Raw genomic sequence first — 72,089 nt, 5'->3', positions numbered from 1 at the left:
TTTAAGACGACCAAGAAACACTCTGTGTGACCCTGATTTAGCCCACTGCAGTAAAAGGTTAAATGCTTGCAATATTTGTATATTAATTTTTACAATTGGTTTGAGTTTTTTTAAGTCATTGAATTTTGGAGCTATTCAAGTTTTAAAATATTGTCCCAAAATTGTAATTTACTGATGGTCCCTAACTTGCCCCATAGGGATAATTGACTGTCAAACCAAATTGACCATGGGCATTATGATCGGGTCGCGTGCAGCGTCACAGATGATTACTTGTGTGCTGCTATCTATGGGCAGGATATAAAAATACAAATAAAACACGAAAAACTGTTCCTGTACCCTTCATTCCGTGACATACCATTTATGACCAACATTTCAGAGGCAGTAGCTCTTTAAAAAGTTGGTCAAATCGTCGCAATGCTTAAGTTACATCGCAACTGGGAAACGAGGCCAGGGGCCTGTACACAGAAATGCTACACGAAGAGCGACTCAAACAGGGTCCACAAAGGGTGACAGGCTCTTAAGTCTACATGAACACACCGATAATGTACATTTTGTGTGAAAATTCGGTAGCGAATAAGCTAACAAACAATTAAATCCAGTTATGCACCCAGTGACTATACTGTGGTCTTGTTAGCTCCTGGTCTGGGACTGTGAGGACCAGAGAAGTCATTGACATAGGAACACATGGACCCAATGGAAGGAAAATACAATATTCATCACAGTCTGTGAAACTTCATCCAGCCACACACACAGAGGATATAGACCCAAAGATGATCATGTTATCATGCACAATGTGAGGAACAAAACATGAAATAATGGGTGCGTTCGTAAGTTCGCTCTGCCCATCTACACTGATTTCAGAGCACTCTCGTCTGAGTGTGCCAGAGTATAACTGATGAATTTACGAACACGCAACACCCGTTGAATATGGCCGGCGTCAGTAAACGTCGGCAAAGAAAGCGTAATTAAATTGTTGCCGGCAGAACAGTTACAGTCCCCAACACTCTGGATAACATGAAAACACCCTAACCAGCTCTGCTAGGGCGAGTAAACTGGTCAGAGTGAGGTGTTCTCTCATTTGTGTCTGTAAGTAGCTAGCAAGTTAGCCAGTTAGCTTGGGTGCTTGACTGTCGTTGTGGGGTCTGAACGCTCGGATCAAACCTCCTCCTCGGCCGGAGCGTCCAGCGTGAGCTCTGAACGCTCCGAGAGCGTTTACCAACGGACAATCTGACAACAATCTGAACGCCCAGAGCGCACTCTGGCACTCCAGATTGAATTTACGAACGCACCCAATATGTTCATCATCGTACTTATTTTACACTTCCGATGACTTACTGTATATACTGCATTCTTATACTACAGGGAGGGGACATGTTATTGGCCGTTAATGCCAACAGTGTGACCACTATGTGCTGCAACTCAGCAAGTAGATCTAAATGATCAGTACATTATAGAAACGTTGAAATCCAACCCATTATCCTATCATTAAACATGCTTACATCTAAATGTACAATACAACAGTCCAGCCACCCTTCCCACTAGCAGCAAAAATGCCCAATAGTGTCAGAGACAGAGGGAAAGCGAGTGGGGAATGGAGAGAGAGAGAGAGAGAGATGGACTGACATTTGATCAATGTTGAATTGGTCATCCATAGACAAAGAAAGCTGCATATAGACACATCCCTCCATATCCCTCGCTCCCTGTCCCTCAGACCAGCGGGACCATGTCCGGTTGTCACCCTTACAAGGCCTGTTCATGTGGTTTTCCAGCCGACTGGCTCTTGGCTGTTGTTTGTTTACCAGCGGTGAACCAAACAGACGAGTCAAAAGACACAAACACTTCCCAAGTCTTCCACGGCCCGTCGGCTAAATTGGCAAGAAAATTGAAACAATTTTAGAGCAGTTTAAAAAAAATGTGTTGTTGCTCCATTTGTTTCTTCTTCTTTTTTAAAAATAAACAATATCTCTATTCATAGATGTTTTCTAGTCTAGGCTATTCAAACACTACTGAGGGAGAGAACAAAAAACACTGAAGTATTTATGTAAGTATTCACTGGCCCAATCTAATGTCGTCTCTTGTAATTTTTCATAAATAGGACATAGAAAAACACATTCTCTGAAGTGTGCGACTGATTGACCTGTACAATAGAATGACGTGGCTTACATCCATGACCTTCTGGAATCTGCCAAGTGCGAGGTCAAATGTCAGTGAGTCAGGATCTGAGAGAGTGTGTGTCGAAATAGACCTAGTTTGTCCTGTCCTCTGCTGGCTGTCTGGTCGGTCTGAGCAGGGTGTACTCTGCCCAGTGTCACCCACCCACCTGCCCGTCCATCCGTCCTTGCAGAGCAGTTAAGTTCTGTGCCAGTCTAAATTAAGCTGAAGTCAAATCCCCGCCAAGGGACCAATGTGATAGCTGAGAAAGATGGAAGAGGGAAGGAGAGATAGAGAGAGACCGAGACCGAGAGAGAGAGAGAGAGAGAGAGAGAGAGAGAGAGAGAGAGAGAGAGAGAGAGAGAGAGAGAGAGAGAGACCAAGAGCGACAGAGAGAGAGAGAGACCGAGAGAGAGAGAGAGACCGAGAGCGACAGAGAGAGAGAGATAGAGAGGCCGAGAGAGACCGAGAGCGACAGAGAGAGAGAGAGCGACAGAGAGAGAGAGACCGAGAGCGACAGAGAGAGAGACCGAGAGCGACAGAGAGAGACCGAGAGCGACAGAGAGAGACCGAGAGCGACAGAGAGAGACCGAGAGCGACAGAGAGAGAGAGATAGAGGCCGAGAGCGACAGAGAGAGAGAGAGCGACAGAGAGAGAGACCGAGAGCGACAGAGAGAGACCGAGAGCGAGAGAGGCCGAGAGACAGAGAGAGCGACAGAGAGAGAGAGAGATAGAGAGGCCGAGAGAGAGACCGAGGCCGAGAGAGATAGAGAGGCCGAGAGAGAGAGAGGCCGAGAGACAGAGAGAGCGACAGAGAGAGAGAGGTGGACCAAAGGAACAGGGGAGAGAAAACGCAAGCACCGAAACCTACAACCATCGGCGGTATCTTGAACATCTCACTGACACCGACATTGAAACAAGTGCATCCTTCAGCATGCAATTATCTCCTTCACGGTCACCTCTTTAATGAATTACTGTGATCATAGTGGGCGTCCATCTGTGATGCTGCCATCAGGAGTGTGACACTTGTTCTAGTTCATCAGAGAAAGAACAAATGTTTTCTTCCATGCAGTGACCAGGAACATTACCCCCCCACACACAACACAAGTGCATCCTCCTGATTAAGGCAACGTATACTAATACTAGGTTCCGTTTGCTCCTGGCAGAACTCGGCTAGGTGTCCGCACACGACTGTGCTCTCGTACTCCCTTAAAAGGACCTTCATTTGAAAACACTACAGTTGACCAATGACAGACGAAAGGGCGTAGACGTCGGCTACTGAACTTCAACTTGCCCCAATAAAAAATGTTGTGTGAGCGAACAGACAAAAAAAAAACCTGCCAAACACCAAAACGTCACACATTTGAGTCATTACATATGCGCGAAACAGAACGCGCCACGTTTCGACTGTATAGTGTGTGACGGCCTTAATCCTGCATTCTTCAGCCTCGTGATATCCAGCCATAGAGGACAGTGAAAAAGAACTGGTCAAATCACACAGAGACCAGACTCATCAGACAGAAAATAGTCTCCTTCCATCCCGAGGGAAGTTACTGGAGTCCACAGCAGCCAGTCCTTCAGTCCTAAAACTCTTACCCCTGTGGTGTGGACTACAGACCAACCCAGTTCACTAATAGACTAAGGTACATTACAGCAGGAAAACATGGGGTACTGGGGTCTTAGGTAGTCCTCCACAACACCTAGGCCAACCCACTGTGGAAGGGAAGCCAACCCTTTCAAGTCTGGGTTGTCAGCTACAATAGGGTGGAGGAGACAATGTCAGCAAGGATAAAGCTGAGGCATCCTCCCCATCACCTGGAATTCACAAGCTGAACTATCACGGCTCCCCACTCATTTAAGTAGGGTGGTGGGCCTCACGATGGTGGTGTTGGAGGACCCCCGGACTGGCTGGTCCTCCTCAGGGGTGTGTGGGGAGGTTACAGGGTGCTGGTAAGAGAGAGAGAGAGAGACGGGGGGCTGGTGTTGAGACAGATTTTAGATCTCCTCAATGGATTTAGCAGGGACCAGTCCTCTCTTCTTCCCACTGCTCAGCTTCAGGAAACCCTCACCGTCCTCACTCTTCCCCACACAGATCTGACAGAGAGAGAGAGACAGAGATAGAGAGACAGAGAGAGACGGACAGATAGAGAGAGAGGGAGAGAGAGGGAGAAAGAGGGAGAGAGACAGGGAGAGAGAGAGGGAGAGAGATAGAGAGAGAGATAGATAGAGAGATATAGAGAGAGAGACAAGGGTGTTTAGGGAGGTTCAAATAGAAAGGCAGTGGAAGCAGACAAGAAATAGATAGTTTTGGCACAACTACAGGGCAAAGGAAGAAATACGAGACAAAATGAATGTCTCACCTGATCCTCCTTCACTGGCATGTGGCCCATCCCTCGGCTGGCCGGGACAGGGTGGGTGACCCTCCACACCCTCTCCCCTGGGCGCACCCTCTGAACGAAGTTAGCAGGGAAGAAGCCCACCTTGTCTCCACTCTTTCCCTGCCACACAAATGACACGTAAAGTAAATGTGACATATATTCAAATAAATACTAATTAAAAAGCTATTTCGGGTCGCAACGCTAGTTTAATTCATTATGTTTCTCTCTTAAAGTGATTTTTTTCTCTAATTCTCTCTTTCTTTCTCTCTCTCTGAGGACCTGAGCCCTAGGACCATGCCCCAGGACTACCTGACATGATGACTCCTTGCTGTCCCCAGCCCACCTGGCCGTGCTGCTGCTCCAGTTTCAACAGTTCTGCCTTATTATTATTCGACCATGCTGGTCATTTATGAACATTTGAACATCTTGGCCATGTTCTGTTATAATCTCCACCCGGCACAGCCAGAAGAGGTCTGGCCACCCCACATATGCTCTCTCTAATTCTCTCTTTCTTTCTCTCTCTCTGAGGACCTGAGCCCTAGGACCATGCCCCAGGACTACCTGACATGATGACTCCTTGCTGTCCCTAGTCCACCTGACCGTGCTGCTGCTCCAGTTTCAACTGTTCTGCCTTATTATTATACGACCATGCTGGTCATTTATGAACATTTGAACATCTTGGCCATGTTCTGTTATTATCTCCACCCGGCACAGCCAGAAGAGGTCTGGCTACCCCACATAGCCTGGTTCCTCTCTAGGTTTCTTCCTAGGTTTTGGCCTTTCTAGGGAGTTGTTCCTAGCCACCGTGCTTCTACACCTGCATTGCTTGGGGTTTGGGGTTTTAGGCTGGGTTTCTGTACAGCACTTTGAGATATCAGCTGATGTACGAAGGGCTATATAAATACATTTGAATTGATTTGATTTTCTGAGGAAATTATGTTCTATTTCTGACTGGATGTTTAGGAGAGGCAAACAATATGTCAGGTGATATAGTTCATACTCACACGCCTAACTAACACACACACACACACACACACACACACACACACACACACACACACACACACACACACACACACACACACACACACACACACACACACACACACACACACACACACACACACACACACACACACACACACACACACACACACACATTTACAGTAGTGTAGATTATTCATTGCCCACCTTCCACCACTCTTCATTAGAATCATCAGTGACCAGCACCCGATCACCAGGCCTGAGAGAGAGAAAGAAAGACAGAGAGGAAGATAAGGGAAGGGGGAAGAAAAGTGAAGAGAACCATACAGGGAGAGTGTGTCCATGATTTCAAACAAACGTGACCAGAGTATAAGGACTGTAGACTGAGTGAGTACTGTACTCTGTGGTGTATCTTTGCACACAGCATGCTACCCTCACATGACTCAGAGGTGACAGCTGGTTGAGGTTAAGCGCGTCGGCCCGTAAACCCGAAAAGTCGTTGGTTCGATTCCCCGCGCCGACTAGGTGAAAAATCTGTTGTTGTGCCCTTGATCAAGGCACTTAACCCTAACTCCTGTGGATAAGAGCGTCTGCTAAATTAATAAAATGTAGGTAAGGAACAGGTGACTTTGATTCCCACACAGAATAATGACGTTGTAAAGAGCAACATATCATTGGATGTTTAACTGACGTAATAGCACCAATCAGTGTCAAGCACGGTGACTCTTGTCTTTCTCCCACTCTGTTTCTCTCACTCACAGACCCACACACCCACGTATGTATGCACGCAATTTACACATACACAATAACTCACAACTCACAGACCCCCCCCCCCTAAAGGAAACACACGCACACATGCATGTACAGCATAGATCTGGCACAACGACCATATAAGCGCGCAACAGACAATTATGGATGAAGGCTGAAAATATGAAAATAAAACAAGCACTTAAAGAAAAAACATTATTAAGGTGATTTCTTTTTTTTTTGCAGGGAGGGAACAGCTGACTGGAGACGGGGCGGCCGGGCAGTGGTTATCTGTGGTAACATGGACTCTTAACAACGCAATGAGACTTTGTTTCTCCTTGCCGAAGCAAGCAAGGTGTTGTAGCAAACGAGTCTTCAGTTGCCTAGGCTGTTTGATACTGTGACAGAAGACCTTCCATGGCGATGTAGATTTGACTGACGTGGCTCATGCGATGTAATGCATTTTTTGTAATGTCAGTTGAGTTGAATCAACAAATCACAGCACAGATTGACAGGTACTTCCTGCTTTTGCTTCCACCCATTATGCCCCCATTGACTTGAATGGGGACGCCCACTCTATTAATTATATTTCTATGGCAGCACATGCAGCCAGGAGCAGAAGGAGAAAATGTGTATGTCTATTTTTCCCCAGAACAGTTATTACGGTGACCACGGTCATTTGGCTGGCCAATTACCATCACCCAAAATTCCATGACATCACAGCTCACAAGCACACAGCACTTAAAAACACGAATCAGACTCATGTACACAGACTATTTAGTATCCACTGTCCTATATACAGAGCTAGTGTACTGTACTGTCCTATATACACAGAGCTACTGTATCGTCCCCATTACACAAATTCTCTCTATGGAGTCTCTTGGGTGTCTGCTCTCCCTGCTGCCCTATTTGATCGTCCTGGCCTGTCACACACACACATAAACACACACACACCCGTGAGGCACCAGGTGGCTGTGAGCCATCCCCATGGCGATGCACCTCTTTATTACCTGCACCCACAGCTCTCTTCTCTCCCTAAAACACATCCTGACCTTTATACTCTTCTATCTTTCCTTCCTCCTCCTCTTCCTCTCACTCCCTTCTACTCTCTCTGTTCTGCTGGCATTGTTTGCTTCTCTTTTGTCTCTCACTTCCCCCCCAGCCCCCTTGTTTTCTCCTCTCCCTCTGTGTCTGTTTCAAGCTGTTCTCTCCATCTAGTCCCTCCATATTTCTCCTCATCCTTTCATCTCTAATTCATTTTCAGTCTTTATCACTCAGCCCCTCCCTAAAGCTGACTGTGTGTATTTTCTGGGCGGTAATTGTCATTGTGTTTGATATTTAGCAGGCTGCACCTCCTTTTTTTTCTCCCCAATTTCGTGGTATCCAATTGGTAGTTACAGTCTTGTCTCATCGCTGCAACTCCCACACGGACTCGGGAGAGGCGAAGTTCGAGAGCCATGCGTCCTCCGAAACGCAACCCAACCTAGCCGCACTGCTTCATGACACAACGCACATCCAATCCGGAAGCCAGCCGCACCAATGTGTCGGAGGAAACACCGCGCACACCTGGCGACATGGTCAGCACCCACTGTGCCCGGCCCGACAAAGCAGTCGCTAGTGCGCGATGAGACAAGGATATCCCTGCCGGCCCTGGGCCAATTGTGCGCCGCCCCATGGGCCTCCCGGTCGCGGCCGGCTGCGACAGAGCCTGGGCTCGAACCCAGAATCTCTGGTGGCACCACCGCGCCACCCGGGAGGCCCCATGCTGCACCTCCTAAAGGGTGCCTTCACATTGTCCCTTCTACAGATGACGTTTGAAGGACGTTTGAATCTCGAAGAAATGACAGCTGGGACGGACACACATAGAGGCACACAACAAACCCACACAAACAGACCCCATTCCACCCCTCACTCTAGTCCGAGGTCGTTGTGCTCCTGAGGCAGGAACTTGAAGAGCGCTACATACGTGTGGATGGAGTGAACCTCAATACGCCTGGGAACCTGGATGGACACAGACAGGGAGAAGGAATACAGACGGAAAAACGTTTTAGTTAAATATAGTGTCTCTGAACATAAGGTCAGCTAGCAGGAAAAGGACTGTGTGTGTGTGTGTGTGTGTGTGTGTGTGTGTGTGTGTGTGTGTGTGTGTGTGTGTGTGTGTGTGTGTGTGTGTGTGTGTGTGTGTGTGTGTGTGTGTGTGTGTGTGTGTGTGTGTGTGTGTGTGTGTGTGTGTGTGTGTGTGTGTGTGTGTGTGTGTGTGTGTGTACCTTCACGCTGGTTTCCTCTACAGGCTCCTGGAGCTGCTCGCTGCCCCCACCCTCAGGTTCAGCCTTCTCGTTTTCACACGGAGGCAGATCTGACAGACAAGGAGATGGGTCACTCAGCCTGAACGATCAGGTCAGACAGCAAGCAAGGATGTACATACTCAAGATACACACACATAAATACATTAGGGCACACACACGCGAACAGACACACACACACACACACACACGTGTTCTTACCCCCTGTCTCCTGTGGCATCTCCTCCTCCATGCTGTACTGCCTCTGCTCCCCCTCCTCTCCTCCTTCACCCTGAGAAACAGAGAAAAGAAATGGAAAAAGAGGGATTCAAGACAACAAATCATAGAGGAAGTGAGAGACAGAGTGAGAGAGGACAAACTCGGGACACATCGAGACACTAAATGTGTTTCTGTGGTTTTCTATGTCAAAACTTTTCCCGCCAACCAGTAATCCCAGAAATTCTCCCTCACTTACATTTACATTTACATTTAAGTCATTTAGCATTCAAATTACCTTATGACATCCAGTGGAACAGCCACTTTACAATAGTGCATCTAAATATTTTAAGGGGGGGTGAGAAGGATTACTTTATCCTATCCTAAGTATTCCTTAAAGAGGTGGGGTTTCAGGTGTCTCCGGAAGATTGATCTGCTGAGGGAGTTTGTTCCACCATTGGGGAGCAGAGCAGCGAACAGTTTTGACAACTGTACTTCCTCAGTGGTAGGGAGACGAGCAGGCCAGATGGATGAACGCAGTGCCCTTATTTGGGTGTAGGGCCTGATCAGAGCCTGGAGGTACTGAGGTGCCGTTCCCCTCACAGCTCCGTAGGCAAGCACCATGGTCTTGTAGCGGATGCGAGCTTCAACTGGAAGCCAGTGGAGAGAGCGGAGGAGCGGGGTGACGTGAGAGAACAAGGTTGAACACTAGACGGACTGCGGCGTTCTGGATGAGTTGTAGGGTTTAATGGCACAGGCAGGTGAGCCCAGCCAACAGCGAGTTGCAGTAATCCAGACGGGAGATGACAAGTGCCTGGATTAGGACCTCACATGAATGTTGTGAAGAACCTACAGAACATGTTAGTTGAGATGTTGTCCAGGATCACACCAAGGTTCTTAGCGAGAACCTCACTTCAACTAGCATTCTTACCTACAATATATCTCTATGACTCAGAGCCTGAAATCTGGTCAACACCTGCTAAAATAAGGGTTCATTTGTATTATTTTTTAAAACAGCCTTCCTGTTATACAGAAACACAACAGGACAAGAGAAATAGGCTCACATGAAGGTGAAGGAACATGTGAAGATTGAATACAGGGTCACATGAAGGTGAAGGAACATGTGAGGATTGAATACAGGGTCACATGAAGGTGAAGGAACATGTGAAGATTGAATACAGGGTCACATGAAGGTGAAGGAACATGTGAAGATTGAATACAGGGTCACACGAAGGTGAAGGAACATGTGAAAATTGAATACAGGGTCACACGAAGGTGAAGGAACATGTGAAGATTGAATACAGGGTCACATGACGGTGAAGGAATATGTGAAGATTGAATACAGGGTCACATGAAGGTGAAAGAACAAAAGAACATGTGAAAATTGAATACAGGGTCATATGAAGGTGAAGGAACATGTGAAGATTGAATACAGGGTCACATGAAGTTGAAGGAACATGTGAAGATTGAATACAGGGTCACACGAAGGTGAAGATACCATCTATAGAGTCACTAATTAACAGACTGCGTGTCCCCATGGTACAGGTGGAGAGGTCATACCTGGCTGTGTGTGGGTGACTCGGACACGCTCCCAAAACTGGAGCGGCTCATCTGTGCCAGGGACGTCCCATAGCGCAGGGCTGCGTAAATAGGGTCCCCCCGCCCCCGGCCTGCCCCTGAAAACACACAGATATTTAAACCTTTACAGGGACACACGCACAGACACGCACAAATGCAAGAAGACACAAACACATGCGCGCACACACACACACACACAAACACACACAACCTTGTAGAAGCAGCATCACAGATCGGGATCATGTATAACTGCCATCATAACTACCATTAAGGGAGGCCCAGCCCAGAGCTCTAAATATAGGTGTAATGACCCAGTCCCAGACAGACAGTGACCTGCTGAAGATCTGGCAGAGGGCAACAGTGAAGTCCAAGGCTCTTTACAAGTTTGCACATTGTATTTTCAGGAAGTACATTGTTGTTTCAGAGTTCTGTGAGATGAAAGTCAAGCATTAGTGGTTGAAGCTGTGTTTTCAGAGTTTCAGTCAGAATGAGAATGAGACTGGTTCTCTATTCCATAAATTTAAACCTAGATTTAACCAAACTTAACTAAGCCTAGATTTAACTAAAACTGAACCAGTCATTTCCACGCTCGACAGTCACTGTAATGGCAGCCAGATGTATTACCTGATGTGTGTGATGACAGGTGATAAACCTAGCTTGCCCTGGCTCAGACCCAATGTGAGTCCCAAACAGCACCCCATTCCCTTTATAGTGCACTATTTTTGACAAGGCCAAGGGGATATGGTCCCATTTTGGAACACAAGCCAAGGGGTCAAAGCGACAGACCTGGGGTTATGGTGGTGGGAGGGGGCAGGTTAACGGAACACTTATGGATAGAAGGAGGAAGGAAACAGGGAAGAAGGAAAGGACAGCAGGTGGAATGAGAGCTGCCCCTTATTCACAAGGATCTATTCTATAGGGTGAAGGATATGAATCACGTCCACTTCCTCGCAGGGCTAGGATAGGACACACACAAGCAGATGGACACGTGGAGAATACACACGTCGTCATGCACGACACCCCACACATGGCTGCAGACACACGCACGCACGCACACACACACACACACACACACACACACACACACACACACACACACACACACACACACACACACACACACACACACACACACACACACACACACACACACACACACACACACACACACACACACACACACACACACACACACACACACACGCACACACACACTTTCTTTACTGAGCATGCTCACCTTGGGTGGGCTGCACCTCCTTGACGACAGCCAGCTGTTCGTTGACCAGCATGGGAGAGCTGAAGTTCCGCTTGAACACCCCGACCCCAGACTAACACACACAGAGGAGGGAGAATAATATGGTTTACATGCATTCATTTTTATAGCCTGTGGTAGTGGGTATTTATTCAGAAAATGTATAGAATTACATTACAGTAATTGAAGTAGAGCGAGAGGACGAGATAGGGCGGACTTGGCAGCAACAGTCTGACCAACAGTTGCCAAAAGTCAATACATGAGTATCTTGCGAGAAGTAAGATTGCTAACATCATTGTGTTTTCTCTGGCTTAATTGGAAATCAATTAAACCTACTGCCGGGGTCTCGACACGCGCAACCGTGAGCGCGCACACTCACACACATACACATAATGAAACACTCACACAAGCACATAGCCTACCTACACATTCACAACTGCACACAGAACACAACAAACAATTTCACACTGAATTAGGCACGGGGACCGTTTCAATGAAGATATTGATTTCCATGTGCGCTGACATTGAGATGAGCTATCAGCACTGTTATAATACAGAGGCAGAGTCACAGGGATGAATGGTCTTCCTTTGTTCCTTCCAGAGATATTCTGGCTCATTGTAGATAATCCTATCCCTCCCTCCCTCCCTCCCTCTCTACCCTCTCCCTCCCTCCCTCCACTCCCTCCCTTATTCCCTCTCTCTCTCTCCCTCCCTCCCTCCTCCATCCATCCCTCTCTCTCTCCCCCCCTCTCTCTCTCTCCCTCTACTCCCTCCCTTATTCCCTCCCTCCCTCCCCCTCCCTCCCTCTCCTCTCCCTCCTCCCTCCATCCATCCCTCTCTCTCTCCCCCTCTCTCTCTCTCCCTCTCTCACTCCCTCCCTTATGCCCTCCCTCTCCTCTCCTCCTCCCTCCCCCTCCCTCTCCTCTCCCTCCCTCCCTCTCTCTCTCTCTCTCTCTCTCTCTCTCTCTCTCTCTCTCCCTCCCTCTCCATCCCCCTCAATTTCTCAGTACGGTATTTTATCTACATCCAACAGCTCCTGAGTTTCCCAGGGAATCTCAAACAGCGTTGTTCAGGGACCTGACTTCCCCTGCCTACCAATGGCATCTATCTGACGTCCTGGAAGGGATCCAGAGAGATCACGTGTGGTTTGAAACAGATAGGGAATATTTAGACAGAGTTCAGACAGGGGAGCCTCTGCCTTATACCAGAGGGACCACTCTGACCACTGATTAACGGGCCGGTTTCAACAGCATCAGCAGTATCTATGCCGCACAGCTGTACACAAATGTATACACACACCCACAAACACTGCTGCATACTCACCTCTCATTCCATATGTGTGCCCATACGGTTAGCACTTTTTCACTGCATACATGGACAGGATGTTGAGAAGCACTTATTCAGCCTTGGGGCCAGTACTGCGGGGGGTGTGTGTGTGTGTGTGTGTGTGTGTGTGTGTGTGTGTGTGTGTGTGTGTGTGTGTGTGTGTGTGTGTGTGTGTGTGTGTGTGTGTGTGTGTGTGTGTGTGTGTGTGTGTGTGTGTGTGTGTGTGTGTGTGTCCAGATCTGTAGACCAGGGCAGGGGACATACCTTTCCATTGCAGGGCTGCTGGGACAATTCTGAGGTGCACCACAGGTGAGCACCCATCTTACAGGTTCTACACCGAAGACCCTGTTTAGAGTTACCTACAGACAGATAGAGAGACAGAGAGAGAGAGAGAGAGAGAGAGAGAGAGAGAGAGAGAGAGAGAGAGAGAGAGAGAAAGAAGAGGGGTTAAGAAAGAGGAGAGAGGGAGGGGGAGTGAGAAGAGGGGTTAAGAGAGAGGAGAGATGGGGAGAGAGAGAGAGAGACACAGAGAGAGAGAGGAGAGGTTAAGAGAGAGGAGAGAGAGAGGGGGGGGAGAGGGAGAGAGAGATGGAGAGAGAGAGAGGAGAGGTTAAGAGAGAGGAGAGAGAGAGGGGGGGAGAGGGAGAGAGAGACAGAATGTAGTAATAAATAAGGCATGTGATCAGAGCAGGTTCCTGTTTGATGTAAATCTCATCTCGGTCATCCAGAGAGGGTTGATCAAGCTTCTATTGTGCTGCACTGCCTGTTGAGCTAAGCATCATCAACGGTCCCTCTCAAAACATGGAGAGACTGAGGCATTTGGGTTCAATTTGGTTTTTAGTCACACCAATTCTCATCAAGCATTGTCTTAGGAACAAAAGCCTAGTAAGAGTGGAGACACGTTCTTTGTCCTTTTTCTTGACATAATTACTTTTGTTTTTCTTTGATATGTTGGAGAGTGACAAGATAGGGACTATGTCATTCAGCTGCATTGTTTTGACTCGTCATTTCCAATTAAAGGTTTACTTACTCACCGTGCCAGAAATATTGTTTAGAAGGATTTAGTCTAGAGATCTATGATTACCAAAAAATACATGAACTGAATCTTCTATTTGCTCAAGCTCAGTTCTGTTACAAACTGGGAGAGGGAGGAGAGACTGGGAGAGAGAAAGGAGAGACTTGGAGAGAGAGGAGAGACTGGGAGAGAGAGGAGAGACTGGGAGAGAGAGAGGAGAGACTGGGAGAGAGAGAGGAGAGACTGGGAGAGACAAAGGAGAGACAAAGGAGAGACTGGGAGAGAGAAAGGAGAGACTGGGAGAGAGAAAGGAGAGACTGGGAGAGACAAAGGAGAAACTGGGAGAGAGAGGAGAGACTGGGAGAGAGAGGAGAGACTGGGAGAGAGAGGAGAACTGGGAGAGAGAGAGGAGAGACTGGGAGAGAGAGGAGAGACTGGGAAAGAGAGGAGAGACTGGGAAAGAGAGGAGAGACTGGGAGAGAGAGGAGAGACTGGGAAAGAGAGGAGAGACTGGGAAAGAGAGGAGAGACTGGGAGAGAGAAAGGAGAGCCTGGGAGAGAGAGGAGAGACTGGGAAAGAGAGGAGAGACTGGGAGAGAGAAAGGAGAGCCTGGGAGAGAGAAAGGAGAGACTGGGAGAGAGAGGAGAGACTGGGAGAGAGAGGAGAGACTGGGAGAGAGAGGAGAGAGGAGAGACTGAGAGAGAGAGGAGAGACTTGGAGGGAGAGAGGAGAGACTGGGAGAGAGAGGAGAGACTTGGAGAGAGAGAGGAGAGACTGGTAGAGAGAGAGGAGAGACTGGTAGAGAGAGGAGAGAGGAGAGACGGGAAGAGAGAGGAGAGACGGGAAGAGAGAAGAGAGACAGGGAGAGCAGAGACGGGAAGAGAGAGGAGAGACGGGAAGAGAGAGGAGAGACGGGAAGAGAGAGGAGAGACGGGGAGAGCAGAGACGGGTTAGAGAGCAGAGACGGTAAGAGAGAGGCGAGACGGTAAGAGAGAGGCGAGACTGGGAGAGAGAAAGGAGAGACTGTGGGAGTGAGGAGAGACTGGGAGAGAGGAGAGACTGGGAGAGAGGAGAGACTGGGAGAGAGGAGAGACTGGGAGGGAGGAGAGACTGGGAGAGAGAGGAGAGACTGAGAGAGAGAGGAGAGACTGGGAAAGAGAGGAGAGACTGGGAGAGAGAGGAGAGACTGGGAGAGAGAGGAGAGACTGGAAGAGAGAAAGGAGAGACTGGGAGAGAGAAAGGAGAGACTGTGGGAGAGAGGAGAGACTGGGAGAGAGAGGAGAGACTGAGAGAGAGGAGAGACTGGGAAAGAGAGGAGAGACTGGGAGAGAGAGGATAGACTGGGAAAGAGAGGAGAGATTGGGAGAGAGAGGAGAGACTGGGAGAGAAAGGAGAGCCTGGGAGAGAGAAAGGAGAGCCTGGGAGAGAGAAAGGAGAGCCTGGGAGAGAGAAAGGAGAGCCTGGGAGAGAGATAGGAGAGACTGGTAGAGAGAAAGGAGAGACTGGGAGAGAGAAAGGAGAGACTGGGAGAGAGAAAGGAGAGACTGGGAGAGAGAGGAGAGACTGGGAGAGAGAGGAGAGACTGGGAGAGAGAAAGGAGAGCCTGGGAGAGAGAAAGGAGAGACTGGGAGAGAGAAAGGAGAGACTGGGAGAGAGAAAGGAGAGACTGGGAGAGAGAGGAGAGACTGAGAGAGAGAGGAGAGACTGGGAGAGAGAGGAGAGACTGAGAGAGGGAGGATAGACTGGGAAAGAGAGGAGAGACTGGGAGAGAGAGGAGAGACTGGGAGAGAGAGGAGAGACTGGGAGAGAGAAAGGAGAGACTGTGGGAGAGAGGAGAGACTGGGAGAGAGAGGAGAGACTGGGAGAGAGAGGAGAGACAGAGGGAGGAGAGACTGGGAGAGAGAAAGGAGAGACTGTGGGAGAGAGGAGAGACTGGGAGAGAGAGGAGAGACTGGGAGAGAGAGGAGAGACAGAGGGAGGAGAGACTGGGAAAGAGAGGAGAGACTGGGAGAGAGAGGATAGACTGGGAAAGAGAGGAGAGACTGGGAGAGAGAGGAGAGACTGGGAGAGAGAAAGGAGAGCCTGGGAGAGAGAAAGGAGAGCCTGGGAGAGAGAAAGGAGAGACTGTGAGAGAGATAGGAGAGACTGGGAGAGAGAAAGGAGAGACTGGGAGAGAGATAGGAGAGACTGGGAGAGAGAAAGGAGAGACTGGGAGAGAGAAAGGAGAGACTGGGAGAGAGAAAGGAGAGACTGGGAGAGAGAGGAGAGACTGGGAGAGAGAGGAGAGACTGGGAGAGAGAGGAGAGACTTGGAGGGAGAGAGAGAGACTGGGAGAGAGAGGGAGAGACTGGTAGAGAGAGAGGAGAGACTGGTAGAGAGAGGAGAGAGGAGAGACGGGAAGAGAGAGGAGAGACGGGAAGAGAGAGGAGAGACGGGGAGAGAGAGGAGAGACTTGGAGAGCAGAGACGGGAAGAGAGAGCAGAGACGGGAAGAGAGAGCAGAGACGGTAAGAGAGAGGAGAGACGGTAAGAGAGAGGAGAGACGGGAAGAGAGAGCAGAGACGGGAAGAGAGAGCAGAGACGGTAAGAGAGAGGAGAGACGGTAAGAGAGAAGCGAGACGGTAAGAGAGAGGAGAGACGGGGAGAGAGAGGAGAGACTTGGAGAGCAGAGACGGGAAGAGAGAGCAGAGACGGGAAGAGAGAGCAGAGACGGTAAGAGAGAGGAGAGACGGTAAGAGAGAGGAGAGACGGGAAGAGAGAGCAGAGACGGGAAGAGAGAGCAGAGACGGTAAGAGAGAGGAGAGACGGTAAGAGAGAGGAGAGACGGGAAGAGAGAGCAGAGACGGGAAGAGAGAGCAGAGACGGTAAGAGAGAGGAGAGACGGGAAGAGAGAGCAGAGACGGGAAGAGAGAGGAGAGACGGTAAGAGAGAGGAGAGACGGTAAGAGAGAAGCGAGACGGGAAGAGAGAGGAGAGACTGTAAGAGAGAGGAGAGACTGGAAGAGAGAGGAGAGACGGGAAGAGAGAGGAGAGACGGGGAGAGCAGAGACGGGAAGAGAGAGCAGAGACGGGAAGAGAGAGCAGAGACGGTAAGAGAGAAGCAGAGACGGGAAGAGAGAGGCGAGACGGTAAGAGAGAGGAGAGACAGGAAGAGAGAGGAGAGACGGGAAGAGAGAGGAGAGACGGGAAGAGAGAGCAGAGACGGGAAGAGAGAGGAGAGACTGTAAGAGAGAGGAGAGACTGGAAGAGAGAAGCGAGACGGTAAGAGAGAGGCGAGACAGGAAGAGAGAGGAGAGACGGGAAGAGAGAGGAGAGACGGGAAGAGAGAGGAGAGACGGTAAGAGAGAAGCGAGACGGTAAGAGAGAGGCGAGAAGGGAAGAGAGAGGAGAGACGGGAAGAGAGAGGAGAGACGGGAAGAGAGAGTGGAGAGACGGTAAGAGAGAGGAGAGACGGTAAGAGAGAGCAGAGACGGGAAGAGAGAGGAGAGACTGTAAGAGAGAGGAGAGACTGGAAGAGAGAAGCGAGACGGTAAGAGAGAGGCGAGACAGGAAGAGAGAGGAGAGACGGGAAGAGAGAGGAGAGACGGTAAGAGAGAAGCGAGACGGTAAGAGAGAGGCGAGAAGGGAAGAGAGAGGAGAGACGGGAAGAGAGAGGAGAGACGGGAAGAGAGAGGAGAGACGGGAAGAGAGAGGAGAGACTGTAAGAGAGAGGAGAGACAGGAAGAGAGAGGAGAGACGGGAAGAGAGAGGAGAGACGGTAAGAGAGAGCGAGACGGGAAGAGAGAGGAGAGAAGGGAAGAGAGAGGAGAGACGGGAAGAGAGAGGAGAGACGGGAAGAGAGAGGAGAGACGGGAAGAGAGAGGAGAGACGGGAAGAGAGAGGAGAGACGGGAAGAGAGAGGAGAGACGGGAAGAGAGAGGAGAGACGGGAAGAGAGAGGAGAGACGGGAAGAGAGAGGAGAGACGGGAAGAGAGAGGAGAGACGGGAAGAGAGAGGAGAGACGGGAAGAGAGAGGAGAGACGGGAAGAGAGAGGAGCGAGACGGGAAGAGAGAAGCGAGACGGTAAGAGAGAGGGGAAGGGAGAGAGAGAGAGAGACGGGAAGAGAGAGGAGAGACGGGAAGAGAGAGGAGAGACGGGAAGAGAGAGGAGAGACGGTAAGAGAGAGGCGAGAAGGGAAGAGAGAGGAGAGACGGGAAGAGAGAGGAGAGACGGGAAGAGAGAGGAGAGACGGGAAGAGAGAGGAGAGACTGTAAGAGAGAGGAGAGACTGGAAGAGAGAGGAGAGACGGGAAGAGAGAGGAGAGACTGGAAGAGAGAAGCGAGACGGTAAGAGAGAGGCGAGAAGGGAAGAGAGAGCAGAGACGGGAAGAGAGAGGAGAGACGGTAAGAGAGAGGAGAGACGGTAAGAGAGAAGCGAGACGGTAAGAGAGAGGAGAGACTGGAAGAGAGAGGAGAGACGGGAAGAGAGAGGAGAGACGGGGAGAGCAGAGACGGGAAGAGAGAGCAGAGACGGGAAGAGAGAGCAGAGACGGTAAGAGAGAAGCAGAGACGGGAAGAGAGAGGAGAGACGGGAAGAGAGAGGAGAGACGGGAAGAGAGAGGAGAGACGGGAAGAGAGAGGAGAGACGGGAAGAGAGAGGAGAGACTGTAAGAGAGAGGAGAGACTGGAAGAGAGAGGAGAGACGGGAAGAGAGAGGAGAGACGGGGAGAGCAGAGACGGGAAGAGAGAGCAGAGACGGGAAGAGAGAGCAGAGACGGTAAGAGAGAAGCAGAGACGGGAAGAGAGAGGAGAGACGGGGAGAGCAGAGACGGGAAGAGAGAGCAGAGACGGGAAGAGAGAGCAGAGACGGTAAGAGAGAGCAGAGACGGTAAGAGAGAAGCAGAGACGGGAAGAGAGAGGAGAGACGGGAAGAGAGAGCAGAGACGGGAAGAGAGAGCAGAGACGGTAAGAGAGAGGAGAGACGGGAAGAGAGAGCAGAGACGGGAAGAGAGAGGAGAGACGGGAAGAGAGAGGAGAGACGGTAAGAGAGAAGCGAGACGGTAAGAGAGAGGCGAGAAGGGAAGAGAGAGGCAGAGACGGGAAGAGAGCAGAGAGAGAAGGGAAGAGAGAGGAGAGACGGGAAGAGAGAGGAGAGACTGTAAGAGAGAGGAGAGACTGGAAGAGAGCAGAGAGAGACGGGAAGAAGAGAGAGGAGAGACGGGAAGAGAGAGGAGAGACGGGAAGAGAGAGGAGAGACGGGGAGAGGAGAGACGGGAAGAGAGAGGAGAGACGGGAAGAGAGAGGAGAGACGGGGAGAGCAGAGACGGGAAGAGAGAGCAGAGACGGGAAGAGAGAGCAGAGACGGTAAGAGAGAAGCAGAGACGGGAAGAGAGAGGCGAGACGGTAAGAGAGAGGAGAGACAGGAAGAGAGAGCAGAGACGGTAAGAGAGAAGCAGAGACGGGAAGAGAGAGGAGAGACGGGAAGAGAGAGGAGAGACAGGAAGAGAGAGGAGAGACGGGGAGAGGAGAGACGGGAAGAGAGAGGAGAGACGGGAAGAGAGAGGAGAGACGGGGAGAGGAGAGACGGGAAGAGATAGGAGAGAGAGAGAGAGAGAGAGAGAGAGAGAGAGAGAGAGAGAGAGAGAGAGAGAGAGAGAGAGAGAGAGAGAGAGAGAGAGAGAGAGAGAGAGAGAGAGAGAGAGAGAGAGAGAGAGACTGGGAGCGATGAGGCAGGCTACAGGACAGCTGGTGCGGTGAAGAGAAAAAATGACGAGGTAAGCAAAACACAAGCAAAAACAAAGAGTAAGACATCTTCTGCAATCAATCATGGCGACAGGAAGTAGATTTAGCAAAGAGGAAAAGAGTATGAGAATGTTAAGGGACCTGTACACACATCGCAGCATATCAAACCAAGGGCACTTGAAAACCCTAACTAGACTTGCCCTCAGCTTCTCATTCCAATCAAACCGTATGCTTCATGTCTGAAAACCAAGAATTCCACGAGAGGAGTCCACCCTTTCTGTGGTACCTCTGCTATTCTCCTGCATAAACTCCAATTATAGTCCACCTAATGTTTGCTTCACTGTTAATAATATTACATTGTTATTGCTACAGAATAGGAATTAAATGACGTGAGCCATTTCAACTATCTATTCCAGTCATTAGCTACCTAGTCAAGTGCTGCCTTTGAAGACTGTTCACTTAATAGTCAAGTGGATTCTAGTGTAATGGATAGTGGCTGTGACCTAATAAAGTAAGGACAATGACCAGCTAGAAATACAAGATCAAGTAACCAGGAGAAATGGCTGAATGAAGCCACTAATCCTACATAGACACTGAGGCCTAAGCAGGCTGGTAGTGTCGAGAGGCCTGGGAGTAAAGTAGGCACCTTACCCACGATCAGGTGCTTGCAGAGCTGGCAGTGGGTGGGCTTGCGGAACACGTGCTCCTGGAAGCAGTGGGTCACCTGCGTCAGGTGGGGTGGGGGCGGGGCCTTGGAAGACAGCGAGGGGGAGGAGCTTAGAGACGGGGAGTGGGAGCAGAGGGAGGGGTTGGGGCTGAGTGACGGAGAGAGGGAGGGTGAGCGTTCACTGGCGAGGGGAGAGCCAGGGGGCGGGGAGGGGGGTGGCGGGTCGGTGATGAAGTCAGGGGGGAGACGGGCGTCACTGTAGGACCTCTGGAAGAAGTTCTCCACACTCTTACTGCGCATCAGGGTCTTAAAGGAGAGGGAGCGCTTCAGACGCTGGAGCTGCAGGGAGGGAGAGAGGAGAGCCTCAGGAAAACATTCACTACAGGTATCAACACATCAGGGTCTTAAAGGAGAGGGAGCGCTTCAGACGCTGGAGCTGCAGGGAGGGAGAGAGGAGAGCCTCAGGAGAACATTCACTACAGGTATCAACACATCAGGGTCTTAAAGGAGAGGGAGCGCTTCAGACGCTGGAGCTGCAGGGAGGGAGAGAGGAGAGCCTCAGGAGAACATTCACTACAGGTATCAACACATCAGGGTCTTAAAGGAGAGGGAGCGCTTCAGACGCTGGAGCTACAGGGAGGGAGAGAGGAGAGCCTCAGGAGAACATTCACTCCAGGTATCAACACATCAGGGTCTTAAAGGAGAGGGAGCGCTTCAGACGCTGGAGCTGCAGGGAGGGAGAGAGGAGAGCCTCAGGAGAACATTCACTACAGGTATCAACACATCAGGGTCTTAAAGGAGAGGGAGCGCTTCAGACGCTGGAGCTACAGGGAGGGAGAGAGGAGAGCCTCAGGAGAACATTCACTACAGGTATCAACACATCAGGGTCTTAAAGGAGAGGGAGCGCTTCAGACGCTGGAGCTGCAGGGAGGGAGAGAGGAGAGCCTCAGGAGAACATTCACTACAGGTATCAACACATCAGGGTCTTAAAGGAGAGAGAGCGCTTCAGACGCTGGAGCTGCAGGGAGGGAGAGAGGAGAGCCTCAGGAGAACATTCACTACAGGTATCAACACATCAGGGTCTTAAAGGAGAGGGAACGCTTCAGAAGCTGGAGCTGCAGGGAGGGAGAGAGGAGAGCCTCAGGAGAACATTCACTACAGGTATCAACACATCAGGGTCTTAAAGGAGAGGGAGCGCTTCAGACGCTGGAGCTGCAGGGAGGGAAAGAGGAGAGCCTCAGGAGAACATTCACTACAGGTATCAACACATCAGGGTCTTAAAGGAGAGGGAGCGCTTCAGACGCTGGAGCTGCAGGGAGGGAGAGAGGAGAGCCTCAGGAGAACATTCACTACAGGTATCAACACGTCAGGGTCTTAACGGGGACAATAACAGGTTGTTCGTACCAGTTGTTCCCCCGAGACGATGAACAAGCAATTTTCCATTGCCAAGTCGTTTCCATAGTAGTTCCATTAAACACGCGATGCTGACTTACCATTTCATGAAAAAAAACGACAGCACAAAAAGACGTTAGCACTCACATGGAAAATAATCATTTGGGAAATCCCATTTAGTTGGGTTTCATTTAAGGTTGCTAGCCGTAACCCACTGGGCATGGACGTCATTTCAAAGTCATTTCAAAGTCATTTTGTTGACTCAACCAGTGTGTGCCCAGTGGGAAAGCTTTACGTGGAGGTTTGGAGGTGTGTAAATAACATTTCCCTGGTTCAGAGGGAGAAAGGCTGATGAAAAGGACCGAGACAGATTACCCAGCAGCCTTATCAGCAGCCAATCTCCTGGCTCCTTATCGGATTCAGTACCTTTATCAAATCAAATCAAACTTTATTTGTCACATGCGCCGAATACAACAAGTGTAGACTTTAAGGTGAAATGCTTACAAGCCCTGTTGGTCAGTGCAGTTCAAGAAGAGTTAAGAAAATATTTACCAAGTTGACTAAAATAACACAATAAGAATAACAATAATGAGGCTATATACAGGGGGCACCGGTGCCGAGTCAGTGTGCAGGGGTACATGTTAGTTGAGGGCCTATTGACGATGTCATCACATCAGCCTACCTCTGGCCCATTGTCAGTGCGAGTGCTGGGCTTAAATGGTAAATGTACACACATATCACACACACCTACTGTATACACACACACACACACACACACACACACACACACACACACACACACACACACACACACACACACACACACACACACACACACACACACACACACACACACACACACACACACACACACACAATTATACACACAGCATCCTTACCCCACGTATTGTACATGACGTGACTATAATCCAGTCCTTATCAGCTCTATTGACCGAGCTGTTCCTGCATGACTGATTAATGAACACATGTCAAAGCAATCACTCCTGTATCCTGTCTCTCTGTCTCTCCAACTTGCATTGATTACCTAAATAAATACATGTCCCTCAACTGACTGATGTTCTCCCCAGGCGCAGGTTGACGTTTATTGTTATGAATCTTGCCCTGGTGGCAGAACTGAATATTTTCTGCTAGATGGGCCAGCTGCAAAGTCAAAATGGTCAATTATCTTAAAAATGTATTAAAAAAAAAATGTTTTTTAAAAACTTTAAATTTAAGGTTAGTGTAGCCTAGTGGTTAGAGCGTTGGACTAGTAACCGGAAGGTTGCAAGTTCAAACCCCTGAGCTGACAAGGTACAAATCTGTCGTTCTGCCCCTGAACAGGCAGTTAACCCACTTTTCCTAGGCCGTCATTGAAAATAAGAATTTGTTCTTAACTGATCTTGCCTAGTTAAATAAAGGTAAAATTTTAAAATTAAGATTAGCGTTGTGGTTAAGTTGAGGGTTAGGTTTAAAACCAGATTTGATTACTTTGACTGTGCTAGCTAGTGACCACTGCAGAGCTGCTTCTGGGGCAAGATTGATGACAATAAATGCCAACCTGCTCCTCAGGCCAGAGATATTGATGATCATACATCATGTGGAGTTCGGTGTTATGGATGGTGCTGTGGTGAAGTGTCTGTCACAGAGACACCATGGAGGTGAGGAGCTAGCAGAGAGAGGAGGGCGTTGTCCGGACCAGGGTAGGCACACACCGTGGATCCACCACAGACACAGCTCCCTGCGCTGTGTGTGTGAATGCACATACGCACACCGACACCGGCACACACTCTCTCTCTCTCTCTCTCTCTCTCTCTCTCTCTCTCTCTCTCTCTCTCTCTCTCTCTCTCTCTCTCTCTCTCTGTCCGTCTGTCTGCTGCTAGCGGAGGCTTACGCCTCTGTTTCTCAGGGAATAGGAGATGAAGACAGTTTGTCCAAGAGAGCGTGTGAGTCAGATAGCTGTCCCTGTGTACGTGTTGATGAGCATAGAAGTGTTGTGTGCGTGCACGTGGGTGCCTGTCTGTGTCGAGGGTGTGTTTCTCCCCGTGTCAAATCATTTAATTACAGCTGCTCATCTGAGCCTATGACGATTGGGAATTGAAGCGGAGAGGCGGTTTGGTTTGACACACCTGTCAGCGTGGCGCTCCCTACGCAGCGACCATGAGGTGCGGTGCAGCGCGTCAGAGGCGTTTGTCCAGAGCATGTTAAGTCAGAGGAAAGAAGCCTGGGCGTCATAGTAACCAAATCTAGATTCTATTTCTATGGTCGGTCGTAGCCTGCCGCCCGCGCTAGAACACACGTCTCAATTAGAGCGCATCTAATCAAGCCTCTGTCTTCCCAAATAGCACTCGATTCCCTTTCCAGCGCATATGGGCCGTGGTCAAAAGTAGCTCACAACAGATAGAATAGGGTGCCATTTGGGACTCGGCCAGAGAGAAACCCTAGTCAAACTCTATTTTAGTTGAGACGGCCGCAGCTTATCATCTGAAGTAACGTCAACATTAACCTTCAGTACTGCCAGTTGGCTTCATGCATAGTAATCCACAAGGCTCCAGTTCATAATGACTGTTTGTTGTCATTTACATGTGGATTATGTCCTTTGCATACAATACCTTAGGTGACCTAGCAACTGTACAGTCCAACCCTGGCATACGTACAGTGCCTTGCGAAAGTATTCGGCCCCCTTGAACTTTGCGAACTTTTGCCACATTTCAGGCTTCAAACATAAAGATATAAAACTGTATTTTTTGTGAAGAATCAACAACAAGTGGGACACAATCATGAAGTGGAACGAAATTTATTGGATATTTCAAACTTTTTTAACAAATCAAAAACTGAAAAATTGGGCGTGCAAAATTATTCAGCCCCATTACTTTCAGTGCAGCAAACTCTCTCCAGAAGTTCAGTGAGGATCTCTGAATGATCCAATGTTGACCTAAATGACTAATGATGATAAATACAATCCACCTGTGTGTAATCAAGTCTCCGTATAAATGCACCTGCACTGTGATAGTCTCAGAGGTCCGTTAAAAGCGCAGAGAGCATCATGAAGAACAAGGAACACACCAGGCAGGTCCGAGATACTGTTGTGAAGATGTTTAAAGCCGGATTTTGATACAAAAAGATTTCCCAAGCTTTAAACATCCCAAGGAGCACTGTGCAAGCGATAATATTGAAATGGAAGGAGTATCAGACCACTGCAAATCTACCAAGACCTGGCCGTCCCTCTAAACTTTCAGCTCATACAAGGAGAAGATTGATCAGAGATGCAGCCAAGAGGCCCATGATCACTCTGGATGAACTGCAGAGATCTACAGCTGAGGTGGGAGACTCTGTCCATAGGACAACAATCAGTCGTATATTGCACAAATCTGGCCTTTATGGAAGAGTGGCAAGAAGAAAGCCATTTCTTAAAGATATCCATAAAAAGTGTAGTTTAAAGTTTGCCACAAGCCACCTGGGAGACACACCAAACATGTGGAAGAAGGTGCTCTGGTCAGATGAAACCAAAATTGAACTTTTTGGCAACAATGCAAAACGTTATGTTTGGCGTAAAAGCAACACAGCTCATCACCCTGAACACATCATCCCCACTGTCAAACATGGTGGTGGCAGCATCATGGTTTGGGCCTGCTTTTCTTCATCAGGGACAGGGAAGATGGTTAAAATTGATTAGAAGATGGATGGAGCCAAATACAGGACCATTCTGAAGAAAACCTGATGGAGTCTGCAAAAGACCTGAGACTGGGACAGAGATTTGTCTTCCAACAAGACAATGATCCAAAACATAAAGCAAAATCTACAATGGAATGGTTCAAAAATAAACATAGCCAGGTGTTAGAATGGCCAAGTCAAAGTCCAGACCTGAATCCAATCGAGAATCTGTGGAAAGAACTGAAAACTGCTGTTCACAAATGCTCTCCATCCAACCTCACTGAGCTCGAGCTGTTTTGCAAGGAGGAATGGGAAAATATTTCAGTCTCTTGATGTGCAAAACTGATAGAGACATACCCCAAGCGACTTACAGCTGTAAACGCAAGCTATTTAGTCATTGTTAGTTTTTTTAAAAACCTGGATAATCATTCGCCAGTCCAGATTCCCTGCCCATCCACCGCTGCCCCCTGGACACTGATCTCTTGGCTACATAGCTGACGCACGCTGGACTGTCCATTAATCACGGTACTCCATTCTGCTTGTTTGTTTTTATCTGTCGGCCCAGTTGCCTAGTCAACGCCATTTTACCTGCTGTTTGTTGTGCTAGCTGATTAGCCTCGCCTACTGTTTTTAGCTAGCTTTCCCAATTCAACACCTGTGATTACTGTATGCCTCGCTGTATGTCTCTCTCAAATGTCAATATGCCTTGTATACTGTTGTTCAGGTTAGTTATCATTGTTTTAGTTCACAATGGAGCCCCTAGATCCACTCTGCATACCCCTGTTACCTCCTTTGTCCCACCTCCCACACATGCGGTGACCTCACCCATTACAACCAGCATGTCCAGAGATACAACCTCTCTCATCATCACCCAGTGCCTGGGCTTACCTAGGCTGTACCCGCACCCCACCATAACCCTGTATGCGCATTATGCCCTGAATATATTCTACTATGCCCAGAAACCTGCTCCTCTTATCCTCTGCCCCCAACGCTCTAGGCGACCAGTTTTAATAGCCTTTAGCCGCACCCTCATACTACTCCTTCTCTGTTCCGCGGGTGATGTGGAGGTAAACCCAGGCCCTGCATGTCCCCAGGTACCCTCATTTGTTGACTTCTGTGATCGAAAAAGCCTTGGTTTTATGCATGTCAACATCAGAAGCCTCCTCCCTAAGTTTGTTTTACCCACTGCTTTAGCACACTCTGCTAACCCTGATGTCCTTGCCGTGTCTGAATCCTGGCTCAGGAAGGCCACCAAAAATTCAGAGATTTCCATACCCAACTATAACATCTTCCGTCAAGATAGAACTGCCAAAGGGGGCGGAGTCGCAGTCTACTGCAGAGATAGCCTGCAAAGTAATGTCATACTTTCCAGGTCCATACCCAAACAGTTTGAACTACTCATTTTGAAAATTACTCTCTCCAGAAATAAGTCTCTCACTGTTGCCGCCTGCTACAGACCACCCTCAGCTCCCAGCTGTGCCCTGGACACCATTTGTGAATTGATCGCCCCCCATCTAGCATCAGAGTTTGTTCTGTTAGGTGACCTAAACTGGGATATGCTTAACACCCCGGCAGTCCTACAATCTAAGCTAGATGCCCTCAATCTCACTCAAATCATCAAGGAACCCACCAGGTACAACCCTAACTCTGTAAACAAGGGCACCCTCATAGACGTCATCCTGACCAACTGGCCCTCCAAATACACCTCCGCTGTCTTCAACCAGGATCTCAGCGATCACTGCCTCATTGCCTGTATCCGCCACGGAACCGCAGTCAAACGACCACCCCTCATCACTGTCAAGCGCTCCCTAAAACACTTCAGTGAGCAGGCCTTTCTAATCGACCTGGCCCGGGTATCCTGGAAGGACATTGACCTCATCCCGTCAGTTGAGGATGCCTGGTCATTCTTTAAAAGTAACTTCCTCACAATTTTAGATAGGCATGCTCCGTTCAAAAAATGCAGAACCAAGAACAGATACAGCCCTTGGTTCACTCCAGACCTGACTGCCCTCTACCAGCACAAAAACATCCTGTGGCGGACTGCAATAGCATCGAATAGCCCCCGTGATATGCAACTGTTCAGGGAAGTCAGGAACCAATACACGCAGTCAGTCAGGAAAGCTAAGGCCAGCTTCTTCAGGCAGAAGTTTGCATCCTGTAGCTCCAACTCCAAAAGGTTCTGGGACACTGTGAAGTCCATGGAGAACAAGAGCACCTCCTCCCAGCTGCCCACTGCACTGAGGCTAGGTAACACGGTCTCCACCGATAAATCCATGATTATCGAAAACTTCAATAAGCACTTCTCAACGGCTGGCCATGCCTTCCGCCTGGCTACTCCAACCTCGGCCAACAGCTCCGCCCCCCCCAGCTCCTCGCCCAAGCCTCTCCAGGTTCTCCTTTACCCAAATCCAGATAGCAGATGTTCTGAAAGAGCTGCAAAACCTGGACCCGTACAAATCAGCTGGGCTTGACAATCTGGACCCTCTATTTCTGAAACTATCTGCCGCCATTGTCGCAAACCCTATTACCAGCCTGTTCAACCTCTCTTTCATATCGTCTGAGATCCCCAAGGATTGGAAAGCTGCCACAGTCATCCCCCTCTTCAAAGGGTAGACACCCTGGACCCAAACTGTTATAGACCTATATCCATCCTGCCCTGCCTATCTAAGGTCTTCGAAAGCCAAGTCAACAAACAGGTCACTGACCATCTCGAATCCCACCGTACCTTCTCCGCTGTGCAATCTGGTTTCCGAGCCGGTCACGGGTGCACCTCAGCCACACTCAAGGTACTAAACGATATCATAACCGCCATCGATAAAAGACAGTACTGTGCAGCCGTCTTCATCGACCTCGCCAAGGCTTTCGACTCTGTCAATCACCATATTCTTATCGGCAGACTCAATAGCCTCGGTTTTTCGGATGACTGCCTTGCCTGGTTCACCAATTACTTTGCAGACAGAGTTCAGTGTGTCAAATCGGAGGGCATGCTGTGCGGTCCTCTGGCAGTCTCTATGGGGGTGCCACAGGGTTCAATTCTCGGGCCGACTCTTTTCTCTGTATATATCAATGATGTTGCTCTTGCTGCGGGCGATTCCCTGATCCACCTCTACGCAGACGACACCATTCTATATACTTTCGGCCCGTCATTGGACACTGTGCTATCTAACCTCCAAACAAGCTTCAATGCCATACAGCACTCCCTCCGTGGCCTCCAACTGCTCTTAAACGCGAGTAAAACCAAATGCATGCTTTTCAACCGATCGCTACCTGCACCCGCATGCCCGACTAGCATCACCACCCTGGATGGTTCCGACCTTGAATATGTGGACATCTATAAGTACCTAGGTGTCTGGCTAGACTGCAAACTCTCCTTCCAGACTCACATCAAACATCTCCAATCGAAAATCAAATCAAGAGTCGGCTTTCTATTCCGCAACAAAGCCTCCTTCACTCACGCCGCCAAGCTTACCCTAGTAAAACTGACTATCCTACCGATCCTCGACTTCGGCGATGTCATCTACAAAATGGCTTCCAACACTCTACTCAGCAAACTGGATGCAGTCTATCACAGTGCCATCCGTTTTGTCACTAAAGCACCTTATACCACCCACCACTGCGACTTGTATGCTCTAGTCGGCTGGCCCTCACTACATATTCGTCGCCAGACCCACTGGCTCCAGGTCATCTACAAGTCCATGCTAGGTAAAGCTCCGCCTTATCTCAGTTCACTGGTCACGATGGCAACACCCATCCGTAGCACGCGCTCCAGCAGGTGTACCTCACTGATCATCCCTAAAGCCAACACCTCATTTGGCCACCTTTCGTTCCAGTACTCTGCTGCCTGTGACTGGAACGAACTGCAAAAATCGCTGAAGTTGGAGACTGTTATCTCCCTCACCAACTTCAAACATCAGCTATCCGAGCAGCTAACCGATCGCTGCAGCTGTACATAGTCTATTGGTAAATAGCCCACCCATTTTCACCTACCTCATTCCCATACTGTTTTTATACCGTTTTTTATTTATTTACTTTTCTGCTCTTTTGCACACCAATATCTCTACCTGTACATGACCATCTGATCATTTATCACTCCAGTGTTAATCTGCAAAATTGTATTATTCGCCTACCTCCTCATGCCTTTTGCACACATTGTATATAGACTGCCCATTTTTTCTACTGTGTTATTGACTTGTTAATTGTTTACTCCATGTGTAACTCTGTGTTGTCTGTTCACACTGCTATGCTTTATCTTGGCCAGGTCGCAGTTGCAAATGAGAACTTGTTCTCAACTAGCCTACCTGGTTAAATAAAGGTGAAATAAAAAATAAAAAAATAAAAGGTGGCGCTACAAAGTATTAACTTAAGGGGGCAGAATAATTTTGCACGCCCAATTTTTCAGTTTTTGATTTGTTAAAAAAGTTTGAAATATCCAATAAATGTCGTTCCACTTCATGATTGTGTCCCACTTGTTGTTTATTCTTCACAAAAAAATACAGTTTTATATCTTTATGTTTGAAGCCTGAAATGTGGCAAAAGGTCGCAAAGTTCAAGGGGGCCGAATACCTTCGCAAGGCACTGTATGTGTGAACTAGTTGCTTAACTGCCATATTCACTGCCTATCCCCTGCAATTTCGTGATAATACTGCCAGAAAGTCTAGGAGCGTTCACCTAACACCAGCCTCTCCACGCCCTGTGTAGTGGGACCTGTGTCAGAGGAAGGGCTGAGAAGAGAAGGGCTGCCTCAGAGGAAAAGCTTTCTCTATCTCCCTATCTTTTCATTTCTCTCTCTGTCTCTCCCATCCAACTGTTTCCCCCTCTCTCTCCCTGCCATATATCATGGAAATCCAACCCACCACCTCAAGAAGAATCCCTCTCCAATATCTAACTGTTCAACTCCCATGGCAAAGCTGCGCTGAGCACCAAACACTGTTGCAGCCCTGGGAGAGACAAAGGGTTGTTTATGAACAGCTCTCAAAATGAAAAACAAGGGAACAAACAGAACACGCACACATACACACAAAAACATCCCTTGGGTTTTTCTCTGTCTGGAGATGTAAGAGAAACGATTGGCAGACGATACAGTATAAATAACCTGCTGGGAAACTTCCCGAAGTCTAAATGAATAATGTCGGAAGAGACACCGTCCGCACGCCACCCACACACACACACGCGCAAGCATTCATGCACTCACACACACACACACACAACACACATTTTCTATTTCTTCTTGCTGCGGTTCACTTGTTAATCGGATGCAAGCAGCACGGGAGGAGGGGGCATTGGGGAATGTTGTGCTGTCTGTCTTTTAGAACATTATCCCAGCGAAGCAAAGGTCTCTGTGAGAACTCTGATCCAAAGCTGCAGTGACTGATGCTTTGTGGTCTTTGAGTCGTTGTTGAATTTATCCCCCTCCAATATTTCTCCTCTCCTCAGAACCAGCCCTTCCTTACCTCTCTGACTCATGGGTGTGTTACGTGAAGATATGACACTCACTCACTCATCCCCATTACCCTGGCTGGCGCATAAGGGCAAAGAAGATATGACACTCACTCACTCATCCCCATTACCCTGGCTGGTGCATAAGGGCAAAGAAGATATGACACAAAAAGGTAAATATATGACACAGCTCATTTCTACTCCAGTATTGGTTTTCTGTGTACCCAGTTTTACCTGTCTGATATTGGTTGCTAAGGAATGGTATCGGAGAGGCAAATTTCAGCGCAAGCAGACAATCAAGTATAATCTTATTTTACCATCACCCAGCAATCCTCTCCCTGACCGGACCAGATTATTGTTCAGACTGCAGCAGGTTGACTGCAGCAGGTTGACTGCAGCAGGTTGACTGCAGCAGGTTGACTGCAGCAGGTTGACTAGCTGGCCCTGGGGACACACAGGTGTCTTCATATTCTTCACTCCCCCCACCACTCTCTGTAGACATCCTCTGACCCAATATCTCCACTGCTGCCTCCACTCTGGGTTACTTCCATAGCTATTGGTTTAGAGTGCACACATTATGTCAATTCAATAGAAAAATCAACCAGGTTTAAGTGCTACGCTAGGTGATCATCCTGCTGCAGTGATCCTGCTAGAAGCACCACAGCAGAGTGGCTCCATCCCTCACCGCTAGATCAGGTCAGGACACTGGTAGAGTTAGATAGATTAGATAGAGAGTAGGTAGGTAGGTAGGTAGGTAGGTAGGTAGGTAGGTAGGTAGGTAGGTAGGTAGGTAGGAACAGTAAGGTATGTACTGTAGGTAGGTAGGTAGGTAGGTAGGTCAAGACACTCTACAAGTGTCTGGAACTCTATTGGAGGGATAACAACACAATTCTTCAAAAGAGAAATTCCATCAGTTGATGTTTTGTTGATGGACTCTGTCTCAGGCGCTGCTCCAGAATCTCCCATAAGTGTCCAATTGGGTTGAGATGTGGTGTCTGAGGCGGCCTATGGCATATGGTTTACATCGTTTTCACGCTCATTAAACCATTCAGTGACCACAGTAAACCATTCAGTGACGCTAAGCATGGGATGTTAATTGCTTAATTAACTCAGGGACCACACCTGTGTGAAATCACCTACTTTTAAGACACCTTGTATCCTTCATTTACTGAAGTGTTTCCATTATTTTGGCAGTTACTTGTAGATGATAGATAAATGATAGGACTGTTCTTTACTGCTCGGTTCAGTCAGTGTTATATTTGGAGAGAAAGTGAACAGAGGACTCATTTAAAATGCTGACAAGAGACCTCCCATTATTCTAATGAGGATACAAATATCTGCAGAGTCTGTGTGGATGTAAGAAGTGCTGGGGATGCAGATGCTGTGTTGGTGCTTCTGATGATGTTGATAGAAACAAGAGATGGCCAGAGAGGAATAGAGGAATAGTGGGGAAAGACACAAATGATCACGTTATGCAACAGTGTTTCTAAGGTCCAATTAAATGCAAGGGAATCCTATTGTGAGAGGATTCAAGTCGCCAATCAGGTACGAAGGGTAATATAAACACTTTTCTTCTTTATTATATAAGCAAGAAAAACAGAAGAGACATGAAACTGTTGAAAGTCTGTAGATTTCACTGCTAGACTAAAGCTGCTCATTATGCATGGCAACAGCAGAGTCCCACTTTGAATGAGAGATGCACGAGCAGTCTCTCTCTAGCTCTCTCTGCACGCACACACATGAACCCAACTGATCCAACAATGGGCTCTCTCTCTCTCTCTCTCTCTCTCTCTCTCTCTCTCTCTCTCTCTCTCTCTCTCTCTCTCTCTCTCTCTCTCTCTCTCTCTCTCTCTCTCTCTCTCTCTCTCTCTCTCTCTCTCTCTCTCTCTCTCTCTCTCTCTCTCTCTCTCTCTCTCAGACTTACTGTGCTAGGCTGTGTGAAACCAAGCTCCATATAAAAGGATAGCTACTCTACCTGGCTGGCACCTCCACCCCGTCCCCCTCCTCTCTTCACCCCTCAGATCAGCAGTACCCCCCCCCCCCCACACCCAGGAACCCACCATCACCTTCACCCTGACAGCTCATCACCCGCCCTTTGCACTCTCTTGGTCACTGTCCACATGCTAGACCCGAGACACGGCCTGTAAATCACAGAGTGGGAGGGAGAGGGAGACAAAGAGAGAGAGAAGGGGGAGAGAGAGAGCGAGAGAGAGAAGTGGGGAGAGAGAGAAGGGGGAGAGAGAGAAGGGGGAGAGAGAGAGAGAGAGAAGAGAGAGAGAGAGAAGGGGAGAGAGAGAGAGAGAGAGAGAGAGAGAGAGAGAGAGAGAGAGAGAGAGAGAGAGAGAGAGAGAGAGAGAGAGAGAGAGAGAGAGAGAGAGAGAGAGAGAGAGAGAGAGAGAGAGAGAAGGGGAGAGAGAGAGAGAGGAAGGGGGAGAGAGAGAGAGAAGGGAGGAGAGAGAGAAGGGGGAGAGAGAGAGAGAAGGGAGGAGAGAGAGAGAGAGAGAGAGAGAGAGAGAGAGAGAGAGAGAGAGAGAGAGAGAGAGAGAGAGAGAGAGAGAGAGAGAGAGAGAGAGAGAGAGAGAGAGAGAGAGAGAGAGAGAGAGAGAGAGAAGGGGAGAGAGAGAGAGAAGGGGAGAGAGAGAGACCCAATTGCCAAAGCACATGCTACCTGCGGCATATCTGGAGCTCTTCCAGTGAACACATAATATGTGGATGTTTCCTTATCCTTGCACTGCTCCCTCCCTGCAGTGCGCCATAGTCCTACAGCAGTGCATCCCTGTCAGTGACAGGCAAGGTGTCAGGCAAGGTGTCCCATCAATAAACAACCAGGCAGTGAAGGTGTTACACCAATTAAAGTCCCCCTCCCCCATCACTCTGTGGTCTCTGTCTCTCTGACACAAGAGCCCTGCCCAAAGGGAGGTAGAGGAGTATTAGAAGTGTCAGAGGGAATGACAGACACCATGTTATAGCACACCCCAAAGCAAAATCCCCAATCCTAACTGATGAAGAGCATATTGAATATGAAAGTTTGGTGTTGTGGCCTGTCTTACTGAAGGAGTCATTGCCGATCAAATACAGTCTCCCTGAAGTCTCCTGTATCCTGTAGGCTTGAACCTAGGAAGAAACCTAGAGAGGAACCAGGCTCTGAGGGGTGGCCAGTCCTCTCCTGGCTGTACCGGGTGGAGATTAGAAACCTAGAGAGGAACCAGGCTCTGAGGGGTGGCCATTCCTCTTCTGGCTGTGCTGGGTGGAGAGGAAATTAGAAACCTAGAGAGGAACCAGGCTCTGATGGGTGGCCAGTCCTCTCCTGGCTGTGCCGTGTGGAAATTAGAAACCTAGAGAGGAACCAGGCTCTGAGGGGTGGCCAGTCCTCTTCTGGCTGTGCAGGGTAGAGATTAGAAACCTAGAGAGGAACCAGGCTCTGAGGGGTGGCCAGTCCTCTTCTGGCTGTGCCGGGCGGAGATTAGAAACCTAGAGAGGAACCAGGCTCTGAGGGGTGGCCAGTCTTCTTTTGGCTGTACCGGGCAGAGATTAGAAACCTAGAGAGGAACCAGGCTCTGAGGGGTGGCCAGTCCTCTTCTGGCTGTGCCAGGCGGAGATTAGAAACCTAGAGAGGAACCAGGCTCTGAGGGGTGGCCAGTCCTCTTCTGGCTGTGCTGGGCGGAGATTAGAAACCTAGAGAGGAACCAGGCTCTGAGGGGTGGCCAGTCTTCTTCTGGCTGTACCGGGCAGAGATTAGAAACCTAGAGAGGAACCAGGCTCTGAGGGGTGGCCAGTCCTCTTCTGGCTGTGCCGGGTGGAGATTAGAAACCTAGAGAGGAACCAGGTTCTGAGGGGTGGCCAGTCCTCTTCTGGCTGTGCTGGGTGGAGATTAGAAGAGTGCATGTCCATTAAGGCCAGATTGTTCTTCAAGATGTTGATAGTGATGACAGTCTGCAGCTACTAGAAGGGTGCTATTTTCCTGGCTGCTGTCCACTCCGCCAGAATCTAATCTGCTCCTCGACACACACAGACAGACACACACACAGACCTCAGCCCGTCTGGACAAGGCACGCCACTGTGAGCCAGCCCAGCGGCGACACTCTAGAGTCCTCCTCTCCTTCTCCCTCTTTGGCCCTCTGCCTTTCTCTCAATTTCTGACATCCTTCATCTAAGTTGGGACTAGTGAGAACACGCTGCAGGCAGCTTCAGGGAGCATCTGTTATCTGGTGGGAGTCATTCTTCTCTATCTCCCTCTCATCAGAATGGCCTTGTGCTTGTCTGATATCTGGTCACGTCAAATAACTCAGGAGGCCTTCTTTTTTTGGAGTGGCTCTGATTATGTGTGGGAAAGAGAAATAGATGGACAGAAAGATAAGATAGAAGGATAGACGGGGAGATAGGATGTGTGCAGCGTGTGTGTGTGTGTGTGTGTGTGTGTGTGTGTGTGTGTGTGTGTGTGTGTGTGTGTGTGTGTGTGTGTGTGTGTGTGTGTGTGTGTGTGTGTGTGTGTGTGTGTGTGTGTGTGTGTGTGTGTGTGTGTGTGTGTGTGTGTGTGTGTGTGTATATGTGTGCATGTGCGAAAGATTGACAGCAAGAACCCCAAATCCTGAGACCATCAGATCCCGTCTATAGGGTCCATACCCCTCCCCCTGATCCAATTATCTGGAGAGAATGGCTTTGACATTTACCACAGTGTTCAACTAATGGATTCTTAACAGACGACAACCGAGAAAGTTTCTTTGGGCACAAACCTATTATATTTCAAGCATTTAAATGGGAACTCCATAGGCAATTAACCTACTATTTTAACACTGTAGGAGTCAACCTCAATCAGAACCATGGGGGGTTTAAGGTGAAAAAGATCCATCATTGTGGCACTGACCCTTGATGCCTTTATACTACAACCTAATCTCCCAGTAACGAAAGCAGAGATTATAGTAGTAGTTTGAGGAATTGAGGAATGAAGCAGGATGTTCAAATCCTTGATGAGTCGGGTGGTTTTTGAATGGTGGTCTGATATTTTGGGTGCTGGTGGGAGAGTGAGTGTGAATAGCATAACCAATCACTCCCAGACCAGACCAGACCAGACCAGACAAGAGTAGACAAGACAAGACAAGACAAGACAAGACAACAAGACAAGACAAGACAAGACAAGACAAGACAAGACAAGACAAGACCAGACAAGAGTAGACAAGACAAGACAAGACAAGACAAGACAAGACAAGACAAGAGTAGACAAGACAAGACAAGACAAGACAAGACAAGACAAGACAAGACCAGACAAGAGTAGACAAGACAAGACAAGACAAGACCAGACAAGAGTAGACAAGACAAGACAAGACAAGACAAGACAAGACAAGACAAGACAAGACAAGACAAGACAAGAGTAGACCAGACAAGAGTAGACAAGACAAGACAAGACAAGACAAGAGTAGACAAGACAAGACAAGACAAGACAAGACAAGACAAGACAAGACAAGACAAGACAAGACAAGACAAGACAAGACAAGACAAGACAAGACAAGACAAGACAAGACAAGACCAGACCAGACCAGACCAGACCAGACCAGACAGAGAGACAGAGAGACAGAGAGACAGGTCACTTTGCGTGTCTGATGAGGCACATGCTCACTGAGCACAAAACAAAGACAGGAGACAGGAGAGAAATCATTCTACGTGGGTAAATGTGTTTTTTTTCCTAGCAGTGATGATATGATAGGAACATGTGCTGATTGCAATGTCAGAGTGATGTAGTAGGTTGTATGCTATGAAAATAAATAAAGAGTCGCAGACTGTACACACAAGCTCCAAGTCATTCATTGGATAAACCACCAATGTTTTGGCATCACTGTGCCTTCTTCAGGGTGATGTAGTAAACCATAGACATCTGGAATACAATAGAAATGTGAAGCATGTGTGAGCTGATTCAGTGTCTGTGTGAGACAGTGTGTGGTGTGCGAGAGAGAGAGAGAGAGAGAGAGAGAGAGAGAGAGAGAGAGAGAGAGAGAGAGAGAAGAGTTGGAGTGAGCGTGTGGGCAACTGCAGGGTGCATGTGACGCATCTACTACAGTAGTGTCTAGGTAGAGGTTAATTGCATGCCCCCTTACCACGTGCTTGCGTACTAGCCGACTGGCCCTTGTGGTGAATTGGGGAGCAGCTTCATGCACAAGTCTCCCCTTGCCGGTACAAAGCCTCGGAAAAGCGGTAGGCGGACGCAGAGCGGTAGGCGGACGCAGACAGACTGGGGTTCCAGCAGCCTCCTGCAGATGTGGAAGATACTGGTCGTCCTGGGTTTCCCTCCTTGCCACTGGAATTTCAACCCTCCTCCGGTGAAGTAGTGCTGTTGGAGACCCTCAGCGACACCTTAAATAACTTCCTTTGCGCAGGTAACCACTTCTGACCTCGGTGAAGCCATCGACCGGAAACCGGACTAAAGTCTGGCGGCCTTGAGGTGTCTGGTGACTAGGCAGGAGTGAATGCACCGGGAGCGCTTACTCAGACACCTGCACGCCAACGGCATAGGGCTATTATGGTTGCCAGCAGCTGGGACTTGATTGGCAGTTGCTCTCGGCAGACCCCTGTGTGACTGAGCAGCCCAGTTTAGGAGCCATACTGCTCACCCCAGCTGGGGAGAGGCCTAGAAAAGGTGGCCTAAAAACTGCCCACTCACTCCATCCTGGATAGGCTACCACACCTATTTCAGTTCCACTCAGCGGTCAAAAAATGCTGTAGAAAATAATTCCCCTGAAACTGGCAACATGGAACATCAGAACTCTTTTGGACACTGAGGATAATAGCGATAGACCCCGTCGGAGAACAGCTTTGATTTCTGCAGAACTAAGGTGCGACACCATTGACATTGCTGCCCTGAGTGAGATCATGTTCCTGGATGAAGGTTCCCTGAAAGGGGAGGGAGAAGGTTACACCTTCTTCTGGAAAGGTTACCCTCCAGGTGGACAACATCAGCACGGTGTGGGACTGGCAATTAAGAACAGCCTTTTACCCAGCCTCACCGAAACACCTGTTGGCATAAGTGAATAAGTGAAAACTTTAATCGGTCGACCTCTACTCTCAACAGCCCCACATCTGCTACCCTTCACAAGGAATGGCGTGCATCGCGCAAGAAATTGCAAACAACCTTGCATGCTCTGCAGAACGAAGGCACAGGAAATCCGAATTTATGTGGACAAAAACGACATGCACAATTTCTCCAACAAAAGCTATCTATGGCCCAAGAAGTCGCACCATCACCCCCATGAAAACAGCTGATGGTCTGACTCTCTTGAAGGTCCAAAACCAGATCCTATGAGGTGGGCTGACCACTTTGAAGCACTACTCAATCATCATTCTCCTACGGACCACTCCATCCTGGAAGAACTGCCTGTCCGTCCACCCATTCAAGACCTCAACCGTTCGCAACCTTCCAAGTGGTGTTATCAGCTATCTGTTCGCTCAAGAACAACAAGACTCCTGGCGCTGACAGCATCCCGGTAAAACTACATAAGAAGGGAGGTTACTTCTGCACCAGAATGCTCCACCAGCACATCACAGAGGTTTGGGACCGGGAGAACGTCCCCCAACAGTGGCGGGATGCAAACATTGTCACCATCTATAAGAACAAGGGTGACAAGTCAATCTGCGGCAACAGCCGGGGGATATCCCTTCTGGCTGTTGCCGGCAAGGTCCTGGCATAGGTGATGCTACACAGGCTGGCGAACAACATCACAGAGGAACTGCTGCCAGAGTCACAATGCGGCTTCAGAAAGAACATGAGTACGGTCGACATGATATTCACGGCACGGCAACTCCAGGAGAAGTGCCGTGAACAACAACAGGACCTTTTCATGGCCTTTGTCGACCTCTCCAAGGCCTTCGACATAGTGAGCAGGGAAGTACTATGGGGCATTCTACTCAACATCCTTTGCCAGTTCCATGATGGGATGATGGCTCAGGTGGCCATAGGAGGGCAGGAGTCAGTGCCCTTTGGAGTAAGCATCGGTGTGAGGCAGGGGTGTGTGCTGGCACCGGTCCTCTTTAACATCTTCCTCCTAGGTGTCACCCAGCTTCTCCACAAGGCGCTTGAGGACCACAGTGGTGTTGTGTTGGATTTCAGGCTGGAAGAAAACAGTCCCCAAAGAATTGTGTGTGTGTGTGTGTCTGTTTAAAAAGGCACTTCAAGAAATGTTTTCAATGTACCTTTTGAAATAGTGTCTCACAGTCAGCTAGCATTCTATGTCATCACAAGCCTCATTTGAACAACTGAGGCTGAGCGTAGGCAGGCTACATCAATGGATGCTGTGTGCTTTAATCTAATGCTGCATGCAAAAACCTTCATACCAGTCGGCGTAGCAGGACAAGAATGCAAGAAAGAGAAGCAAGAAAGAGAGCGACGGCAAAAGCAAGCCAGCACGAGTGTATGCGTTGCTATGGTGATTTCAGTAAACAAAGAGTGCAATTCAACATAGAAAACAACGCTATGGCAGAAAGGCAAAAGTCAAAATAGTTGAACTCTGGCGGCAAGACCCGTCGACAGTGGCGTCTGACTGCGTTCATTGCCAAGCCTCAAGGCATTTACCGTCGTTCTCTCATTGAAAACGATGACATCCAGTTTGCCGTCTACCTCGTGCCATCTAAACCCAGCATTAACCTCAGTCAATGACACATGATAGACAATGATAGAAACATACATGCACACAGCAAGGCAGTCAAATGACCAGAACGTCAAGAGACAACATGTAATAGCTTGTTTCTTTCATGTTTGACCCCAGGGACCTTGAATTCTGGACAGTAAATGAGTTTGCATCAATTGAGAAGTTGCTTGGCACTCTGTAATCTCTTCCATTAAACTAAATAATTGTGAGTTAAGTAATGCTGTGAGTGTCTGCAGTGTTCAAATAATTTACATTCAAAACTAAACAAACTGTCCTAATGGTCCTGATGGCAAGATAACTTGGACAGGACATTTATTCCAAGACATTCTGGAACCTGAGTGTCCCTTTGTAAAGTATTTTACAAAGAACCTGAGTGTTCCTTTGTAAAGTCATTTTGAGCATGTGTGTAAGCGTAGACACACACACACACACACACACACACACACACACACACACACACACACACACACACACACACACACACACACACACACACACACACACACACACACACACACACACACACACACACACACACACACACACACACACACACACACACACACACACACACACAGTAAGTGAGAGAAAGAGAATGTTCCAATCATCTTGCCCCCTTTACGTCACCTGACGTGAGTTATTTTAGTTCCCCCATAGTGACGCAATTTACTGATGATGCGGTTTGAAATGCACCTGGTTGAAATCTACTGTGTTCAAGACAGTTGGGTTTATAACGATTCAAATAATGAAAAAAAACGATATGTTATAATAAATAATATTAAAAACTACAATACTGTAATAAAGCAGTGATTAACTATGATTTTTTCCCTGATATTAAGTCAACAGTAACTCCGTCTCAGCATCGTAAAACAAAAGAAAGGTATCAATGTGATACTGAAAGCAACAAGTACTTTTAACTTTCTTAATACCAAGTCATACAGACTACTGGTATGTGGTTGTGTCATGGCTTTCTGGCAAAATATTACACGTGTTAACACAAATCAAACATATTCACCATGTGAAAACACCTGGAACAACCATTGAAACACCTTCATATTTCAAAATCTCCGCTATCTAGTCAGAAGAACGGACTGCGTAAAACCTTCACACCACTGTGGACTGAGGTTCAAATTTCTCCCGCTGGTTATCTTGCAAGGGTAGTTGTTGTTTCACCGAGGTCCGAAACAGTTATCAGCCAGTGAGACATGTGATTGTAGTATACTACTTGCCTTTGACACCGGTGTGATGGACATGTTGCTTGGCGAGCGCTGAAGCTGCGTCTCGGTCTCCATCTCGCTGTTCTCCGTCATCATCAGTCTCTTCACGGGATGAAATGAGACAGTCGGCTGTTACTGCTGAATTCATTCAAATATGAGTTAGTCAAAAGTACTGCCCAGTGTAGCCGTTGAACCGTTGAAATTGGCTAAATTTAAGTGTGACATCTCACCACGTTCACGCGCGCGGGTAATAGGCAGGCTGTTGAGGATTATGCGCCACGAGATGCACAGGGTTACATCCAAAATAATACACATCACAGGTCTAAAGGCATTTTAGGTCAGGGCTGCAGAAAGGGTGCAGTCTGTGGCGGTATTCGAAAGATTGGACCTCAGTTACGCATCAGCAAATAACGGTCCTATCCCGCCCTGCGAGGCAAAGTAACCTACCAACTGCTATTCACTCTGATAGTACTACAGTAGTCAACTAAACTCGGATCCAAATACCTCATGTTGCAACAAGCGACTCTACTAAAGAAGAACAAATATTAATAATGCGTTCGAATCCGAGGGTTTATAGTCCATTAGATTTCCAAAAACAAGTAGTTGAGACGTTCCAGGAAGGTTCCTCGCACAAGCCAGAACTCCTGTAGTAGTAGTATGGTAAGGGTGCAATAGCATTTTCCTTTCGTCGAACCTTTTACTGGACGCGTGCTGCCTACATAAATTCGACTACACTTCAAACCCAGTCACGCCTCCATGTGCGTCCGTGGCGCATGATTGGAGCACTCTTTACAACTATGTCAATATTCATTTACTCCAATTTCAGGATTGGTTGTTGTCAGAATTTCATAAAGGGGCGGTATCTTGGTGTGACAGTAGGGTTATGATAGAGAATACTGGGCTTCGAGTAAAGTTCCCATCAACGTATTGGGAACAGGGACCATCTCCGTGTAAATGAATGCCATGGTCACAGAACACTTGTCAACATCTCCATTGATGGGCTATCATAACGTGTTTACTTACATATCGTGTAAGGATTACATTAGAGATTGTTATTTTAGAATAAATGAAGAAAAAAAATGAACAAAAACTTTAGAAAATAATCTCCTTTACTTGTTTCCACCGTCACCACCATGTCTTGTTTCTAGGTGTTAGTCATCAATGTAGGTAGCCAGACTATATGTGCCCTTCTTTCTGTATGCGTCATCAAGCACAAGACCAACCAGATCAGACTCTCTCTCTCTCTCTGTGTGTGTGTGTGTATCTGTGTGTGTACTGGACAGCTCACGAATCAGCATGATGAATCACTTCCAAATAATAGACTGTACCTTATTACACCTTAGAGCACACACCACAGGGTATATGTAGATGTCATACCTGTCTATTATGAAATTGGTTAGGGGGCCAGGTTTTCCACACTGATGTGATGGCATCTTGCCTGAAGTGTAATAGATTATTCAGAAATCGTTTTGATCATTGCACGTTGACTAGTGCACTTGTCTTGGAATGAATACAGAGAATGAAGCTGTCTCACCGGGTAGCCTACTGAGAACACGCTCTGTTTATACTTAGGCTAAATATGAAAAACACTGATCTGAATGACCCAGAGGAGGGATGAAAATTATGGGAATCTAATCCGAGGAGAGCTTCAATTCTTATTAGTGATTTCCCCCAGAAAGACGACCCTTGTGGGACGGGTTGGCCCATTTTCCACTGTCTGTGTGAAAGTATCTACATGAGCGTATCTAAAAGAGAGGTAGGAAGTGGGAGGATAGTTAGAGAAAGGGAATCAAAAGAGTGAGAGCGAGGGAAAGAGAAACACCAGAGCATCTTCAGGTAAGGATCTTCTCTGTTCTCTTCCTGGTTTCTGTCCTCTCCTTTCTTTAACCACTATGCTCCTCTCCAAGGTTACCTGTGCTTATAAAACTAACCCCTTTGTTACAGCAGCTTCCATTTAGCTGATTCATTAAGTGTTGCACAGCCCATCTCTCCTTCATTTTCTCCCTGTCCTATAAAAACACAGCGGGCACAGTCACAGACCCTATCTGCCTTATAAAAGGTGAGCTCCTAATCTCCTATACAGATGTGCCTCTGATGCTTAAACAGCAGGCAGTGGCCATTCGTCATGGGCCATGTGATACTGACAGTGTGATGGTTAAAAGGGGGGCTACGGGTGGTGGCTGTGGTTACAAACATTTTCCTTAGTCTTTGAGCCCATCACATTCATCTGTTGTTTTCCATTGATTGGTCATTTGTTCAACTGTGGACTCACTGACAGGGACAATCAGGGACAAACACTTCTACTTTCACATAGGTGAAAGAGTGATGGAGAGCCTGTGTGTGTGTGTGTGTGTGTGTGTGTGTGTGTGTGTGTGTGTGTGTGTGTGTGTGTGTGTGTGTGTGTGTGTGTGTGTGTGTGTGTGTGTGTGTGTGTGTGTGTGTGTGTGCAAACACAGAGCTGGTAGCAGTCTGCCACAACATCAGAGAGAGCTACACTTCTGCATATGATTACAGTATTTCTATGTCTGTATGTATGCATTCCATTATTCCACCTAAGCCCTTCTTCAAAGTTTGGGCTAAGCTGTCAGAAGCCATTTAATGGAGGAGAGAGGGAGAGAGAGAAGAGAGAGCAAGATAGGAGAAAAGGAAGCCAAGGAGAGTGACATTATTATTGTGTTACCCCAGCCTCAGTAATCATATTCAAAATGCATTATTCCTAGTTTTCTCCAGCACGTCAGCAGCAAGTGCCAGCTGCATGGCGGATTGTGCAGACGCAGAGAGCAATGGAACACGCTTCCTGATATAACACTGGGGCTGCAGTTTGATCTCCTGCATGTGTGTTTAGGGGAGGCATGTGTGTGCGCATTGTTTGTCGACTGCCACATGCGTCATATTTAAGCATATGCCACATTAGTCTCTAAAGTGTGTGCAGAATGTCATTATCCTGAATGGCACAAGTGTGACCAATTACCCGAGTGAGTCTTGACTACAAACTTAGCCATTCTTATTAGTCAATTGCTTTGTGTGGAGAAAACAATACACCCTCAATGAACATTCATACGATTTTCAATCTGCCTGTTCTCCTGTGCACTCGCAGACTAATACCCCAGGTGTCTGAAAGCCAGCTAAAAATAAAAGTCCCCCCCCCAATGACAAGATAGGAGGCAAAAACAAGCCACTCCATGCCAGAGGGAAGGAGGAGGAACACAATATCTCGAGCAGCAGGGGGACAACTGGAGCCAAAATGGCCCCCATGTGGCACTATGAGCCCAACAACATCACAAGCTAAGTCGCTGGTCGTCATGGCACTGTAGGACGGGTAGAAGTGTGGTTACTCCCAATGGGGCAGATTGAATGAACAGGATCATTCTTCTGCGATTTCGTCACTGACACCAGATACCCACACACCATTAGTATGAAGACTTGGGTCACATACATGTTTGAATTAAGTTTTGCTACAAAGTGGATCAATTAAGTAAAAGAGCATTTAACTACTCGTAACATAGTTCCAGTCTGCTTCTTCCAAGGCTGCACAATCCTCAGGGTCGGGTTTCTCAGACTTTTTGGGGGAAAGTAGCTAATTGCTGCCCTCTAGTGTTGCGCTAAGGTTAGGACAACATGCATTAAATCAAATCAAATTTTATTTGTCACATACACATGGTTAGCAGATGTTAAATGCGAGTGTAGTGAAATGCTTGTGCTTCTAGTTCCGACAATGCAGTAATAACCAACAAGTAATCTAACAAAAAATTCCAAAACTACTGTCTTATACACAGTGTAAGGGGATAAAGAATATGTACATAAAGATATATGAATGAGTAATGGTACAGAGCAGCATAGGCAAGATACAGTACAGATGGTATCGAGTACAGTATATACATATGAGATGAGTATGTAAACAAAGTGGCATAGTTAAAGTGGCTAGTGATACATGTATTACATAAGGATGCAGTAGATGATATAGAGTACAGTATATACGTATGCATATGAGATGAATAATGTAGGGTATGTAACATTATATTAGGTAGCATTGTTTAAAGTGGCTAGTGATATATTTTACATCATTTCCCATCAATTCCCATTATTAAAGTGGCTGGAGTTGAGCCAGTGTCAGTGTGTTGGCAGCAGCCACTCAATGTTAGTGGTGGCTGTTTAACAGTCTGATGGCCTTGAGATAGAAGCTGTTTTTCAGTCTCTCGGTCCCAGCTTTGATGCACCTGTACTGACCTCGCCTTCTGGATGATAGTGGGGTGAACAGGCAGTGGCTCGGGTGATTGATGTCATTGATGATCTTTATGGCCTTCCTGTAACATCGGGTGGTGTAGGTGTCCTGGAGGGCAGGTCGTTTGCCCCCGGTAATGCATTGTGCAGACCTCACTACCCTCTGGAGAGCCTTCCGGTTGTGGGCGGAGCAGTTGCCGTACCAGGCGGTGATACAGCCCGCCAGGATGCTCTCGATTGTGCATCTGTTACATACAGTAACAGGAAAACATGTAGGACTATTACAATATAATGGAGACTACCTGACCAGGAAAAAACTCTAGTCCCTATATATAGCCTATAACTGGGGCCAAGACTTTTTCCTAGTCAGGCCAGGGAAAATTGCAGAGCAAAATTAATGAACACTTCAACATACTACAATTACAGAAATAAACAAACAGGCAAATCTTAATAATATATAGTTATATATTTATTCATACATACATATTTATTTATAATCAGTTAATTGTAAAAAAAAAAAGACAAAAAAAAAGATTGACATTAATTTATATGAACTACAGTCATTGTGTAAAGTAAATTTTAAAAAAAGTAAAAAAGTAAAGTAATCCCCGGGTGTCAAACTACCAAGGACACACTTTAGATCCACCATCTTGTTCACGCAGCCATCCATCCTCCCCTACCCCCTACAACACACAGCCTAGTCATAAGGACTGAGTGGACCGATCCAGAATTCAGTAATCTGTCATCTTTCATGTAAACTGCTGGGGACAAAAAAGTGGAATGAAGCAGTATCATTGTTTTGCATGCGTTTCGTCTTGACATTCTACAGGGTAGTTTGTGTAGTTTATGAGAACCCGGTATGGATATGTACTCATGTGTTTGTATACTGAATACATTCTAAAAGGTACGCTCGAGTCTGAGTTTGCCTGTTGTCTGTGCTGTCAATAGTGTGTATGTGTAGGCTTGCATGTCTACTCTGCATACCTTTGCTCTCAACTGAGTTATGATTCAGAGAGGATAATGGAAGTGCAAATGGTCAGTGCGTACCGTGTGTGTCTCAGTGTGTCTGTGTATGACTAAGCGAGTAGAAGTGGTGCCTGTGACTCAGCAACTATGTGTGAAGAGGGCAAACAGGTGTTATGGATCCAGGCTTCACCATGACTTTCCTTCCAGTAACTTCAGACCGTACGGAGCAGTGGAAGCACAGTTGCACGTAGCCAGAGGGTGAGTAGTACGAGAGTACATTATGCATCTCTGCCATCTTGGCTCCTGGATGTTCTCTAATCCCCCATAAACCCACATTCAACAAAACAAATCAGACTAGATTCATCTCAGTTTGCATTATACCCCTCCCACGTCTACCCCTGGCTGACAAATCACAAAATAGAAAATAATCATCATTAAATGTTTTGCCTGTTGGTTTGTTTGAATCTTAGAAGGGAATATGCATTTTTAGGGAACATTAAAACATTTATATTGGGCGTACCAACTCTGTTTTGTTTCTACAGTGGGCTGGGCTGCATCATGGTGTTAGGGGATCCCCAAAGCAAGGCATAACAAGTAAAGGGAAAGCACATCAGGAGAGGAATCTGTTTCTGCTACATCAGCACACAACCTAGGCCCTAACCCCCCACGTTCCCAGACAACACCTTCATGGAAACACATTCAATACGTTGTATAACATCCATTATACATACAATGGACACCGGTTCATCCTCATCGACTCATCATTAACATATTATACAAATTGCACTGTGTCCAACCCTTCCCCCTGTACAAAGGCTACACTCTGGACATTAGGTAACAAGAACTCGTAATAGAACACAAACCGCATAAGACCAAAAACCAAGGACTGCAAGAGGGCTCGAACTTAACTTGGGAAAACACTGAACTCATGACTGAATGCAAAACAAAAAAAACAGCCCCTACCCAAAACACACCAAACAGCCCCTACCCAAAACACACCAAACAGCCCCTACCCAAAACACACCAAACAGAAAAGAGTGGCGAGGGGTGAGAACGAGATGTAGAAGTCACCAACTTGAACAGAAAAAGGCTAAAACAAAGACAACTACAAAAAGAAAAACAGAACAGAGAGAATCGAAGAGGAGAGACAGAAAACAGAGAAGGGTAAAGTGTGGGAGAGGAGGAAGGATCCAGATGAAAGGCTTTGATACTCATGAACAGGGGTCAAAGTCTTTTCATAAGGTGGTAGTCGTGGCGTTTTGGGACACATACCCCTGCACTCCAACATCTGTCAGCAGGCCAGTGTTGTGTGCTCAGCTCGCTCCAGGTCAAGATTCTAAACAACTTCCTTGTTCCTATCCAATCCCAGCTGCCCCTCCTCCTCTCATGTCACTGGTTCCAGGCAGAAAGAGGGGGCGTTGCGCTGATGGCAGGGTCAACTCCAATGGCACCCTCTCCCCTGCAAGGCCTCATGGGAGTTGAAGGGGCATCACTGTCACTGACCAGATCCCAGTGCCCGCGAGCATCACTGGGCATCTCCTCCTACCCATGTGTGGTTCGCCAGCTCGCATTCATCAAGAATGTTCATCAACAAGGGGAAAAAAAGAGACTAAAAGCAACAAAATAAAAATACAGATACTTTGTTTTCGGTTGGCTTTTTCTTTCCGTTCTCCTGGTCTGTCTGGCATCACAAACTCGCAGTGACGTCAATCCTTTTTATTTTATGAGTTTGTGTCTGTATTCTATATTTTGCTGTTGTTAAGACTAGCTTGCAGGGGCCTGGTTTATTATGTCTCCAAAATGGTTCACTGTCCAAACTACTCTCCATAGCCCCGGAACATTCTCACACACACACACACACACACACACACACACACACACACACACACACACACACACACACACACACACACACACACACACACACACACACACACACACACACACACAGTACGTGTTTGGCTTAACATAGTTCATAGTGCGAGACCCATTGATGTAAATCTCTCCTTCACACCATTGTCTGTGGTGTGGTTCAGCTGGCTGCGGGGCTGGATTTCTACAGTACTTACATATATTACATTTAAAAAACTAGAATTGTTACATGCAACATTTGGCATCTTCTCAAGTCCCCACGTGTAAGTCTCAATTGGTGTCCTTTTTAGAAAAATATTCACCATTCTCTTTTTTTTTGTACAATGAAGCTTCTGATTGTAACAGAGAAAGGGGAAGGGGGAAAGGGTATTGAGCTGTGTGTGTGTGTGTGTGTGTGTGTGTGTGTGTGTGTGTGTGTGTGTGTGTGTGTGTGTGTGTGTGTGTGTGTGTGTGTGTGTGTGTGTGTGTGTGTGTGTGTGTGTGTGTGTGTGTGTGTGTGTGTGTGGCAGTAAACTATTAGGCGAGTCAGTGACAGTCATCATTTTGCTGGATAAACTCAGCATAGCAGGCCTGCATTAAGCTGCAGCTACTTTGAGTCTAGATAAGAACTACCACCTACTGCATCTACACTATGTTTGTGAGTGTGTGTGTGTGGGGGCAGTTTAATGGCTGTAGAAGACACCAGAAAGACACCCTTTTCCACTAGCACTTCAAATTAGGGGCAAATTAGAGCGGTTTCGAATGGAATTCCCAAATTCGAGCCAGCGCAGCCCAGTTTCACAACTGGTCGGGCTGGTAAACGCAGTTAAAAATCTATTTTAATGTTTTTTTTTTAAATCACTGCTGGGTGCTGCCAAAGTTTAGCTAGCTCATCTGGGTGTGCGAGCTGACAGCTAGCACATGGACAAGCAGTAATGCAGTAGTTAGACATGACACGAATTACCACCACCATATCTTTGCACTACACAAACCTTTATGACAACAGTCAGCCCTAAAATGATAGCTACCATTATTAGCAAGCATTTCAGAGTTAAAACAAGCTACTGTAACTAGCTAAAGAGAGCTAGCAGGAATTGTAGCTGGCCAGGTCGTAGTCGCATCATGTTAAACTGGTTGCCTGGTTTGCTTGGTTAGCCAACTAGCCAATTGCGAATGGCGACGCTAACCGTTTGGCTAGTTAGCAAGCTAAATACATGGCTCAGAGTATGGCTAACACTGACAGGAGTATGGGTAAAAGTTATTTAAATTCACCCTCACAATGCTTTAACTTCGTCAACATCTTGCCAGTTAGCAACATTAGCGAAGCCAGCTGCAGTCACATATTGACTACCTAGCAACATGACATCATTTATTCTATTTGGAGGCAGCGGAAACGCAATTTCAGCTTGCCCACCAAGGCCAGTCCAACCTGGGTTGACTTCAAAGTGCCAATGGAAACCGGTCTTTTGTAATACATTTACATTTACATTTAAGTCATTTAGCAGACGCTCTTATCCAGAGCGACTTATAAAAAACTGTCCTAGCTATATGTTTGGAGTGGGCAGTCTGGAACCAGAGGATAACAAAGAGCAGTTATGTCTAGAGGTAGCTTGTAAGTCGTTGAAAGATTCTGAGGGCATTCCTACCAAACCAATATCCTCATAGCTCTAGCCATGTTTCTGGTTATCCTCCCAACACCCAGACACACATTGGATGTGAGTTTCTGATCCAAACCTATCTACCTGATCCTTCAGTAAAAGGTCATACTAGTCCATAGAGAACCTTGTATCCAGTGAGCCCTAGTTTCATGTAGTCCATACAGTGTATCAGGAGCCTAATCTGTAAACAGCAGTGGTTATATTATGTAATCCTCCCTGTAATGCTGGGTGGTCTTTAGCACATGGGCCTGGGGACAGCAGGGAATGTACTGACGCTCATCTGTGGTGGTGTGTGTGTGTGTGTGTGTGTGTGTGTGTGTGTGTGTGTGTGTGTGTGTGTGTGTGTGTGTGTGTGTGTGTGTGTGTGTGTGTGTGTGTGTGTGTGTGTGTGTGTGTGTGTGTGTGTGTGTTTATTTGTGTGTTTGACAAAGGCTGTTGTGAGTGGGTTTGGGAACGTCGTGGGGAAGGTTCTTCCCAGACCCTGTGGTGGTTGGGCTCTCTCCCTCTCTCTGCGGCTCCAATCGGGGGGGACCCACCATCATGTATACCTGGAGGCTGGATCGGACCAGGCCGAGCCAGGTTGGGTGGAAGGGCAGATTTGTGGGCTGAGGGTGGGGTGGGGGCGCAGTCTTCACATCATAGCAGGATACAGCAACGACAGAATCTCTGGCGACTCCCCCCGACTGAGGGGGGTGGGGTGACTGGGGCGAAATACGCGTGCACTTTGATGTTAGGTAGATGGGTCTGGAGAGGTGGAGAGAAAGAGATAAAAAGACAAGTGTTGGTGTAAGGGTCTATATAACCGCATCTAAGAAATGTTAATTCCTCTACTGTAATCTATGCGAGTCTGGGTGTCTGTGCACAACGCATAAGCAGCAATGTGCACTGTAGCACCAGTGTCTACCCTTAGTCTCTTAATGCCTGCGCGGGTGATCTGCTGGCAGTCGTAGAGCTCGATGCGGTCCAGGCTGTGGCAGGTCTTCAGGTGCTCCAGCGAGGCGTCCGTGATCAGGGGGCAGTTGTCCAGCTCGATCACCTCCAGCCGGTCGTGGGCACAGGGCCCGCTGCCCAGATGTCTGATGCCATCATCAGTAATCAGTTCACAGTGAGACAGGCTCTGAGAGAGAGATAACAACAACAACAAGGGAACAGTTTAGAACAGCAATACTACTGCCACCCGACACACTGGGTGTCTTTTGTTATTAACACCATGAGACTGTGGATTATCTAAGAAACAAGTTCTTCTGAAATGTATTTCGTAGAATTTCAAGAGGTTCCTTAGATTGAACAAAGCATGTTTGAGACAAGCTCCTAGGATAGAAGCCATTAGCTAGTGCTCACCAGAACTTGCAGACGAGGGCAGTGGATGGACAACTGGATGAGTGTGCCGTCCGTGATCTGGGGAGAGACATAAACAAACGTATCCTTCTGGTGCATGGTGCTACAGTGTATGTTAGTGTGTGTGGGAATGTGCGTGTTGCGCAGGCTAGCTCACCTGCACACACTCTTCCAGGTCCATCTTTTCCAGCTCATGACAATTCTGCCACAAAAAAAAAAAAAATGAACACAAAGACAACACATATACACTACCGTTCAAAAGTTTGCTGGCCTTCTAGGTAGCGTTACAAAGAAAAAGCCATATCTCAGACTGGCCTATAAAGAGAAAATATTAAGATGGGCAAAAGAACACAGACACAAGACCAGCAACCCGGAGTTGCCTCTTGACTGTTGACGTTGAGACTGGTGATTTGCGGGTACTATTTAATGAAGCTGCAAGTTGAGGACTTGTGAGGCATCTGTTTCTCAAACTAGACACTAATGTACTTGTCCTCTTGCTCAGTTGTGCACTGGGGCCTCCCACTCTTTCTATTCTGCTTAGAGACAGTTTGCTCTGTTCTGTGAAGGGAGAAGTACACAGCGTTGTACGAGATCTCCAGTTTCTTGGCAATTTCTAACATGGAATAGCCATTTCTCAAAACAAGAATTTACTGACGAGTTTCAGAAGAAAGTTCTTTGTTTCTGGCCATTTTGAGCCTGTAATCGAACATCACAAATAATGATGCTCCAGATACTCAACTCGTCTAAAGAAGGCCAGTTTTATTGCTTCTTCAATCAGAACAGTTTTCAGCTGTGCTAACATGATTGCAAAAGGGTTTTCTAATGATCAATTAACCTTTTAAAATGATAAACTTGGATTACCTAACACAACGTGCCATTGGAACACAGGAGTGATGGTTGCTGATAATGGGCCGCTGTACACCTATGTAGATATTCCATAAGAAATCAGCCGTTTCCAACTACAATAGTCATTTACAACATTAACAATGTCTACACTGTATTTCTGATCAATTTGATGTTATTTTAAATGGACAAAAAAATAATGATTTTCTTTTAAAAACAAGGAAATGTCTAGGTGACCCCAAACTTTTGAACGGTAGTGTATGTCAGAGGTGTGTGTGACCTGCATCAGTTTCCACACTCACCCTTGCCAGTGTAGTGAAGCCCACATCTGTGAGCTGAGAGCAGCGAGCCACCTCTAATATTCTGAAAGGAGACAGGAAATACTGTTATTGTCGGGGGAACTACTATGTATTGACGTGTCTGAGGAAATACAAGATGGGTTAACTTGGGCACTAACCAGAAAGGAGAGCGGGGTGTATTTGAGTCGTTAATGTATGAAGGGTTGTATGGGGTTTCTGGTGGTATTTGGAGTGAACAGGGGATAGAAGCAGGGATGGGTGGGGCTAGCGTGGATGTGGGTTGGATGAGGCGGGCTTGGTGGGGGGGGGGGGGGGCACGCACACCTTAGACCAGTGTGGAGGGGTTTGAGCAAAGTTCGGGGTGAGGAGGTAGAATAGGAACAGAGGGAGTACTAACCTGAGACGCGGGCAGTTCAGTCCCAAGGCGTGGAGGATGGCGTCTGTGATGTTGGCACAACCGGAGACACACAGAGACTGCAGATGGTGACAGCCCCGGCATATAGTAATGAGACCTTCGTCTGTGATCTGCTGCTCAGAGGGAAACAGGCACGGGTCACTAGCAGAACTTCCACGGCATCAAACAGATATAACACCATTATCAAAATTATCATAATATTACCGTAACTGGTGCCGTAGGCTATGAATATCCACCTCAGAACGGTGAATGAGAATCATATCTTGTTTTGTGATATATTTTCATCTCTTTTCCCTCTATAGTTCTGATCTTACAAGATTACAGAAAGTTGCGAGGGGGAACCACACAGAGAAAGCACAGGTGTAAAAAGAGAGAGAGAGAGAGAGGACGAAACAGAGGTGAGTCTGGCAAAAGAAGAGGGAGCTGTTGAAAGATGGGAGACATTGAGAAGGAGACAAGGAATGAGAGGGAGGGAGGGAGGCATTTGGGGTGTAGACATAACAGGAAGGGAATTTGGAGACACCGATAAAGAGGATGCCAGAGAAACAAATGTGTTGTCTGGGAGGATTTCACACGCTATTCGTTATGTAGGTTAGATGGCAGGGCAGACCTCAGTCCACACCAGTCCCTCTAATGCAGGGCAGGATGCAGACTGACTGAGCAGCCTTGTACACAAAAAAAAGTCCACAAAAAAACAGCAGAGAGGCAGGACATTACTCATTTACCTTCCATATGGGATGGCCACAACAGCTCAATGACAAACCTATTCAGGAGTTACAAGCCCCCAACCCACCACAACAAAGCATTCAGCCCCAAACATGATGGGTGCTGAAATATCAAGCGAGACACTCACTTTATTTTGGGGCTGTGACCAGCAGGTTTTGCTGTTATGTGACCTAAACACTGAAAGAAGTGCTTGCTTACCGAACACGTCTGTAAGTTGAGAGTGACCAGCTCTGGACAGTGTGCACCAATGTGCTTCAGTGCTTCATCCTCCAACTAGTTAATATGTGACGGAAAGAAGCAGAGAGAAATAGGCAGAGAGAGAGAGAGAGAGAGCGAGAGAGAGAGAGCGAGACAGAGAGAGAGAGAGAGTCATTTGAAATCCCATTAGCAGTGCACCAAGGTAACCCCACCAATGAGGTAGCTAGCTAACCCCCTTCTGCAACTAAATGCCCTACCTGCTGTTTGGATCTATCATCCCCATAACACTGCGTGCAATACAAACATTAGCCCTGGTCTCATATCTAGACTAGCGAAGCCCCTCTCCCCTCAGTCAGCCCTTCAGTTTACCTATATCTTAACGCTTCAATACGAACCTTATGCGATCAGTTTGTTCATTTCACCTCCCAAGGGTGTCTGAATACCTCTCACATATCCAGTCTCTTCTTCTGTTAATGCACCTGTCTTAGACCGAGGTAGAGACCTTGTGCTTTTTAATGGTTCCATCTCTAGCTGACCCGTTTGTTGCCCTTTGCCCTGGCCCTACCTGTGTGCAGCCCTTGAGGAAAAGGCCTTTGAGTCCGGGACAGCATCGTACCAAGGCCTGGATGCCATCCTTAGTCACCTGGTCACACCACGAGATGTTGAGCTGCTCTAACAGAGGACAGCCCTCGCTGCAGGGGATGAAAATGGGTCAGACCCCGGCACAGATATTAGATAAAAAAGATGGCAAAACAACAACAAATGTGCCCCCAAATTTATGCACATCCCCTGAATAGCGGAATTACCTGTTCACCCGACGCCTGCACAACAGATGCAACCATCTGCTCCTGCTGAGGAGACTCCCGGTGTGTGTGTGTGTGTGTGTGAGAGAGAGAGTGAGCATTGTCGGAGTCCTGGAAAAACCTTGTATCTCAAAAAACTCCCCGGATATTTTGAATGGCTTATATTAGTCCTAGAATCAACAAACTGTCACGGAGCATGAAGAGGGATGACTACAATCCAATCACCAAAAGGTGAGTGACAAGGTTTTTCCAGGAATGCTGACAGTATGAGTGTGTGTGCACGAGAGAGGGAGAAAGAGAGACCCCTCACCTAAGTGCTTTGAGTGACAGGTTGGTGATTGAGGTACAGGACGCGAGGTCCAAATGCTTGAGCTTGGGACAGAACTTACTGAGGCTATTACATGTGCTGCATGGGAGAGAAAGATACATTATTATACATGTAAGCCTCTTGTAACACTTTAGTACATTAGCGAAACATAATTATACTAGACAAACATAACAAGGCATAAATGTCTGCAAATACCTGTCAGTAATCTTGGTGCAGCCATTCAAACTAAGCAGCTCAATATTCCTGCAGTTCTGGGAGAAGGTTCTGTTGAAAAACAAACAGGAACAGACATATTTGCACCGGAGTGTGTGTACTTGCCCTCCAGCTCCCACAATCAATCTCCTCCCTTCACCCTCCTCAGTGCCAAGAGTTCCTAGTCTAGGCCAGATTCCCAGTCAGTCCTCACCTCAGAGCACTGTCCCCCACCCCCAGACAGCCCCGCAGACTCAACTTCCTCAGGAATCCCCCACATCGTTTCGAAATGTTCTCCACCACTCGCCCCTGCAACACACGGACACAAACAAACACCTCTCACAAACCAGATTCATCCCCAGATCATCTTCACTTTCACATAAATGCAAAAAATACATGTAGCAGGAGCATAGGGTAGGAGTCTGCCTGTTTAGGCTAAACTCAACTATCTTTGTAAACACTGACTGCTTGACTTGAACCCATTTCAGAGCCTGTTGAGTGTCTGTCTTCATATGGCACTCAAGTCTGGCAAACATGATTATACTTGACCTGGCGTTCAGGTCGTTCATCGTTGATTATGGCAATGTACTAAACTTGTCACGTGTGTGAATACATCAGTCATACATTTCAAATGCCTTTAAATGGTCATCTGTTGTCATCCATACAGTGACATGGTCAATAGACTGACATGCAGTACATGGCATTGATTGTGGTGAACGCACAACATCAATAGTAGTCAATTAAAACTTTCCTTTGGTAGACAACCAACTGCTAAGGTCCTGAATTCAATCTTAGATAATCACGGTATGTGGGTTTAATGTCAACGTTGTTTGTGTTTATAAGGTCAAAGCCATGAATATCCACTTTGTTTCCATAAAAGATGGCCAGACAGACAAAAAAAAATCAATGGCAGGTGAGGATGAGATGGAGAGGATAGGAGAGAGAAGAGGTGAGGAAAAATAAGGTTTATGCGAGACTTCCTGACCTCAATATCTCTCTGAAAGTCGAAAAGGTCAATCCTCTGCCAATTACTGCCGTCCAGGGCGAGAACATTCCACGACTGAGGGAGAGAGGGGCACAAGGTCAACTTCACTGGTTTCACTATTCTGTCCAACACACAATTGAACACACTCACACTGAACCAAATACACATTTCAGAAACACAAACTCACCCGTGAGACCTGGGCACAGCGACAGAGTGTCACCACATCCAGAAAGGAGAAGATTCTGGAACACAGACAGGGATGGTTCAGAACCCCTGGTACCCAGAACCAGAGCCCTCAATGTATACAAGGCTCTACCCAGAATCCCTGTTCTACCCTATAATTACATAAAGAACTCTGCTATGTATGCCACTTTGTTTGATGAGCATGACACTTATGATTGTGTTATTGTGTGGGTGACTTTATGTTAACTTTACTATGGTTATTGTGCTTGAAGGCTAGATAAATATTTACTTTGCAGAGCGAGATTGTGTGTGTGTTAATGCCCCACAACACAATGTTAAAAACACCTCTCTCCATGGCAGACTAACCATGTGAATCCAGGTGAAAGCTATGATCCCTCATTTGTCACTCGTTAAAGCCACTTCAAATCAGTGTAGATGAAGGGGAGGAGACAGGTTAAAGTAAGATTTGAGACAACTGAGAATGTGTGCCATTCAGAGGGTGTATGGGCAAGACAAAAAAGGTAGGTGCCTTTGAACAGAGTATGGCAGTAGGTGCCAGGAGCACCGGTTTGTGTCGAAAACTGTAAACGATGCTGGGTTTTTCATGCTCAACAGTTTCCTGTGTGTATCAACAATGGTCCACCACCCAAAGGACATCCAGCCAACTTGACAACTGTGGACTGAGTCAACATGGGCCAGCATCGCTGTGGAACGCTTTCGACTCCTTGTACAGTCGTGGCCAAAAGTTTTGAAAATGACACAAATATGATTTTTCATAAAGTCTGCTGCCTCAGTTCGTATGATGGCAATTTGCATATACTACAGAATGTTATGAAGAGTGATCAGATGAATTGCAATTAATTGCAAAGTCCCTCTTTTCCATGCAAATTAACTGAAACCCAAAAAAACATTTCCACTGCATTTCAGCCCTGCCAAAAAAGGACCAGCTGACATCATGTCAGTGATTCTCTCGTTAACACAGGTGTGAGTGTTGAGGAGGACAAGGCTGGAGATCACTCTGTCATGCTGATGGAGTTCGAATAACAGACTGGAAGCTTCAAAAGGAGGGTGGTGCTTGGAATCATTGTTCTTCCTCTGTTGATCATGGTTACCTGCAAGGAAACATGTGCAGTCATCATTGCTTTGCGCAAAAAGGGCTTCACAGGCAAGGATATTGCTGCCAGTAAGATTGCACCTAAATCAACCATTTATCGCATAATAAAGAACTTCAAGGAGAGTGGTTCAATTGTTGTGAAGAAGGTTTCAGGGCGCCCAAGAAAGTCCAGCAAGCGCCAGGACCGTCTCCTAAAGTTGATTCTGCTGCGGGATCGGGGAACCACCAGTACAGAGCTTCCTCGGGAATGGCAGTAGGCAGCTGTGAGTGCATCTGCACGCAAAGTGAGGCAAAGACTTTTGGAGGATGGCCTGGTGTCAAAAAACATCAGGGACAGACTGATATTCTGCAAAAGGTAACAGGGATTGGACTGCTGAGGACTGGGTTAAAGTCATTTTCTCGGATGAATCCCTTTTCCGACTATTGGGGCATCCGGAAACAAGCTTGTCTGGAGAAGACAAGGTGAGCGCTACCATCAGTCCTGTGTCATGCCAACAGTAAAGCATCCTGAGACCATTCATGTGTGGGGTTGCTTCTCAGCCAAGGGACTGGACCCACTCGCAATTTTGCCTAAGAACACAGCCATGAATAAAGAATAGTACCAACACTTCCTCCGAAAGCAACTTCTCTCAACCATCCAGGAACAGTTTGTTGACGAACAATGCCTTTTCCAGCATGATGGAGCACCTTGTCATAAGGCAAAAGTGATAACTAAGTGGGTCGGGGAACAAAACATTGACATTTTGGGTCCATGGCGAGGAAACTCCCCAGACCTTAATCCCATTGAGAACTTGTGGTCAATCCTCAAGAGGCGGGTGGACAAATAAAAACCCACAAATTCTGACAAACTCCATGCATTGATTATGCAAGAATGCCATCAGTCAGGATGTGGCACACAAGTTAATTGACAGCATTCCAGGGCGGATTGCAGAGGTCTTGAAAAAGAAGGGTCAACACTGCAAATTTGGACTCTTTGCATCAACTTCATGTAATTGTCAATAAAAGCCTTTGACACTTAAGAAATGCTTGTAATTATACTTCAGTATTCCATAGTAACATCTGACAAAGAATAAAGACACTGAAGCAGCAGACTTCGTGAAAATTATATTTGTGTAATTCTCAAAACTTTTGGCCACAACAGTAGAGTCCATGCCCCGACGAAGAGGCTGTTCTGAGGGCGAAAACGGGGGTGCAACTAAATATTAAGGTGTTCCTAATGTTTGGTATACTCAGTGTGTGTGTACAATACCAGTCAAAAGTTTGGACACACCTACTCATTAAAGGTTTCTTCTTTGTTTTAACTATTTTCTACATTGTAGAACAATAGTGAAGACATCAAAACTATAAGATAACATGTGGAATCATGTAGTAACTAACACTTTTATTTTAGATTATTCAAAGTAGCCACCCTTTGCCTTGACAGTTTTGCACACTCTTGGCATTCTCTCAACCAGCTTCACCTGGAATGCTTTTCCAACAGTCTTGAAGGACATCCCACATATGCTGAGCACTTGTTGGCTGCTTTTCCTTCATTCTGTGGTCCAACACCTGGTCTCCACAATCACCCGACCTCATCCCAATTGGGATGTCATCTGATGCAGCACTACATCACTCTCCTTCTTGGTCAAATAGCCCTTACACAGCCTGGAAATATAGTGGGTCATTGTCCTGTTGAAAAACAAATGATAGTGGGACTAAGCGCAAACCAGATGGGATGGCGTATCGCTGCAGAATGCTGTGGTAGCCATGCTGGTTTATTGTGCCTTGAATTGTAAATAAATCACTGGCAGTGTCACTAGCAAAGCATCCACACAACTCCTCCTCCATGCATCACGGTGGGAACCATACACGCAGAGATCATCCGTTCTCCTACTCGGTGTCTCACAAAGACACAGCGGTTGGTACCAAAAATCTCAAATTTGGACTCAGACCAAAGAACAGATTTCCACTGGTCTAATGTCCTTTGCTTGTGTTTCTTGGCCCAAGAAAGGCTCTTAATAATATTAATAATAATAATAATAATATTGGTGTCCTTTAGTAGTGATTTCTTTGCAGCAATTCAACCATGAAAGCCTGATTCATGCAGTCTCTTCTGAACAGTTGATGATGAGATGTGTCTGTTACTTGAACTCTGTAAAGCATTTATTTGGGCTGCAATTTCTGATGCTGGTAACTCGAATGAACTTATCCTCTGCAGCAGAGTTAACTCCGGGTCTTCCTTTCCTGTGGCGGTCCTAATGAGAGCCGGTTTCGTCATAGCGCTTGATGGTTTTTGCGACTGCACATGAAACTTTCAAAGTTCTTGAAATGTTCCACATTGACTGACCTTCATATCTTAAAAGTAATGAGGACTGTCATTTCTCTTTGTCCATTTGACCTGTTCTTGCCATAAAGCGGACTTGGTCTTTCACCAAATAGGGCTATCTGCTGTATTGCACCCCTATCTTGTCACAACACAACTGATTGGCTCAAACGCATTAAGGAAAGAAATTCCACAAATTAACAAGGCACACCTGATAATTGAAATGCATTCCAGGTGACTATCTCATGAAGCTGGTTGAGAGAATGCCAAGAGTGTGCAAAGCTGTCATCAAGGCAAAGGGTGGCTACTTTAAAGAATCTCAAAAATATATGTTGTTTTGTTTTTAAACTTATTTTTTCACCTTTATTTAATCAGGTAGGCTAGTTGAGAACAAGTTCCCATTTACAACTGCGACCTGGCCAAGATAAAGCAAAACAGACAACAGTTACACATGGAATAAACAAGCCAATAACACAACAAAAACAAGGTTTAACAGCTGTTTTGTTTCTACATGTGTTATTTCATAGTTTTGATGTCTTCGCTATTATTCTATAATGTAGAAAATAGTCAAAATAAAGAAAAACCCGGGAATGAGTGGGTGTGTCAACTTTTGACTGGTACTGCATGTACAGTTGAAGTTGTCAGTTAACATACACCTTAGCCAAATACAGTTTTTCTTCTCCACAATTCCAGACATTTAATCCTAGTACAAATTCCCTGTTTTAGGTCAGTTAGGATCACCACTTTATTTTAAGAATGTGAAATGTCCGAATAATAGTGAGAATGATTTATTTCAGCATCTGACCCACATTCCCAGAATAAATTGGGTGAATTTTGGCCCATTCCTCCTGACAGAGCTGGTGTAACAGAGTCAGGTTTGTAGGCCTCCTTGCTCACACACACATTTTCAGTTCTGCCCACAAATGGTCTATAGGATTGAGGTCTGGGCTTTGTGATGGCCACTCCAATACCTTGACTTCGTTGTCCTTTTAAGCCATTTTGCCACAACTTTGGAAGTATGCTTGAGGTCATTGTCCATTTGAAGACATTTGTGACTAAGCTTTAACTTTCTGACTGATGTCTTGATGTTGCTTCAATATATTCCCCTTCCTCATGATGCCATCTATTTTGTGAAGTGCACCAGTCCCTCCTGCAGCAAAGCACCCCCACAAAATGATGCTGCTTCACAGTTGGGATGGTGTTCTTTGCAAGCCTCCCCCTTTTTCCTCTAAACATCACAATGGTCATTATAGCCAAACAGTTATATTTTTGTTTCATAAGTCCAGAGGACATTTCTCCAAAAAGTATGACCCTTATCCCCATGTGCAGTTGCAAACCGTAGTCTGGCTTTTTTATGGCAGTTTTGGAGCAGTGGCTTCTTCCTTGCTGAGCGGCCTTTCAGGTTATGTTGATATAGGACTCGCTTTACTGTGGATATAGATACTTTTGTACCCGTTTCCTTCAGCATCTTCACAAGGCCCTTTGCTGTTGTTCTGGGATTGACTTGCACTTTTCGCACCAAAGTACATTCATCTCTAGGAGACAGAATGCATCTCCTTCCTGAGCGGTATGACAGCTGCGTGGTCCCATGGTGTTTATACTTGCGTACTATTGTTTGTACAGATGAACGTGGTACCTTCAGGCATTTGGAAATTGCTCCGAAGGATGAACCAGACTTGTGGAGGTCTTGACTGATTTATTTTGATTTTCCCATGATGTCAAGCAAAGAGGCACTGAGTTTGAAGGTAGGCCTTGAAATACATCTACAGGTACACCTCCAATTGACTCAGATGATGTCAATTAGCCTATCAGAAGCTTATAAAGCCATGATATCATTTTCTGGAATTTTCCAAGCTGTTTAAAAAGGCACAGTCAACTTCTAACCCACTGGAATTGTGATACAGTGAAATAATGTCTGTAAACAATTGTTGAAAAAATGACTTGTGTCATGCACAAAGTAGATGTCCTAACCAACTTGCCAAAACTATAGTTTGTTAAGAAATTTGTGGAGTGGTTGAAAAACGAGTTTTAATGACTCCAACCTAAATATATGTAAACTTCTGACTTCAACTGTATGTATGTATGTATGCATGTATGTAGTGTACCAGTGCCTTCAGAAGGTATTCTTATCCCTAGAACTTTTTCCACATTGTGTTACAGCCAGAACTCAACATTTATTAAATTCTCATTTACATAAGTATTCACACCCCTGAGTCAATATTTGTTGAAGCACCTTTTACAGCAATTGCAGCTGTGAAACTTCAGGTCTTGCCATAGATTTTAGTAGATTTAAGTCAAACTGTGTTTTTGGTATGCAACTCCTGTGTAGATTTGGCATTGCGTTTTAGGTTATTGTCCTGCAGAAAGGTGCATTCATCTAGGATTTTGCCTGTGCTTAACTCCATTCCATTAATTTTCTTATCCTGAAAAACTCCCCAGACCTTAACGATTACAAGCATACCCATAACATGATGCAGCAACCACTATGCTTGAAAATATGTAGAGTGGTACTCCGTAACGTATTGGCCTCCTAAAATAACACTGTATTACGGACAAAACGTTAATTGCTTTGCCACATTTTTTGCATTATTACTTTAGTGCCTTGTTGCAAACAGGATGCATGATTGTTTTCAAATATTTGAATTCTGTACAGGCTTCCTTTTCACTATCAATTTAGGTTAGTATTGTGGAGTAACTACAGCACTGTTGATCCATCCTCAGTTCTCCCATCACAGCCATTAAACTATGTAGCGGTTTTAAAGTCACCACCGGCCTCATGGTGAAATTCCTGAGCAGTTTCCTTCCTCTCTGGCAACTGAGTTAGGAAGGTCACCTCTATCTTTGTAATGACTGGGTGAATTGATACAGCATCCAAAGTGTAAATAATAACTTCACCATGCTCAAATGGTATGCTTTTAAATTCTTCGCCCATCTACCAATACGTAGCCTTCTTTGCGAGGCATTGGAAAACATCTCTGGTCTTTATGGTTGAATCTGTGTTTGAAATTCACTGCTCGACTGAGGGACCTTACAATTACCTGTATGTGTGGGGTACAGAGATGAGGTAGTCATTCAAAAACTATTATTGCACACAGAGTGAGTCCATACAACATACGCCACTCGTTAAGACATTTTTTTTTACTCCTGAACTTATTTAGGCTTGCCATAACAAAGGGGTTGAATACTTATTGAGTCAAGACATTTCAGCTTTGAATTGTTATTAAATTTGAAAACATTTCCATAAACAATTCCACTTCGACATTATTGGGTATTGTGTGCAGGCCAGTGAACCAAAAAATTGAAATGTTTTAAATTCAGGTTGTAACACAAAATGTGGAAGAAGTCAAGGTGTGAATACTGCCTTGATGGATTCATATGGAACACATTACACTCTGCAGCCCAGTGTGATATAGGGTGAGTATAATGTTGCAATTGGCCTCGGCAAGCCTACCCCTAACCCAAAAGCCCTAGTAAATCAGAGCTCAGTCTGTGGCACCCCGCACCTTCAGCACACCCCCAACTGTCAGCACCTCTATCCCAGACCGTTCTGCTGGTGAGACCCAGGCTTGAGTTATGGCCTCCATTTTCTGTTTGCTCAAGGGCTTTTACTTTTTTTGTTTTGCTTAATTGATTTGAATGTTTTATAGCCCACACCATCTGTGTTTAATTAGTTTTAGCATTGGGGGAGGGGAAATTGGGGCAAGTGGGATGGGGCGCATGCGGGAGAGCAGCAGATGGCAGTTGGTCGGTGATGTTGACCAAACCACTAGAGTCCCGGTATAGTCAACCTTTGTTTCTAAGGTGGATCATGGCTAAGTGTCATGATGTAACCTCCCAAATTGTCAGTGGCTGTGTTGTGTGGGGCAGGTGGAGGAGTGTACATGGCTGTGTTGTGTGGAGCAGGTGGATGAGTGTACATGGCTGTGTTGTGTGGAGCAGGTGGATGAGTGTACATGGCTGTGTTGTGTGGAGCAGGTGGATGAGTGTACATGGATGTGTTTTGGGCAGGTTAAGATGTCTGATGGCATTGAGCATGTGGCGTGGCATATTCTGTGTGCTCATACGGCCCAGTCATTGGAAAGCCCTCGCTCACCGTAGCAACAGCTCCTTGGGCAGCTTCTTATTGATGACGGCCTCGTCGCTGTTTGAGAACATCTGCGAGGAAGAGATGTAGAAGAGCGTGTTAACTTCCTCTGGCTCTGTTGCTCACAGCAGGACTGGCCTAGACGTCCTCTATTCTCTCTGGCCCCGCCCCAAGGAAAGCTCCAGCATATAAACAACCACCATCAGTAGATGGGTTCAATGTCAAAGCTTGATGGGAGAAAGGGGGTGATTCAGTGAGTGCGGTGGAGATTGAGAGGAAAGGAGACATTTTCTGCCTCCTAATCAAACCCAGTGTGAAATGTCACTTGCTTCCTTCCTGTCTGATCATCTCACTGTTTTCTTGCTTCCCATGTTTACGTTGTAAATGTCTGAACAGTGACGACAGAAGAGGTGTTTTAACACACCCACAGACAGAGAATTCATAACCATGAGATATTCAGTCCCTCGATACACTGAAAGATGATGTCATGGAAAATAGTATCCTACTCTAGTTTGCAGAGTTCCCATATTTAGGAGCAAACTTACATTTGTCCAAGTATGAAGCACTTAATGGGTAAGTCAATTGCATTCGTCTTTGATTCCTGGGGCCACCCATACAACATTGGTTGTATGACTAAGGCTGCATTTACACAAGCAGCCCAATTCTGATAGGCCAATTAAATTCAGATTTTTTTTAAAAAGATACACGAAGAGATCCGATGTGATTGGTCAAAAACACCAATTAGTGGAACAAATATCTCAGTTGGCCTGTCACTAAGACTCTTTGGATAAATTTGGTCTGCTAAATGGCATATATTATTTTTTTAATTATTCATGGGAGGAGTATTGTAGTCAGAATAGGACCTGTCAAATGCAGTAATGCTGAACCATACCGGTGTTCCATGTAATGACAAAGTTATTAAGCATAAACAGGAATATACTTAATCCACTGTAGAGACTTGAGCAAATTTCTGACAAAGTCAACATGAGTCTGCTGTTAGCCTGACCTCCAATATATGTATATTTTGACTGTGAATCTATGATTTGTCTGTTAACTTATAATACAAATTCAGGAGACACACTGGGTCAATAGTACATTAAGCCTGTCCTATGATCCCTGTTTACTTCCACACTGAGGGAGCAGGAAAGGACAGGCATTTCGCTTTTGGGGCAAATTCACTCTGACAAGCTTGCCTTTCAGAGAATTACTCAACGGGTCAAATAATCCACGGCCATTTCCAAAATAACCAGATGCTCATGGTCTGGGTGTATAGGCTACGTTGTTTTTCCTTTGTGGTGTAACATTATGTGATCGTTTGCAGGGCCACAGTAGTTATTGGTCATTTCCATGTAAAGAGGACCCATGAGCACCAACATGTGAAATCAACATGTGCATATCAAATCTGGTGTCAAAAGAAAGCGAAGACTATATTTTTTAAGAAAAGGAATAAAGGCATAAGGCATAAAGGCATAAAGGCATAAAGGCATAAAGGCATAAAGGCATAAAGGCATACATACATACATACATACATACATACATACATACATACATACATACATACATACATACATACATACATACATACATACATACATACATACATTTAAAAAATCCATCCTAAACATTTCAGAATAAGTAAAGGCTTTGATTTCGGGCCAAACAGATGGAAAAGGGGTTTAGAAAACATCTACCAGAAAAAAGTATTTTTAAAAAAGGTAATAGAAATACATAACACAACAATACTTAAGTAAAGACCCCTGCCAACTAATAAACATGTTTTGTATAACTTTTTTTCCTTGTGTAAGTTTAAGAAACATTGCCCTGTGCCTTAATTCCTTTACCAAAAACCCACATATCTTTAAGTAACAAGTAAAGGTAGACCTATCAATAAGTTACTGTTTTTACAGATATCCATTTTGTTAATTAATTATTAAGTGATTAACCCCCCCAATTGGTAAGTGATTTTCTGAAATTGAATTGGCTACAATAGTAAACTATACTCTACCGAACTCTACTGTTCTGTCCTTCACTGAGCTCGATTGTACTGTACTGTACTTTGAATGTCCAAGCTTGTGAAACAGAGGTCTATGATTGGTTTTGATTTGGTCCGGTCCAACCATATTTGGTCTTGTCTGGGGGCAGAGCTCATTAAAATAATAGCCCGTGTGTAGAATAATACCCAAATATGCAGAGGAGGATAATTACATATTTATACCTTTTGTGTACCTATTTAGGATACAACACTATGAAGAGAATGATATGCATATCCAGAATTATGCATTTCTGTGTCGTACAGATCAGGGACCCATGACAAAATTCTGTTACCGCAATTCCGTTACCGGGTGTAAATCCACTTCACTTGCTGTAGTTTAATAATCAAAAGAGATTTTTCAAAGTCAATGTCTCAGGTCATAGCTGACATCGCAGTCTGTCTGCAGACATTGTTGAATCTTAATTCGGAGCAGATGTTTAGAGTTTCTGGAAAACGTTGACACAGGGAGATTTGTATGAAATTCTGTTACCAAACTTTGCATCTGCACAGTTCTTCCAGTGAATGTGTTATTGTAAAATGTTCTGTGTAAATTGCTTTCAAAACTATTCCTTGTGCATAGGCTTGTTAAACTTTGAAATCAATGATTTTTGTTGGGCATATATTTTAAGTGAAAAATCAACGCAATTCCGTTACCGTGGAACTGCCCTTATGGTTTTGAGTATGTTGTCACACGTTTTTACAAAGTACCTTTTCTTGAATGGTAAATACTCTTCCATGTGATATATCCTATTGTACAGTGCATTCAGAAAGCATTCAGACCCTTGACTTTCTCCACATCTTGTTACATTACAGCCTTATTCTAAAAAAATGGATTAAATTGTTTCCCACCCTCAATCTCCACACAATACCCCATGACAAAGCAAAACATTTTCAGATCCTTTACTCAGGACTTTGTTGAAGCACCTTTGGCAGCGATTGCAGCCTTGAGTCTCCTTGGGTATAATGTGACAAGCTTGGCACACCTGTATTTGGGGAGTTTCTCCCATTCTTCTCTGCAGATCCTCTCAAGCTCTGTCAAGTTGGATGGGGAGCGTCGACGCACAGCTATTTTCAGGTCTCTCCAGAGATGTTCGATCGGGTTAAAGTGTAGGCTCTGACTGGGCCACTCAAGAACATTCAGATACTTGTCCCGAAGCCACTCCTGCGTTGTGTTGGCTGTGTACTTAAGGTTGTTGTCCTGTTGGAAGGTGAACCTTCACCCCAGTCTGAGGTCCTGAGCGCTCTGGAGCAGGTTTTCATCAAGGATCTCTGTACTTTGCGCAGTTCATCTTTCTCTCAATCCTGACTAGACTCAGTCCCTGCCTCTGAAAAACATCCCCACAGTATAATGCACCACCTTGCTTCACCATAGGGATGGTGCCAGGTTTGCTCCAGAAGTGACACTTGGCATTCAGTCCAAAGAGTTCAATCTTGGTTTCATCAGACCAGATAATCTTGTTTCTCATGGTCTGAAAGTCATTTAGATACCTTTTGGTAAACTCCAAGTGGGATGTGCCTTTTAATGAAGAGTGGCTTCCATAAAGGTGGATTGCTGCAGAGATGGTTGTCTTTCTGGAAGGTTCTCCCATCTCCACAGACAAACTCTGGAGCTCTGTCAGAGTGACCATCGGGTTCTTGGTCACCTCCCTGACCAATGCCCTTCTCCCTGGATTGCTCAGTTTGGCCTGGCGGCCAGCTCTAGGAAGAGTCTTGGTGGTTCCAAACTTCTTTCATTTAAGAATGGAGGCCACCGTGTTCTTGGAGACCTTCAATGCTCCCGAAGAGTTTTGGTACCCTTCCCCAGATCTGTGCCTCGACACAATCCTGTCTCGGCGCTCTATGAACAATTCCTTCTATCTCATGCTTGATTTTTGCTCTGACATGCATTGTCAACTATGGGACCTTATATAGACAGGTGTGTGCCTGTCCAAATCATGTCCATTTACCACAGGTGAACTCCAATCAAGTTGTAGAAACATCAAGGATGATCAATGGAAACAGGATGCTCCTGAGATAAATTTCAAGGTAAATAGCAAAGGACCTGAATACGTGTGTAAATAAGGTTTCTGTTTTTGCTGATTTATAAATTAAATAAATAAATAAATTATAAATACATTTCTGAAAACCTGTTTTCACTTTATCATTATTGGGTATTGTTCGTTGGTTGATAATATATATTTCATCCATTTTAGAATAAGGCTGTAACGTAACAAAATGTGGAAAAAGTCAAAGAGGTCTGAACACTTTCCGAATGCACTGTAAATCAAATGGTTTGAAATAAGGCTAAATCATACTCATACTATTTAGGAAGTTTCCAAATAACTTGGACCCTTTCCCATCATGATAAGTTATAAGTTAAATGTACAAATTGTTCACTGTTCTCTAACCTTTGAATATGAAATCTAGATATGAATGACTTTCTATTAGTTCAATAACTGACAGTGTGGTCTAAAAAAACGTTGAAATAGAATGTTCAGAATACAAGACACAATTCAAAGCCAATGGGTTAAAATGCTCTTATAACATTTTTGTCTCTGGTCTGTGAAAAACTGTTGGAAATGCTCAAGACTTAAGGGATATGTGTTGCCTTGCCTTGGTTACAGTACATATACTGGTAGATGAACTGAGCTCACTGACTGATTCACACTAAGAATTTCTGAAGACAACACACCTCATCCCTTTGGAAACTAAATACGCACAACACAAAATTGTTTCTCTCTAACTGTAGCGTTTCAATGTACAAACACTAGGCCTCTTGACAATATGCAATATGTCGATCCATTAAAAAAAACAGGGGCGTGACTAAGAATAGGCCTGCCTATAAATGCAACACAATTTCAATTCTACTCTGCAAACCGTTAAAGTCCACTGTTATTGGCTAATAAACTACAGGTCACGTATCTGCTGCAGATGTCAGCTTGTCAGGCCAGACGGTACGGCCTGAATCTTCTGAGTCGTCAGCTGTTGCACTTTAAAAATAAATAAAACCACAAATCCTACGCCGCCTAGATGAGGATTAAACAACACAGAGTGCTCATGGTAGACAGGCCAATGTCACGGTGTGAACACACACACGAGTGGCATTTGTTAGTGAGGCTGTATTTATCCAAAGCAATATTTCACATTTGGTGCATTCTTTATCGCTGCGTATAGAGGGACAAACTTTGCCACAACGTTGAATAACGATTGCTTGCATAAAAAACAACAACATGGGACTCCTGTCAACGTAAACATCTATAGGGAAATTGTAGCCTGTATGATTTCAAAAACAGATATATATATTGTTGTATTTGCTGTTGATATTTAGAGAGGGTGGTGGTGGACTAGCCGAGTCGTGGCCGAGCGAATGGCCCATCTGTATTAGAATCAACCAGCAGCGGCCATGAGTCTACACACAACAGAACCATAGCTGATCAAAGACAACATTCCAATTCGCCAACTCTGTGAAATAACTCAGTCACACAGTAGGATGAAGTAGGCCCGAATATTATATCACATTTTATGTTTATAAAAACGATGGGAAATGTAGGACTTCGTATCAGTGTGAAGCCTAAAAGTCTGTGTTTGTGCCATTGTCTTTGTTTTGACGGCACAAAGAGAAAGCTCGGATAAGCTCCAGTGTTAAAATCAGCCTTAACCTATGAATGCTTTATAAAACAAATTGTTAAACTATAATCCAATTTAATAATTGTACATTCTGGTAGGCTATTGAAGAAATCAAGATGTTGTCGTTACTTGAAAACAACATGTTTGCCCTAATCCAAACATTGACTGCGGAAGCTGCATCAGTGCGCAACCATGGACGCAGTTTAACAAACACCATAACACCAATCAAAAATAATTGTAATCTATCAATCGCATATATTATAAACTCACCTCAAACCGGCTCCGCGAAACACCATTAACCTCCTTCCCCATCTCGGACGGTGGTTTACCCGACTCGATCAGGGGGATAAGTAATTCGGTGTTAAAATTACAGTAACGTGTAGATATCGGCGCTCGTCTTGGAAACCCCAGTCCAAAGCTACCATGCTACCGTTGTTTCGGCAGCTGCGACGGCGGATTTCATCGTTTTTTCGGTTTGTAACACAATTGCAATAGCCTACCTCTCGACAACTGCCCCAGCCAACAACCCGAACTCTTATATCTCCGCTCACTAGTTCGCCCTCCCCTCCACCGTTCCCCCTTTATCTGTGAACACTGCTTTTAGCATTAGCCTTCTTTATTATGGACACAAATAATGACATTTGATAATAACCCTGGACGAAGTATAGCCTACATGCATTTTTCATCAGGGCAATATTCTGCCATTATTTAGAATTCTATAGAATTAGGCCTAGCCTATTTCTCCCTTTAGCCTAAGCCCTGTCTATATCATTGGGCTATGGGATATCAAAACATTAACCTTAAATAACTGTGATATAAAGGAGGACACTATGCAATAGCAGTTTATTGGTAGTCCTACTGTATATGCTATTGTGTTGTCCAGTTGTCATTGGAGCCATGTGAGGCCTAGTTTCGGACAGGAGCATAACCTACCTGCGATTTGTTTTGTACAGTTTTTTGTGTGTTGTCTTTCATGCAGGATAAAGGGCATAATGATGTTGCATAAATAAAGATTACATACATAATATCATTGCCTTTTGCATAGATCTACTTTGTGTGTATACACATAAATGGTCATAATAATGTAAACATATCTTTATTAAAAAATAATGCACTGTGGTGTCCATTATTTCCCATTATAAAACATGTGTGTATATATATATAACTTCAATAGCCCCTGACAAAACAATGGACAACTTTCTGAAACTGCCAATCTGATGAACGAATTGATACATTGTAACTTTGTTGTTGTTGCTGTTTGGGGAAAGAGCACTTCCGCTTTGGACTGCTTCCAGCTGCAAGAAACCAATCAAGACACATATATGTGACTTGTCATCCGATGTCATTGTAGCGGGAAAAGGTGCATATAAACAGGGAGTAGAAATACAAGCTGAGCCATTGCACTTTAAATAAAGTTGCAGTTCTTTCTGGATTCCTATTGTCGACTCACACAGTATAAAGAAAACATGATTACACATAATGTCTTTATAACGGAGGAAATATACTTTGGCAAAAATTTCCAACGTCGCATGCACATACGTCCAGCTGCTAACGTCATATAGCCGGGACATGTGTCGCGTTCAAACCAACTGGGAACTCGGAAATCTCCGACTTCCGACTAGTGCGTTCAAAACAACTGGGAAGTCCGAAAAAAAACTAGGTCTGACTGGAAAAAATCGATTTGGTCAATCATCCAACTCGGGAATTCGGGCCTCTTTCTAGAGCTCTGACTTTCCAACCTGAAGAAACCAAACGTCATGATTTGCCTTCATATGTTTCGAGTTCCAAGTTGGTTTGAACACAGCAATGGACAAGCGTAGTTGGTCGAGAAATGGCAGGCTGGTCTCATAGACTAGGCGTAACATAGTAAACTAAAATCCGTTTGGTATAGTTACAGAAGGTTAAAACTAAAGGAGAGTGGGTGGTTGGTTGGTTGGTTGGTCAGTCGGTGTGGATATGGCAAGAACACCTAGCAACCCAAAGGCTGTGTGTTCAAATCTCATCACAGACAACTTTATAACTACTTGCTACTTTGCAACTACTTAGCATGTTAGCCAATGCAAAGATTAGTTTTATTAGCTAATGCAAAGGTATAGAACCCAAAGATTGTGTGTTCAAATCTCATCACAGACAACTTTAGCTACTACTTACTACTTTTTTAGCTACTTAGCATGTTAGCTAATGCAAAGGTCTAAAACCCAAAGGTTGTGTGTTCGAATCTCATTACGCACAACTTTAGCATTTTAGCTAATTAGCAACCTTGCAACTACTTTTGGGATGGCAGGTAGCATAGTGGTTAGAGCGTTGGGCCAGTAACCGAAAGGTTGCTATATCAAATCCCTGAGCTGACAAGGTAAAAATATGTTATTCTGCTCCTGAACAAGGCAGTTAACCCACTGTTCCCAGGCTGTCATTGTAGATAATAATTTGTTCTTAACTGACTTGTCTAGTTAAATAACGGATAAATATTTTTTTACTACTCTGAAACTACTTACCATGTTAGCTAACCCTTCCCCTAAACCTTTAACCTAAATCATAAACTTAATGTTAATCCCTAGCCTAGCTAACGTAGCCACCTAGATAACATTAGCCAAGTAGCTAACGTTAGCCACAACAAATTGGAAATAGTAACATATCATACGTATTTCAAATTCGTAACATATAGAAATGGATGATGGACATCCGCAAATTAATACATACCATACTAAATGTAACATATCATACTAAGTTGAGTGTCCCGGACTTTGTTGACTATGTTACGTCTACCCTTGAGTCCAGGTTGGAAATGGAGGTATCGGTTAGATCATTTTCTATATGTTTCAACATACAATTATGGATACTTTTTCATAACACAAGTCTCTGATGGTGGAGACCGGTCTACGATAACATTAGTGTTGAAATAAATAAGTTAGTATGTATTTAACATTGGCGTTACTACTAGAAACTGTCTCATGTTGAGCACTGCACTGATTTATTATGGAGCAAAATTAAATAATTACTGAATGTGCTGATACCTCATGGAAGCAACAGTTGGTCTCTGGTTACCATTTCTGTAGTTGTTGGTGTGACACCACTGAGTGTTGTGTTTTTTTTAGGTGACACCACTGAGTGATAAAAAACATACATTTGTTTAAAATCGGTTAGTGTCAGTTTGCTATGTTTTGCGACAACGGGGTCTCAGTAATCTGGTATTTACACATCATAGCTAGCTGTTGGATGGCTGCACAGGGCTATGGCCACTTTCTGTTTAATTTCTTAATACAATTTTGACACATTATTCTACCCGTATCGTTTTTGTGTT

The 72,089-nt window shown here is 45.9% G+C and overlaps 2 protein-coding genes across 2 annotated transcripts; both read right to left on the bottom strand.

The window, feature by feature from the left end:
• Window positions 1-2,889: 2,889 nt before the first annotated feature.
• LOC124016158 (SH3 and cysteine-rich domain-containing protein 2-like) lies at window positions 2,890-20,651 on the bottom strand. The gene is made up of 10 exons (XM_046331698.1): window positions 20,300-20,651; window positions 13,179-13,273; window positions 11,574-11,664; window positions 10,319-10,434; window positions 8,765-8,834; window positions 8,528-8,616; window positions 8,173-8,261; window positions 5,721-5,772; window positions 4,512-4,649; window positions 2,890-4,245 (listed from the first exon to the last, which is right to left on the bottom strand). Exons 1-10 carry the CDS (start codon window positions 20,613-20,615, stop codon window positions 4,147-4,149), a joined length of 1,155 nt encoding a protein of 384 aa, XP_046187654.1. The 5' UTR covers window positions 20,616-20,651; the 3' UTR covers window positions 2,890-4,146.
• A 24,665-nt stretch (window positions 20,652-45,316) lies between these two features.
• On the bottom strand, window positions 45,317-69,360 carry LOC124015310 (F-box/LRR-repeat protein 20). The gene is made up of 15 exons (XM_046330469.1): window positions 69,059-69,360; window positions 63,160-63,221; window positions 55,655-55,709; window positions 55,468-55,542; window positions 54,697-54,791; window positions 54,486-54,554; window positions 54,273-54,368; window positions 53,725-53,851; window positions 53,160-53,234; window positions 52,218-52,348; window positions 51,824-51,884; window positions 50,836-50,880; window positions 50,682-50,738; window positions 50,245-50,457; window positions 45,317-50,084 (listed from the first exon to the last, which is right to left on the bottom strand). Exons 1-15 carry the CDS (start codon window positions 69,098-69,100, stop codon window positions 49,977-49,979), a joined length of 1,311 nt encoding a protein of 436 aa, XP_046186425.1. The 5' UTR covers window positions 69,101-69,360; the 3' UTR covers window positions 45,317-49,976.
• Between the last annotated feature and the right edge of the window lie 2,729 nt (window positions 69,361-72,089).

Source organism: Oncorhynchus gorbuscha, linkage group LG26 (assembly GCF_021184085.1).
Source record: "Oncorhynchus gorbuscha isolate QuinsamMale2020 ecotype Even-year linkage group LG26, OgorEven_v1.0, whole genome shotgun sequence".
NCBI lineage: Eukaryota > Metazoa > Chordata > Actinopteri > Salmoniformes > Salmonidae > Oncorhynchus > Oncorhynchus gorbuscha.
Note: the sequence above shows the minus strand (reverse complement) of the source record. Positions and strands in the feature narration are given on the sequence as shown.

What these genes read in the sequence shown, in the direction of transcription:
- LOC124015310 (XM_046330469.1), bottom strand. Translation starts at nt 69,100, where the DNA reads ATGGGGAAGGAGGTTAATGGTGTTTCGCGGAGCCGGTTTGAG. An exon ending in TCAACTTACAGACGTGTTCG is followed by an intron (nt 52,349 to 53,159) that starts GTAAGCAAGCAC and finishes CCCTCTGAGCAG; the next exon opens with CAGATCACAGACGAAGGTCT. An exon ending in CAGGCATTAAGAGACTAAGG is followed by an intron (nt 50,085 to 50,244) that starts GTAGACACTGGT and finishes CCACCTCTCCAG; the next exon opens with ACCCATCTACCTAACATCAA.
- LOC124016158 (XM_046331698.1), bottom strand. Translation starts at nt 20,615, where the DNA reads ATGCGCAGTAAGAGTGTGGAGAACTTCTTCCAGAGGTCCTACAGTGAC. An exon ending in TAGAGGAAACCAGCGTGAAG is followed by an intron (nt 8,262 to 8,527) that starts GTACACACACAC and finishes GTGTCCATCCAG; the next exon opens with GTTCCCAGGCGTATTGAGGT. An exon ending in CTAATGAAGAGTGGTGGAAG is followed by an intron (nt 4,650 to 5,720) that starts GTGGGCAATGAA and finishes TTTGTGTGGCAG; the next exon opens with GGAAAGAGTGGAGACAAGGT.